Below are 65,839 nucleotides of genomic sequence, written 5' to 3' on the forward strand. Positions count from 1 at the left end.
TAAGGTAGTTAAGAACAAAACTTAAAAAAGGTGACACTGTCACTACTCACTAGCATTTGAGTTTTGACCCATATTTTATTTATCTTGAGCCACAATTTTAATATAAATGGTTTTTCTCAAATTTTAAAAATTTTAAGTTATTATCATTTGTTAAAAATGTTAGAATCCAATGAATACTTTACACGTTTATGTGGTAAATTTAATTTAGTTTGATAACCATTTTAAGCTTTATATTAAAATTGTTTTTTTTTGTTAAAGTAAAAATGTCTGTTTGACAAGCTCTTTGCTATAATGCCCGCCCTCAATATTGTTGACCCACAAACTTTTTAATAATTAGCCGATTGGATTTAAAATCGGCAAGATTTTACCACTTGTGAAAACATATCTTTACCACTTGAAAAAATATCATCAAACGCCTAAAAAATTAGGCCGATTAAGACGATTTATATATTAAAAAAATAAAATTATCAACTTGACATTTGACACATGCCAGAATCTTGTTGGTTGAAAATCGTCTAACGATTAAAAAGTGTACAGGTCGATAATATCGTGGATTTACGTTACAGGAAAACTGGTCAAATAGATATTTTTACTTTCACCGGTTAAATAGACATTTTGATCATTTTCAATTTCAAAAATTTTACTCAGTCGGTCGCTATTAAAAGTGTAGTCAAGTAGAAGTGCATAGTATATACATTCAATAGTAAGTCAATTTAATAAAGATTATATTCAATTTTTACTATTTACACTAGTGAAGATCTTAGGAACCATGGTTATTACCTAGAATTCTCCATTTTAGGAAGATAGAAAAATGGACCATATCCTTGTCCTTGTGTCTTACGGAAAGCAGCATGATTATGATGGAAATAAAGCCCGAAATCAACTAGGCATCCGATCGCGGGTTCACCATCAATGAAGATGTGTGATTCGGGTAGGTGCCAGCCTCGGGGTCGAACAAAGAGCTTAGCAGTCTGATCATTGAGCTTGTACACCCTATTTCTAGCTTTATCTTGGAAGCTTATTGTACCATTAACAGCATCCTTTAAGTTCACTTGTCCCCTCATTAGGTTCTCCCATGTTGGTGATAGTGCATCTTCAAAATCAGCCTGTAATTTTCATTTATAAACATTTCATATTTAATTACAAGAAATGTACAAAAGATGTTGGTTGAGATAAAACAAAAACCAGTTCTTATTTAGTTATTTTCATAGTAAAACTGACTAAAAATAATTATATACTGTTAAAAGTATCTTTGTTTAGTTCTGGTGTCGCAACCCAATTGGGTTGACCGGCTGATTCATAGTTACATCACTTTAAATATATTCTTTTTATCATAAAATATAAAAAAAATTGGCGGAGTTTTGAATATAATATAAATTTATAAAGGGTTCAAAACGAAAGGTGAAGTTATTCCACGTGGTTGTGATTTGTATGGTGTTGATGTGGTGCTTATGGAAGGCGTGAAATGACATAGAGTTTAATGACATGATGATTACGGTGGAAACCGTGGTGGGGATATAAAAGCACTCGCATATTTTTGGGTTAAGAGTAGGTCGGTGGGACAGCTTATCTTTAGAGGATTGCAGTGCAGGTTCAAAGTATAACTAGCCACGTTTGGTAAACGTTCCATGGCGGTTTTGTTGGGTGTATCTTGGTCCTCAGGCTAGTGTCTTGCTAGACCTAGGTTGGTTGTACGGTGTGCTTTTAATAAAATTTTGCTTTTGTTTGGCATTCAAAAGAATATATAAAAGAGAGAAAACTTATACTATGAGTGTTTACTAATTTATTCTTTCCGTGTTTATAATTAGCACAATGAACGTAATTGATATTGACTAAATTTACGTCGATGCATGTGTAAAATTTTGTACAACCCAAGGCCCAAGGGTAAAAGTTACTTTTATCTATTTCAACTCTTATGATTGTTTATTTATCTAAAGTAACATAACAAAACAACTCACCATGAAAACCTTAGCACCAGAATTAAGTGCATTAATAATCATCTTCCTCTCAACCGGACCGGTTATCTCCACCCTCCGGTCCGCCACCGCGGGAGGGACCTCGGCACACACCCAATCCCCTTCTCTCACACTCCTAGTAGCCGGATCAAAACCCGGTAACCCACCCGAGTTATACCTCATCTTAGCCTCCTTCCTACACTCCATTGCATACTTAACATGACCCCTAAACTCTCTTTGTAAATCAGCCACAAACATTAAAGCATCCTTTGTTAGTATTTTCGCAAACTCTTGGTCATATCTTCCCCTGATGTCCACACCCTCTGGGACATCGTACCCAGAGACACCGCCAGGGATCTTTTCCGTGGCGGTGTCACCATAGTATCCTAGACTTAATGACATTTTTATCGTGTGAATATGTGTGTACTTTTATATTATTATTGTTGTTATTATGAGTTAGCATATAAGTTTATAAAGGAAATGTGGATGTTGATAAGGTTATGGTATGGGCGATCAAATCGTTTCGGGTTTTGGGGAGTTTTGAAGTTTGGGCCTTGAGTTGGATAGTATATAATGATTACTTCAATCCTAATAATAGAAACAAATAATTAAAAACATGTTTTTCTAAAATCAGATATCTTTTTAATGTTTTTTTTAGTACAGGTTTTTGAAACTAATAAAGATATAATTATAATGTTAAATCTTTTTAATGCTTCTTGAAAAGATATCATAATTTGTGTGCTTAATTGCCAACTATGTCTTCAATCTAACTAGCATATTTTGATTTTATTTTATTTTTCTTTTTCTCTTCTTTAGTTAATCCTACGGAGACGTGACAATCTTGACTCAAACCATATCAAATGGGTCACTTTAGATTGTTTAAAAATTATATGGGTTGGTTTGGGTCATAGGTTTTAACTGAATTGATCAAAATGAGTCATTTGAAATTCCAAATTCTTTTTTTTTTGTCAAAATGGTCGACAAATTTAAATATATGGGTCGATGTGGGTTAGTGTCTTAAAGAAAATTGGCACGTTCGGGTTGAAACGGGTTTTGGATTAAAGCTAGATCGGTTTAGGATTTTGGCTCGGATGAGGTTTCATGCCGACACCAGTTTTCGCACTGGATGGGGGTTGGGTTTCGGTTTCTTTCGAGTTTTCGCACTGGATGGGTCGATGTCGGATTCGTTTTTGGTTTTTTGTTTCGTTTTGGTCGGGTTTTTTCAGTTTCATTTTTGTTCGATTTCAGTTTTTCGTTTTGATCTTTTTTCGGTTTCGATCAATTCGGTTAAGTTTTTGTTTTTTTGCTTCGTTTTCGTCGACTTTTTAGTTTCGGTTTATTTCTCGAGTTTTTTATGAATGAGGACAACGGATGAAACATTTTAGTTTGTTTACTTTTTTTGTTTTTTATTTATATGATGAGTTGTTATATTTTATTGTTTTTTAGGGGATTTTAATCTTAATAAAAACCCTCAAAAAAAGTTAATAAAAAATGATAACTCAAAAATATAAAACAAAAACAAAAAAAACAAAAAAAAAAAGAGGAAAACTAAAACGTTTTGTCCGTTGTCTCTGTCACACCCCAACCTACGGCGGAACATGCCGGGGCGAGACATTGATTGTATCATAGCTCAGAAGACACTATGTAATTACACGTTTCAATATCTAAATTATTATTTCACATAAACCATACATTAAAGCACAATAATACATAGTTCTCAAAACAGATACATATATCAATAATAAACTTAAATTAAATAGCATTCTTCACATCATCGAGCAACCTAAGGTATCACTACTTCAACAATCTTGAAGTCATCCAATAAAGCTACCTGCGTCATGCGTGAAAATACATATATTTGTCAACATAAAGTTGAGCAAGTAAACCACGGTTTTGAGTATATATAATAATAATAACAATTCCATGCGATAATCGTAAATCACTACAATTGGTGTAACAATAAATAAAAGTTGTCTTTTCAACCGAATCACATAGATAAGGGTTTACTCCGACGGCGTACGATCATACTAATGAGGATGAGGATGAGATACCAACCAACATAAAATAAACACATAGTCACATTTGTACATATCAACTAATCGAGCAATTTCAATTACGCATATAATGGAATCGTAGTGAAAACAATAATTTGATTGTGAACGCATAACGCCCCCAAAACTGTAAAGCGGTAAAAAGGGGGATGTGAATTTACTTACCTTGTAAAGTAGGATAAGCGAGGACGATATAATTTAAAGAACTAGGATGAAAGCGGTCAAGCTCCTCGAGATTCACCGACAAATATTCCTGATATGGTGACGGATAGACGGGGAACGAAGAACAAGAAGCCGCGGCTCAATATTGGTATAGAACGAGCTTGATGAAGACTGGTGTGATGCAATTAAGTTAGGGTTTAGATGCGCGAGGTCAAGGTGAGTGTGTGTGCAAGTTTAATTGATATATAAACGAGTTTATATAGGGTTTTAGAGACGAGGTCAGCCGCGGTTTGTTTTGGTATGTTAGCTGTCAATTAGTAACATATTTCTACAATTAAATTGTCGATTAAACGCGATTTTCGTCAACAATTTATTTGGCAATATAAATTTCGTTATTTACTCGATTTAACCCGTGAATTTTGGTCCAAGAAAGGAGGGGGGTCTTGTCGGCAGATCGCAAGAGAGGAAGAAGAAGAAGAAGAAGAAAGAATTTGAATAATATTTGCTAATTGGTCCCTGGGGTTTATAGATGGAAACGAGAATAGGTTATAGTTTGAGTTTGGGTGGAAATGTCAAATTTTGAAAGTTTAAGTATTAAAACTACAAAAACAACCAAAAATACTCCACAAATACGTCGGTGTTATTAAATGAGTGACCCGAACCATTAAGCGGGTCGGGTATAATTACAAGAATATGAAAAATGAAACCACGAAATGTTACAGTCTCGGTTAAAAAAATGACCCGAAATCCGTTTTGACCCGTTCTTATCTGGACCCATTCCGACCCGAACCCGAACCTGTTGACCCTAACCCGTTCCGCCCGGAACTAAAAGAACCTTTTTTTAATTGGTTCATTCTGACCCTAACTCGTTTCGACCCTAACCTGTGCCGACCCATGACCCGTTTCGACCCAACCCAACCTATTTACCACCACTAGTTAATCCCCACCCAGCCACAAGTGTTGTTGGAATAATTAATCTTGATGTTCAGGGTTCGGTTGCATGGGCGAGTTTATTGGAGTTTGTTCAGTTAAGGGGATGTTTGGCAACATTATATTGAAAAATTAATAGTGATCTACTAAAAGGTAGTCTCTAAATTGTTAAGCATGACTCTTAAACTTATTGATTAAGAGACTTCATTAACTATTAATATGTGTCTTTTAAGTGAACCAAACTCACTCTACGTACATCTGCCTCGTTTAAAGGTAGCCATTTATTGGATTCAATAACAAGCTACCAAATAGTCCCTAAGATAACGTTTGATATAAATGAATGAAAGAAGTAATAATATGGATCCACTTTATTATTTTTAATGAATGAAATAAAACATGATTTATAGTCATGTAGTAATGAAATAGTTCATGCCATAAGAAATATAATTCCTTGCATTTCTAGGAATTTTATTCCTTGACTAAGAGGTTTTTTCATCATTCGTTCAACTAATGTGAAAAGTCGACTACTAATATCAGTCTATTATTATTATTTTTTCTATTGCAATTGTTAATATATAATGATTATTATCATAATATATTTATTAATATAGTTTCAAAGATTATTATTATACTTATTATTATCATATTATAATTAATAATATTATAATTATTTTATTATCACTATTCTTTTGTATAATATAATATAACAATTATTATATTATAATTGTTGTTCTATTATATTATACTTTATATAATTTATAATTGTAAACTGAAATGCTATAAGTCAGTTTTAACCCTTTATTTTGTTGGGTAATACTCTATGACCTTTTGGTGTGTTTTGCTTTTGCATTTAGTTTGCCTCACTAAAATGCTATTTAGTTGTTATGTTATACCCTTTAGTTTTTTCTACATGTAACCTTAACCCTCCAAAAGATTTCATGGTTTTAAATTGCCCTAGCGTTTGTTGTTATTCTTTTGCTATATGGTTTTTTTATACCTTTAACTTATATAATCTTATATAATGTTTAAAGTTGGATTTTTTTTTTTTAAAATTTGTACTGCATTTTTGAGTATGTCGTTACGACGTGTTTGTTTTTATTTGTGTCACGTGTAAACGGAGTTGTGTTCGTAATAAGTATATAGGTTTCGTTGGGTGTTGGTACGGTGCCGATACCATGAAGAGTTGAATTGTTTTTTGTTGTGTCGAAGCGATGGTCGTTATGATCTTTTTGTATATTTGTATTTTGGTATTCGTGTACGCTCACGAGTTCCTCACGCAACAGGCGTGGAAAACACTACTAGTTATTATTACTTTAAATTGTGAGTTAACACTTCACAACGTGCGTGCTTAATTCAACGTTTTTACAAATATGTGTATTTGGTTTAACGATATTACCGCAACGTGTGACTGGTCTTAAAAACTAGTTATTACTAATATTCATGTTATTAATACTATTACTAATTCATATTATTATTTATTATTTATTATACCACGCAAAATATGGCCTACGACCAATGCTTTTTTTAATCACGTTTTGCCATGCTTTTGCATAAAAGTGTGGTTAAAGGTTAAATTTAACATTTCGAAACCCCTTTATCCACTTAGTTCATGTACTCACGTGACCATTGTATAATAGTTCAGGATCTTTAGCCGCACCTAACGAACAATATGTGAGCATTGTTTAACAGTATGAAACATTTAGCCACACTTCTAGAAATAAATGTGATATTTACTAGCCTCATCAGGAAAAAGTGTGGACAAATGTGACTAATTGCCATGGTATTTGATTCATGTGGCAAAAAACACACCCTATAGCCACACTTAATGAAAAAAATGTGACATATACTAGCCAGGCTCGTGAAGTGTGGCTAAATGTGACCAACCGCCGCAATATTTGTTTGATATTTTATTCATGTGACAGAAAATACAACCTTTAGCCACTCATGAAGAAAAAAGTGTGACATTTAGTTGTCACGCTTGACTAGTGTGGCCAATTAAATATAATCAACAACCATTGATATTTATTTTGTAGAGTGGCTAAAAGCTAACAGAAATGGCTACTTTTTTTAGCTTATGTAAGCAAAACTAGTAGCTGTTAGCTAGGTTGATTGTTAAGGTTTGATATGTGTTTCTAAATTTGTGCAACTATCATGGTTTTTGTTTGAATATGTGGGGCTAAAAGGAAATATATATGGCCACTTATTTAGTTTGTGTTACCAAAAGTAATGTTTATTAAACTATTATACAAAGCTATCCCTAATTATAAGTATTTTACGATCACTCATCTTTTTTACTTTGTGTGGCTAAAAGTAATCAATGATCACAGTTTATATTTTAAGTGTAACAGTAATCATGACAGAGAAGATATACAATATCTTGTAAGTTGATATACAATCATGGCTTTTCTAGATCATTCAATATCTCTATAAACGGTGAAATGGCAGGACAATATTATATCTTTCTATAAATTGAACATCTTCGATCAGAAGATATTTACACCACACACATCGCAAAAAACCACATTAATTTGAGGCCTTAATTTTGTCTTTCGGTCAGCGTGTTTGTTTTCTCTGGTGATGTACAATAAGTATTCCGTTCGATCAACATTTGGGGTCTTTTTAATCTAAATGCTTGTAACCTAATTGATTATTGTGAACTTTTTTAAGGCATAGTCGGAGACCGGTTACAAGAGAAATCTTACAAGTGATTAGGGTTATTTTGAAATTTTAGGTGATATAGGTTGATGTGTTGATCTTTTTGTACATGTATAATGTTTTTAGTACCGTTGTATGAAGTTTTTGACATCAACCTGTATATACATATTGCGCAAAAATAATATAACTTTTTTAAACAAAGTGCTTGATATGTCGGTGTGAAGAAGCATCTCTGTTGATCACCGAATGAACCGAGAACTCTGACGTATTAAGACCCAATAAAAGCATCTTGATAACAAGCTCGTTTTTTATGGGGTCTTACATTGGTTCATTAGGTGACTAACAAAGATGCTTCCTTTGGAGGGAACACCGACACATCAGGCACTTTGTTTAGAAAACTAATGCTCTTTATGCGGGATGTGTATATATGCAATAGGTTGATGTAATCATGTAAAAAACTTTTGATTATTGGATTATAGGTTGATGTTTTAGTTTTGTACACTTTTGTTATGTAATCTCTTGGTATATATATGTAATTAATCTTTTGGTACTTTTATATATGGTAATCTAAATTCAGTTATTAGTCTAGTATTTGGTTGAAATTTATATTCGGTTTAATCATTTGGATATTATTTGGTTAATGGCATACGCTTATGTTTGAACTTAACATACTTCATGCACTTTTGTTTGAACTTAACATAAATCAACGACAAAAATAGCCAGAAGACCAAATGAATTTAACTTCAATTGAATTGGTTTAACAGACTTGAAACAATTGCCAAACATTCCATAACATTTGATATTTGTTTGTTGAAAAGCAAATGGTGTTTGGTAAAGCTCCTCTAAAAGCTTCAAAATGGAGCTTTTCAAAAGTGGCTTTTGATTTTCAACAAACAAAATCAGCAAATAAGCAAATCTAAAAGCTCACCCAAACACCCCCTAAGTAGAAATTGTTTGCTTGCATTAGTTTTTATGCTTAAAACAGCCAGGAAAGTTTCTGACTTCCGCCCCATTGCCTGTTGTAATGTGATCTATAAATGCATCACTAAGATCATAGCCAACCGAATCAAGAATGCTCTTGTCGATGTCATGAAAGAGAACCAGTGCGCATTTATTTACCTTAGTCATGGAGGTACTTACCTTTATGATCACTCGGATAGTCAAAGCTGATGTTAGCTTCAAGTACCAGTGGAAGTGTAAAGAGGTTGACCTCACCCACCTTTGCTTTGCGGATGACGTCTTTCTTTTTTGCCATGGTGATAGCCACTCTGTCAACACCTTAACGGAAGCTCTTGAAGAGTTCAAACTGGTTTCGGGCCTGGTCCCAAGTATTCCGAAAATTACCATCTTTTTTAGTAATGTTAAACCGGAGATTCGTGAAGAAATTGAGAACATCAGTCAGTTTCATGTGGTTGAGCTGCCAATTCGTTACCCCCCCCCCCCAACTCATTTCTACTAGGTTGTATCACAAAGAATGTGTTCCTCTAATAGACAAAGCCAAGTGTAGAATCCAGGATTGGAAGAATAAATCCCTTTCGTTTTCGGGCAGAATGCAACTGATCTCCTATGTTTTAAACTCCTTACGTGTCTTTTGGTCGTCGGTTTTCATCCTCCCGGTCTTTGTTTCCAAGGAAATTGAGAAACTGATGCGGGGCAAAAGCCATGGTTAAATGGAAAGAGGTATGTACCCCCCATGCGTCATGGTGGGCTCGGCCTCAAATTCTTTGAACTTCGAATCAAGCCCTTAATTCTAAACACACTTGGAATGTCATTTCTAAAAAAGGACTCTCTATGGGTAAAATGGGTTCATGCGTATCGTTTGAAACAATGGAAATTTCATGGAGAAAGATCCTTGAGTGTCATGAAACCCGTCGTCGGAACCACATTATACACCACTCACCAGATTGGTAATGGAAATAGTACCCCTGTTTGGTTTGATAATTGGCACCCGATTGAGCCGTTATCTAAAATACCTACTCATATGAGGGCGATTTTTCAAGACATGATACTATGGCAGATCTTGTCATAAATAAAGGATGGAATTGCCCCCCCCCCCCCCCCCCCCCTCCCGTGCGCGGATTGGGCTGCTTATTTCCCCATTTTGTTTCAATCCGAGCGTGTTTTCCTGAACCCGTGTGTTGAATACAAGCTTATGTGGAAAACAAACAAGGGAGATCTTATCCACTTCTCAGTTGGACTTTCGGGAAGAAGGTGCCGAGGTTGCTTGGTTCAAGCTGGTGTGGTTTAGTCAAAACATCCCGATACATGCTTTTATCTTGTGGGCTTGCGATGAAGAATAAATTTAAAACTCACAATGTAGTTGGCAACTGGATGGACACGAATACTCTAAGATGTATCTTTTGCTAAAAAAACGTAATCATTTAATCTGTCTTGAACTTTGTGTTTTTCAAACCATGACACATGATAAAGACGGACGGAGGGAGTATTATGTTTGGCGGGAACACAACCTGAGAACGCACGAGTCTAGAACTTATATGCAGCTTCTTTACAGGCTGCATCTCGTGTCTGGGATTTGTTTCAGATTCAATGGAAAAATGATGAACATGCCCCTAACTTTCCAAATGATTTAAGTCCTGTTGGCGTAATGTGTGGGCGTATCGTTGAAGTGTTGCAGTTATGAGAGGAAGCAAAAAATATTACTTGCTAAAAGAATTGCTTTGTGGGCTGCAGGTTATGTTGCAGATTGGATAAGCATGCATGAAGTTGGTGATATATAAAGGCCCATATATAGCAGCTGGTTGGATAAACTTTTGAAGGCTCGTTCCAGAATTGGCCTTGGGTTTTATAGTATGTTTTAAATTGGAATGTCATTTATTATGCCCATAAGAAATATATTTATTAATAATTTGGGGTTTGGTAGATTTTGTTTCCAACTAGGACTAATAAGTTTTTTTGGGTTGTTTTGCGGCTTAAAGAACAAGTTACCAGGGATGTTTTTTCGCTTAAAGTACGGGTTCTTGGGATCCATTAGGAAGCTTGCTTGAACAATAGAGAGGATTAAGAAATTGTTTAATAACTAGCATTGTTATTCACGCGTTGCAGCAGTGCAATTTTTATATGATTACAAATATTATATTTTTATTGTGGTACTTGGGTTTACATCAAATTTGACGTACATGACATGAGTAATTATTGTTTTGGCACTTTTTAAAATGTATAATAAGTCAATATTGAGTGGAAAATATAATGTTAAAAGTGCAGGCGTACACCACCTAGTTCATTCGTCTTCCTTTTTCTTGGTTTGCAAAAATGTGTTGGTGTTCATTAATTTAATTCTTAGTGATTTTAGAAAATCAACATTTTGTTTCGGGTCAAAGTAAATATATATATATATATAATACGGGCCACAAAAGACATTTTTATCAACTTAAAGTGATAAAGAAAATAAAATGGTGCAATATGTTATCCTTTTAACCTGACGAGAGAAACACAAATTAGCAACCATAGAAACAACGGACCACTATGGAAATGACATTGGTACAACAAAACTAGTGCAGTCATTATGATAATGTAATGTACTAATGCTTGTGAAGAAACACTAAGTGAACTCACAGGCAGATTATAGATAATCTGGGGGTTAAGTAATGTTTCCCACGGGTGAGGTCTAGCAGAGAAGGTTGTTCTTCTGGAGACCTGCAAAACAGACACCGTAAGCTCGTCACTGAGAAGGGGGGGTTCCTCCTTGTGACCACCCTCCGGCGTGAGAATCAGACTAGATTGCTCTGAATATAAGTGTATATTAAGAGATTGCTAGATAAGATTGAGATATCAGATGATGTCCTTACCATTCCAAGGTGTTGGAGTATTTATAGCCGAAGATAGGTTTCCAAGCAGGTACAGCCGGCTGAATAGTATTCCTGTTCTACCAACAGTGGACCATGCACAGGCCATGCTGGTTGGTGGATAGGTTATGGCCAACAGTAATAAGGTCGGCTGTATACTGTTCCTTTACTGCTGGCTACGCACTGTTGCACCAACTGTAGGCTACGCACGTCCCATCGTAAGGGTTGGTGAGTAGGCAGCGGCTAATAGTGACAAACAGTACTAGAGGGTGCTCCTCCTCGTATTGTTGTCGGTGAGCTGTCACCCTGTGATTAGTTCATGGGCTGCTCTGGTCAAACTGTCTGTTCCGCCCATACCTTAGTAGGTATAGTACGAAAGAGCTTCCAGAAGCATACGGACTGGCTCATTTAGGCGGGAGTGTTCCCGCGTTGCTCATTCCTTCATGTGACTACTGAACGAATGCCTTGTGCGTGTAGCCTTGCTGTTAGTGCGGGTAGCCTTCCCTGATGGCTTGTATCCGCAGCTGCGGGAACAGGCGCGGTACTTCACCATTGGGAGGCTTTCCCTGCGGGTACAGCTGGCGTACTGCGCGTAAGGTTCTTTGAGCATGGTGGGTCCTGCTGGAGCAGTTGGTCATTGCGCAGACGTCCCTGTTCAAGGTGAGTCTTGCGGGTCCAACTGGGCTCTGCTGGGACCTACCTCTTCAAGTCCCCCCAGTCCAATGTTCTTCTCATGAATTATTAATAAATGAGATGAACTTTTAGACTTAGCAAGGGGTTTTGAAAAGGGTTTCGATTTTCGGTTTTCCGTGGTGATTCATTCCGCGGTTTTCCTGATGTCACGCAGAAATTCCCGACTTTTCTGCTTGATCTTTGGTTATGAAGCGGGTAGGTCTGTAACCTCCTCGCAAGTCCGGAGCGTTGAGTCCAACTTGTGTGGATTCTCCATGAGGTTTTGGTAGTTTTCAACATAGTTATCAATTATGTTAAAACCACCAATTCCATCCTGGAGCTTCAAACAACGTAGTTCTCGACGTTCCCGCAATGCGGGGATGTTATTTCCGTTTCCGCAAGCATTGCCCAGAAGATCCTTCTTGGTTTCAATTCCCAGCGGAGTGCTAGGTATGTGAAGGGTTGTCTTAACACTGTACCCGCGCTCGTCTTATGGTTACTTTACTTCCAAGGTATTCCTCGCGTCCATTCCCTGCGGGTGCTAAGTATGTGAAGGGTTTTGCCTTGACACTGTACCCGCATCCGTCTTACGGTTACTTGGTTGCTGAGGAATTCTTGGCTTCAATTCCCTGCGGGTGCTAGGTATGTGAAGGGTTTTTCCTTTACACTGTACCCGCATCCGTCTTACGGTTACTTGTTTGCCAAGGTAAGGGGTATTTTCCCGCTTTTGAATATTTTTGAATTTTGAATTTCGAAATTCGAAGAGTTGGTGGAATGATAGGAACAGTCCAAACATCTGAAACGTCGTGCGACGGTTTCTTCTGACTGTGTCAGGACGTGCAGGAAGTTATGGTGACGTGACAGTACATGGTCATTCCAGACGCTTTTTCAGGCGCGTGGGCGCGATTTTTCGGGCGCGTGGCCGCGAAATTAATGGTATGCGTCCTGTCAACAGCTGTTGCCAGCTTACTTTTTGCCACGTGTCATAGTTTCATTGCACCTTCGTTTTCTCTTTCCTCCGCATTAATTTCATCGCATTAATTGCGATTAGTATATAAAGGGGGAGAGGGGTTCTTTGTAATCCACACTTTCAATCTTCTCTTCATCTTTTAAGCGATTTCCGGCGAATACTCATCCTTTTCAGGCAAGCATTCTCCCGAAATCGTTTTCTTCTTTTCTTCACAAGATGTCGTCTCGAGATGTTGAATCTACAGCCGATGATAAGAGTACTGCTGGCGAGTGCCAGTGTGCTCTGCCTGGCGATCTGTACCGGTATGTCGTCAGGAAGTTCATGCTCGAGTCTCTCGAGCCTGAGTTTCCTGAACCCCATCATACCGTGTACGATGCCCCCAGAGGCAAGATCGGGGTTTATGCAGCATTCTTTGTTTATGGGAATCTTAGGTTCCCATTGACAAAGTTTGTTTACCGTGTCCTTGAGAGGCACGGTGTTCATTTGACCGAGTTGCACCCCATGGCGATCGCCAAGATTCGCCACTTCGAGTGGGTGTGTGCCGGATACTGGGCGTTGAGCCCTATGTTGACCGCCTGATGACCTTCTATACTTGGAGGTGCATCCAGGGGTGGTACACGTTGTCAACCCGGATTAAGGGTTTAAAGATCTGCGCGACCGAGCGCAGTCTTCGGGCGTGGAAGAGGGAGTTTTTCTTCATATCCGCTCGCGCCATCCCCATTGCCATGAAATTCAAGAACGGGCAAGCACTTCCGAGCCTTCACGCCTCCAACTACCAGGAGGCGGAATGGTTTGCGAAGATATCTCGGGTCCAATCTCCGGTTTACCGGTTTGCGGAGTCCGGGATGGTGATGCTGGGGATGAGCCGAGTGTGGAAGGCTGCCGATGCGCAAAAGATCCCAATCGTCCTTGAATACGGTTCGAACTCTGTTCCTTACGGTATGCCTTTTTCCCTTTTCTTGATGTTGAATTTCTTCTAACTTCTTTCCTTTTTATTTCAGAGGGGAACGACCTGCAGTCGCTCCTAAACCCGCGGGAGGCTGACGGTCCCGCACGGATGGGTACTCGCGCTCTAGATGAGAACGAGTTGCCCATCCTAGAACAAACGGCGGATCGGTTCGTGGAGGTCTATCCGCTAGGCCATGAGATCCTTAGCGCCCGTCGGCCAGGTAAGGCGCTCTTCGACCCTCGACCCCTCAGTGTTGAAACCTCTGCCGGAATTCCTCTAATCGTTTGTTCTGATGAGGAATCCGCAGATGGTCCTCCGTTGGTGCGGAAGAAGAAGGCAGCCGGCGGGAAGGGGAAGGAGAAGGCCTCCACTGCCGATCCAGCGCCTCGGTCTGACTCGGAGACCGAGAGCGAAGAGGTGGCGGGGAATCCCGGTGGTGATAAGACCACTGCTCCGGAGGCTGCGACTGTCACCTCCGAAGAGCCCAAGAAGACGACGGTAACTGGCGCAAAGAGGCCGGCTCCATCGGGTTCATCCCCGCCTCTCCGTACCTTCAGGCTCAAGAAAACCCGTAAGTACCATTTTCTTTTGCTTTTATCTTCATAGCTTAATATCGTTAACACCTATCTTCTTTACGCAGGCGTGGATGTTGACGCATTCCAGGGTGGAGCGCAGAGTGGTACCTCCACGCCAATGACGGTAGGCTTGGTCAGCCTACCTGAGGCGTCGACCCAGGCGCCTGCGCCTGCTTCCGCTGGTTCAGTTGCTCACTCCTTTGAGCCGACTGTTCCAGCCGAGATGACGTCAACCGCCGGCAGTGAGTGCGATTTTTACAGCATCTTTCACTGAGCCGGCGGTTACTATTGCTGCGGATTCCGCGTGGGCAGCGACCGCGGCGGCGACCACGGCAGCTGCTACCATGCCCCCGCCATCGGCAACGACGGTCGGTCCATCAGGTACGCATGGGGCTTCCCGCCAATCTTTGCCACCTTCCCATCTGCCTGACCTCTTGGATGGATTTCCTTTGGGTTCAGGTGATGGGTTCGGTGGCTATCGGCCGGTTATTGACCCTACAGGTGCGTAGGGTTCTTCTGGCCCATTTTATACATATATATTTTATCATCTTTTCCTAACTGCTTTGTGTTTTTTGCAGTGTCGGATTCCAATGAAGTGTATGTTCCCCGATGGAACATTCGCCGAGGAACAACCCTTCGCACCCCTGTGGAGTGCGTGGAATGGGCTCGTCACGCTGCTCCCAGTGGTGCGTTGGGGGAAGCCATGGCTAGCTACCAGGAGGGTAGACTAACCAATGAGCTTCGGGTTCTCCTGGCCCGGATGCAGCCGCGCGTCGAGCTGCTTTGTCGTGAAAACGACAAGTTAAAAGCAGCTCGCCTCAAGGAAGTAGCTCAGGCGCGGGCTGTCCGGGAGGAGAACCAAAAACTTTCCGCAGTGGCTGCGGAGAAGGAGAAGGCCTTCAAGGCCCTCGAGGTTGAAGTTCAGCTCGACTCGAGGCCCGTTCCAAGGCTGCCCAAGCTGTTAATGAACAGCTTCGGCTGGCTAAGGAAACTGCGAGGAACGCAACCGAGAGGGCCACCAAGGCTGAAGCTGTTACTGAGCCTCTGCGAGTGGAGAATGAAGAACTTAAAGCCAAATTAGAGGCTCTCCAGCTGGCTCATGATGCCTTGGCGATGGAAGACGCCAAAAAGCTCCAGGAGATCTTGGACCAGAGGGGGGTGCTTGACCATACTGAGCGGAAGCTAAAGGGCGTCGAAGAGGCTGCGGCTAAAGAAGTGTTGCTTGCCAACCTTAACAAGAGTGAAGCCGAACGCGCCCGTAACGAAGCTCAAGCATCCCTCCAAGAAGCTCTGGCTGCCAAGGAATGGCTTATTCGAGAAGCGTCTCAGGTAAACTTTCATGTCTTTACGCTCTTCTTTGTAGATAGAAAGGGTGTTGACACTTGTATATTTTCTTATGTAGGTTGTGCATCGGGTCTTCTCAGAGACCTCTTACGACGATGCTATGAGCGCAGCCCTCAACGCTTCTCACGAGGATGGGGAACGGGCCGGCTTCCTGCTTGGTCTAGGGTTCGTTGAGAAAGGCGTCCCGCCTTCCAACTTCCCTTTGTATAATGTGGATACTGAAGCTGCTTATGACCAAGCAGTGAACCAGTATGCCGCCTTCCCGCATCCGGTGGTGGAGAAGGTGAATGAAGTCGCTGCTGCTGATGATGGGCTAGCTATCCTTAAGGCTTTCCTTGAACTGCCACTCTCAACTGACGGCGCTGGTCCAAGTGGAAGTGGCCCTGAAGCCTGATCCTGAAGATCCCTTCCCGCTGCTAGGATAGATTTAGTTTGTACAGATTTACTTACTTGTAGGCGGGTAGTTACCCGGCCATTCTTGTAACGAATATTTATGAAATATAAATCTTTCTGCGGCTAAGACCGCTTCTTTCATTGGATTCCTTGCTTTATAAACGTTATATGACTTGCATACTTTAGTTTAAATTAGCAATTTTCCAAGTGTTTTAGAATAAGTTAACCTTTGAACGTGGTAGATAGGTGTGAAGTTTTGCTTCCTCTTCCGTGATTGTGCGGGTAGAACCGTCACTTGCACGTAGTAGGATGGCTAAACTTTACCATCTGACCTGCGTGTAGGTTTTCCTCATTTTTGAGGATAAGTTAACCTTTGAACGTGGTAGATAATAGGTGTGAAGTTTTGCTTCCTCTTTCGTGATTGTGCGGGTATGACCGTCACTTGCACTTAGTCGGATGGCTAAACTTTACCCATATCTGACCTGCGTGTAGGTTTTCCTCATCCTTTTTTAGGATAACCTTTGAACGTGGTAGATGATAGGTTGAAGTTTTGCTTCCTTGTTCGTGATTGTGCGGGTAAGACCGTCACTTGCACTTACAAGAATGGCTAAACTTTACTTACATCTGACCTGCGTGTAGGTTTTCCTTATTTTTAGCGTTGTGTTTATGCGGGTTTTGCCGCCTTCCACACGTAACGACTTACTTCTTCCCCATTTATGCGGTGAATACCGGCACCAGTGTGGGAAGTTCATAAGTATAAAGGTAAAGTTAACACATTATGAAAGGAGAATCATTTCCATTAGAAGTGGCTCTAGGCCTTTTCTTTACAAGTTTTGGAATTGATCTACATATAACATTTGCGTAATTGAGCTCCATTCCATGTTCTTGGGATGGGAGTGCCATCGAGCCTTTCGAGCCTGTATGCGCCCTTTCCCAGGACTTCTTTGATAATGTATGGCCCTTCCCAGACCGGGGCCAGCTTCCCCGGGCGTTCTTGGTTCGAAGCCTCGTTGTTACGCAGTATGTAGTCTCCTATATTGAAGTTGCAGAGTTTTACCCGCGTGTTGTAGTACTTTTGCATTTGTCGCTTGTAGTTCTCTTCACGCACTGCGGCTAAGTCTCTGCGTTCCTCGGTTAGCATAAGATCCAACCGTCTTTCCGCATCATTGTCGTCTGGCTGAATCAAGACCCTTGGTGAGGGTAAACCAATTTCGACCGGGACCATGGCTTCAGTGCCATAAGTTAGGCTGAAATGACATTGGTACAACAAAACTATTGCAGTCATTATGATAATGTAATGTACTAATGCTTGTAAAATTTCTTTGAATTGAGACGTAAAATTAGATGGAAATCTAAAAAGTGGTTTCTTGAAACGTATCGAATTCAAATGTGTATCCGTTAAATCTGAAGAACTTCCAATGAATGTGTAGCTTTAGAACCGGCGGCAACGGAAACTTTAGAAAAAAATTGATTAATCACGAACACAAACGGCGGTTGAAGGGTTTGAAACATTGATGGTAACGAAGACGCCGGTTAATGAACATCGATGACGGGGTTTCATGATATTAAAAGACAACATCCTTGTTTCAACATTAAAAAAAAATCCAAAAACTTATGGAAATGAATGAAAACTATAGAATCCCTTTTACTTTATAAAATTAGGTTGGAGGCAATGGACAGAAAGTGTTGCCACCAGTCCCATTGTCAACGGCAAAAACAGCAAACATGATAATCGCGACAAAGAACACCGGAACCTAATGAATCATTATTAGAGAGTAAACTTCCTACCACCATAAGTCAACATTCTTCATAATGGCGTATTTAGTTTATTTGCTCCGGTGAACGTTCATAATATAGAGGTTAGGTATGTTCGGGGAAGCGACGGATACATGGCGGTTTTTGGCGTAGAGCGTTGCGACGATAGTAAGACAGTTATCCACTTATCCGGTTATCTCCTTTTATTTAGGTTTTATTTTAATTCTCAAGTGTGAGAAATATACATGTTCTTAATTTTACTTTATTTAATTATTTGTTGACACACTTGTTACGCGATAAGAATTCGAATTCTCAAAAGTAGAGGTGCACAACAAACCTGAACTCTGATCGGACCTGATAAAAAAACTCGGAACCGGGTTTTTTATATCCAGGTTTTTAATACACGAACACGTACCCGACCCTACCCGTAGGGTACGGATAGGGTATGCATTTCAGTAACAAAACCCGTACCGGAATCGGACCCGATTTGTACCCGGTAATACCCGAAAATCCGAACCGGTTTTTACAAATACCTGGAACCGGGTTTTTCATAATTACCCGATATTACCCGAAAAATGTTTGGAAAATAATCATAAAATGTGCAACCTCTTAAAAAATCCAATATATATCCGAAAAATACCCGGAAAATGCCATAAAAACCCGAAAATAGGGTTTTTACAATACCCGTAAATAGGGTATTCAAATACTCGATTTCAGAATACTCGGTTCCATACCCGACCCGAACCCGATACATATATAGGGTATGGTTTTTAGAGACAATACCCGAACCCGACCCGGTTACCGTCAATACCCCGAGCCCGGTTCCTTATCCAAACAAGGATATTTGAAAAACCCGATTTATGCACCTCCACTCCAAAGGATGTGTCGGTTAACCAACCCTTATCCTTTGTTATAACAATATAATATTAATATAATAAAAGGAATGAAAACAAAAATGAAAGGATTAAAACGTGTGTATATAAAGATATTGTAATGTAGGCAAAAATATGGTGGTTATAGATAAGAAGAATGAGAGAAGCCACAAATTAAAATTTGTGTACATGGCATGTGAACTAATATAAATTAAAATTTTATACATATGTTTTGGAAAATAAAAAGGACTTAAGGTCACCTCTTAAGTCTTAACCATTAAGAAGCTATGAGTAATTAAGATGTACTATTTCAATGGCTGTTAAGAGGCTATCAAATAGCCCCAAGTTACTAATTGTTTTTTAAAGGTAAAATGTATTTAGTATGTGTATTAAATTGTAGACTTTTGTAGAAGAAGAGGTGGACCGGGCTCTAGAGATAAACTAACTAGATAATGATAAGGGCAAATAGGTCCCAAAAACCCCTAGAAACGTCTAGAAAGAATAATAAAGCACGCGGAATTTATTAGTACACGAATGATGTTTGATAATCTATAAGATATAAGAATGTGATATATTAAAGGAAAGTGTCGGTGACTATTGATATCTTCATGTTGTCAACGCTATTTATTTTTTGCTTCAAATGGATGCTCTGTATTGAATATTGATATCTTCACGTTGTCGAACTGTGGCTATGGTTGCAAAGTAATTCCCCAGCAAAATGAACATTATTTGGAATGTTGTAGTATGTCAAATGCATGCAATTGTAATAGCTCTCAACGTATGTTATTGTAGTAAAAATTAGTTCACTTATACCATGTTCAATTTAAACGATAACTTCGATCCAATACTAAATACAAATGCAAATATACAAGTTGAGTAAACTGGTAAAGATGCATACATAAAACAACCTCGGCGCAACACGACGGAGCATCTCCGAGTTGTAAATTAAATGCTCATGTATAATGCATCTATTGAATATGACTAAACAGAATAAACCGATCAATAGTTATTATTATTATTATTATTATTGTTATTTAGTTTATTTACTAATTTTAGTTCATTGTCTCTTAAAACCTTTAAACTTTAAGTATGAATCAGAAATGAATATGATTTAATGAAAACAACTCTGAGGCTACTCAAAAGTGTAGAATATATATATATATATATATATATATATATATATATATATATATATAGGTGAGTTAACGTACAATAATCGCTTATCGTACATTACATACGCGACTTCCTGCACCACCGATTCTAATTGAAATTAAAATTGCTTAGTGGCATAATTCTAATTAACCTAAAAATACTTAGCGCATACCCATCAAAAGTCCACCGTCGCGACCATCGTCTACTGTCATGAGCACCACCATCGATCGTTGGTCACATGTCAATTAAGCAATTTCCAATTGAAATTGAAATTGAAATTGTTGATGAGCCTAATTGATCAATTAACCTTGAAATTGATCCAATTAATCATATCACTTTGAAGCTTTAGTCGATCAATTTTGAGTTTTGAGTTCTGGGTTTTGACATTGAACGTATTAACATTAAGTTTATACGTTCTGTTTAAACGTATTATACATTCTGTTTAAACGTTCAGAACAAAATCAATTAAACTTTAAAAGTTCAGTACAAAAAGTTTATACGTTCTGTTTATACGTTTTAGGTTAATGTTAATACGCTCAATGTTAAAACCCAGAACTCAAACTCAAAATTGATCGACTGAAGCTTCAAATTGATGATTAATTGGATCAATTTCAAAGTCTAATTGATCAAATTGATGATTAGTTGGATCAATTTCAAAGTTTAATTAATTAATTAGTTCAATTGACCTGTGAAAAGGCGTGGCGGAGGAAGATGGTGTTCACGACGGTACCGTCGACGATCGCGACAGTGGATGCAATCATTAGACGGTGACGGTGATGGTGGATGGAATGAGCAGTGGATCAGAGTTGATGGGAGCAGTGGAGTAGTGGACGGTCGCGTGTTTTTTTGAAATCGATGGTTTAGAAACTCGCGTACCTATTGTATGATAAGGGATTATTGTATTGGATCCTTTATCTCTCTCTCTCTCTCTCTCTCTCTCTCTCTCTATATATATATATATATATATATATATATATATATATATATATATATATATATATATATAGGGGAGGGATATTTTGAGAACCATGTTGAGTTGTAAGAACTTTAAGAACTCAAATTTGGACCACACATTTAATTAAATGATATGAAATATGTGGATGAGATTAAATGTAATTAAAAAATGAAGCATGAGAGAGAGTAAGTATTTTTGATGATTACACAAGTTTAACTATTAGTTACACATGTGTAATAAGTCGATTCGGTGTGTAAAAAAATACCGTAATTTTTTGTACATCACTTACACTTACGTATCACACATGTGTAAAAAAAATTTCAAAAAAAAATTGTTACGTTAAGTTCTTTCGAGTTCTTAAAACTCAAAGCGGTTCTCAAAAGAAATCAATCATATATATATATATATATATAGGTTTAAGTTCAAGAGAGAAATGATATTATTGTAAGAAATGTGAGAAATGAATATGAACCACTAGTTATTTTTAAGTTTAAATATTTAAAAATAAATAAAAAAGATGTAAATACAACAATAAATACACACTCTCTCTCTCCAGTTAATACAATTAATATAACCATAATAAATCTCTCTCTAATTAATATATCTAACTAATTTTACTATAATAATTAAAAAGATAAAAACATTACTTTAGTTTTATTTTTTATTTACACATTCTTCATTATATTCAACATTAATATAATTTATTCATATAATACTATTTATTTATATTGAAAATTAATTTTCACTCAATATATTATCATATATCAACGTATTTTTTAACATTAAATATCAAAACATAATATATATATTTTTTTCAATTGGTATGTCTATAAAAATTATTGTCACAAATAATAATAAAAAAATATGATACAAATGTGTCCATTAAATGTAAACAATTAATATACAAACTACACAAAGTTATATAACCTGCACTTGTTTTGAGCAATAAAAACGTACAACATACAAAAAGCATATAGCTTACATATGTAATTTGACATCAACAATTATATAAACTACACAAAGATACACATACCCTACACATGCGTAGGTTATATGTTTTTCGCATGTAAGCTATATGTTTTCTTATTCTTAGAACAAGTGTAGGTTGTATATTTTTTATTGACATTTAATACAAACATGTGTAAGATAGTTTTTTGTATTATTTATCACAATGTAACTACGTGTTTATGGATATTGATATGTTGAGTTTGACAAATTGGTTTTGAAAAGAAATTAATGTAGGAATAAATTGTATTTGTGTGTAGGTTATATGTTTTTTGTGTGTAGGTTAAATGTTTTCGTGTGCGTTTGTATTTTATTGATGATGAATTTTGTGTGTAAGTTAAATGTTTTTTGTGTGTAGGTTATATGTTGTCTTATTCTTAGAAACAAGTGTAGATTATACGTTTTTGTGTAGGTTGTATGCTTTTTGTTGATATCTAATGCAAACACATGTAAAATAGTTTTTTGGTATTATTCATCATAATGTAAGTATGTGTTGATGGATATTAATATATTGAGTTGGAAGAAATTAGTTTTGGATAGAAAGAAATTTTAATGTATAAATAAGTTATACTTGTGTAGGATAAAAATTCAAGAAACAAAAAGTAAGTTATAAAAATAAATGAGTTCTTAATATTTTCTAATTATAATAATTTAATTAGTTATAATAATTAAATAGATAAGTATTATAGTTTATTAGTTATATTAATTAAAGAAAGAGAATAATTAATATTTTCTTTATTTAGCTTTAAGCATTTAAAAGTTAAAACAAAACTAGTAGTCTATATTCATTTCTTACATTTCTTGCAATAATGTCATTTCTCTCTTGAACCATCATATATATATATATATATATATATATATAGGGTTGAGATAATGTACAATAATGCCTTAATGTACAATAGGTACGTGAGACGCTCAAAGGCAAAAAAACAAGGCAAAGATATTAAAATGCTCAAAACGCTCAGCCAAAAACCTAAAATGCTCAAAAACGGTTTTCGTGAAAAAAAGAATAAAATTGATCGATTAACGATCCAAAACTGTTTTTTTCGGTGAACCAATGATTAATTGGAGATGTATTGACGATTCCGAGATGTTGGGATGTGATTTCATGGATCGATTCATGAAAAAAGGGGATTCGCGTACCTATTGTACGTTAAGGTATTATTGTATTGGATCTTTTGCCTATATATATATATATATATATATATATATGATGAAATTAACATGCTAAACATAATAATCAAGTAGAGTAATTATATAATTATATCATAGGGTAATTATGTAATTACTCTACTTGTATATATTAATTACTCTACTTGATTTTCATGTTTGGCACGTTAATTTCATTTGTATTTGATCCAAACAATTAAACCATGTTCGTCCCTGAAAAAGCTATTTGCAATGGAATTATAATCAGAAACCAGCTTTCAAAATATTTAGGTTACTTTAATTAATAAACAGATAAACACAAAAACCGCGATTGTCAGTATATTTGTTCAATTAAACCCAATCACCGACCTATTAGCCCCAATTCCATTTATAATTAACTTTAAATGTATCAATAAAATTATGTGTCTCACACTCAGAAAGCCACGACTAGACTTACCTCATCTCAGGTTTTACAAAACTAAGGTCAAACAAACTAGTTGACCTATCATCATAAGCCATGAACTGTTAAATGGTAAGAACTATTTGCGCTGCCACTTGGATGAAATTTGGATGGATGAAGTTCAAGTGAGGTCTTACGAGCATATCTTAATTATTATTGGACTTCGTCCTATATATTCCCTAAGATAAATATTTATTAATTGAAACCTAAAACGCCAGTAACATACCCTAAGAGTTATCATCCCCAAGGTAACGTATAGGCTTTTTGGCTCGTCTAGTATGTACACATTTGGCCTCTTTTTCTATTTTTTGGATGCTCATCCGTATCTATTATATCTTTCTCTTTTTTTCCCTCTTTCTGAATTAGTTGCAACTATTTGATGTTTTTTCTTTATTGTTGTTTACATATTGTTTTGTGCTCTTAAGCATCTTCATCCAAAAAAATATAATTATTTTCTAAGCTCGTATAAATATAGACATTGCGGGGCGCCACCACTCTTTATTTTGCTTTCATAAAACTAAAAAGTGGTGTGCTATTTTAAATGTATTTAATTCTTATCACATCAAAGTTGTCGGATTATGGTAATACTTTTATTACCCTATTGACTTTTATTACCACATCAAAGCATTTTTAGTTTTATGAAAACAAGACTCAAGATACTATATTATAGAATAAAAATCAATCAAAAATACTAAGTTAACATCAGTTTAAAAACTCAACAATAAACAAGAACAAATCTGCTATGAAACTGATTTCATCTATAACTCATGTAAATCATGTTTTTAAAATGCCTATAATTGCAATTCATTAACTAATCATCATCCATCATCCAAATCAATATTTCATCATCATATTAAATAATTCTTTTGACCCATTTAGGCCTTTTATATGAAATCTCTAACCAAACACAACATCAAAATAGAAACCATCTTTCAATATATTAATTTTAGTTATGGTTCCATTTAACCACTAAAATTTGGATACTAATCCCCATAATCCCAGTATAACATATGAAAATCATTCATAAAATACAATTACTTACTTGGCTAGTCACAAGGTAATCACGTAAACCTTCTAGCACTTAATTCAAGACCAACAAGAATTATGCATTATGCAAGTTTATGTGTGTGTATAAAACTTTGAGAGAACAAAATGTAAAAGTGCGTATGTGTGTGTGAGTGTGGCTGGCCAAGAAAGGGAATAACAGAGTTTTGTCACCCAAAGGTTTTGTAACTCTAATCCACATAATGCACACCATAATATCACATAAAGCCTCCATTAACCACTAATTATTTTAATTAATTATTTTAAACTAATGATAGCTATTTATAATTAAAATGTGACATGTAACATTAATATAATTCATTTTCTAGGCATAACACATAGCATAAGATTATTAAACACATAACATGTACTATGCAACATATGTAACAAATAATGTTTTTATAACATGTAGCATATATAACCAAGTTCATATTTAAGCATATAGCACTTGCATATTTAAATGCATTTCATTTTTATTATTTTCGATCTATTTTTATATTATACCACCAACGTACGCGAACAGACTCACGTGTGTATGCTCACTTGACACGTGACATGCATGTGTGTTTCTTAACGGTGTCAACAGAGATAATAGAGTTTAGTTAACAAAATTAACCTAACATTGTCGGGTGTCACAGTTCATGTGCAATCAACGTCGGGTCCGACATGTTCCGCCGCTTTTAGTTGGAGTGTGAGACACATGCACGTACGCAAACATGATTTCGTAGTGGGAGGGTCCGACAGGAAGTACACGTGTCGCCTATTCTTCAACCTTTGTTGGAACGCATAGAGGTTCTCATTCCCTTGGTATTTCGGTTTCGATCGAGAGAACGGGATGACTAATTATTTGTTTTCATTTACATTATACTTGGAAGTACTACATTAGGACATGAGAATAGTTAAACATTTTTCGTATGACATATATATTAAACTTATGTAATCTATCAACATGATTATCGCAAAATATTATTATTTTAAACGTGCTACATGTTGAATTGATGACGTGCAAGGATGAAGCGAACCTAGCTAGATGGACTTTAAGACTTATATAAATTCAATAATAGTTGCATATTTGTGATGCCTTGTTATTTGAAATTTCAATCATATACTTAGTGACAATTTGAAATGAAATAAATTATTTAGATCACTTTAACACTATTACGAGCTTGCGAACAATCTACAAACTATCCGGGCATATAATATGCCCGAAATTGAGGTGTTACATATTGATATCAAATCTGTGACTATAAGATAGGTGGTTTGACATAAATGGCATGGACTTTGATTAAACGAAATTTAACATAAAATAAACGATTTTGAGGATTGTCAATGAGTACACAACAATAAATACAAATAAATGTGAACTTTTATTAATGAATCAACTATCTGAATTACAAAACCCGGGTCGGGTAGCAAATAAGAATTGGGAAAAGAAGGATGTCACACCCGTCGAGTTGAGTGAAAAGAGGTTCAAGAAGGCTCAAGTGTCAGAAAGAAAAGATGTGGAGAGAGCTTACGGTGTTCTAAAGGCCACATGGGCTATTCTTAATCGACCCATGTGGGCTAGGACCTGATGACCATCGTTTGAGTCAATAAAAAACCTAATTATTCTAAATAGTTAGAGCAAGTAGGGTATCGTATCACAAGGAGTATGTGGTCAATGCAATTCGTGTAACAGATTTAATATTATGAAGTACTGGTTTTTAGTGCTGATCACACAAGCAATAGTTTGAATTAAGAGAACTAAGCAACGAGCAAGCAAACACGTATTAAGCAGTTAACAAGAAAATCACACTCGGGAATTCAAGTAAGCAACCAAACAGTATCTCATGCAACCTAACAGATTGATTATCTACGATTAACTGAAAATTGATCAACCAGACAAAACCTTAGACGTCAACAATTACTTTACACACGGCACTGGTTATCAAACAGTCCTTGCCAGTGTGACTCAGTTAAGGGTAATTGTACGTTTTATCGTATTCAATCTAACCAAACAGTTATATGACTAATTATCTAGCAACTGGTAACAGATCGTTCAGACCAACGTAAACCTAAACCGACCGAACACACAGAAATACTAAATATCAATAATCATATATCAATCATCAATAACAAAACATAAGTATTCTTAATCACATGAGAAAAACTGTAAATGGTTACAAACTACACATCCCGGGTGCGATTATAAGAGATTAGCCGAGCCTAGACATCATTGAATCTTCAATATGGATGACAGAAATCATATGTAGGATCTTGACACGAGCTAGGATGGTGGAAATCGCCTATAGGACTGCTGGAAAATTTGTTTTTATTAATTTAAATGTTAAAAGTGTAATGAATACGATAAAACGTACAATTACCCTTAACTGAGTCACACTGGCAAGGACTGTTTGATAACCAATGCCGTGTGTAAAGTAATTGTTGACGTCTAAGGTTTTGTCTGGTTGATCAGTTTTCAGTTAATCGTTGATAATCAATCTGTTAGGTTGCATGAGATACTGTTTGGTTGCTTACTTGAATTCCCGGGTGTGGTTTGCTTTGTTAACTGCTTAATACTTGTTTGCTTGCTCATTGCTTAGTTCTCTTAATTCAAACTACTGCTTGTGTGATCAGCACTAAAAACCAGTACTTCATAATATTAAATCTGTTACACGAATTGCATTGACCACATACTCCTTGTGATACGATACCCTACTTGCTCTAACTATTTAGAATAATTAGGTTTTTGATTGACTTAAACGACGGTTTGATGACCGTCGTTTGAGTCAATCAAAAACCTAATTATTCTAAATAGTTAGAGCAAGTAGGGTATCGTATCACAAGGAGTATGTGGTCAATGTATTCGTGTAACAGATTTAATCTTATGAAGTGACTAATTTTTAGTGCTGATCACACAAGCAATTAAGTTGAATTTGGAGAATTAAGCAAACAAACAAGTAAACGAGTTTCAATCAATTAACAAAGCAAATCACACCCGGGACTTCAAGTAGGTAACTTACAGTAATCTCATGCAACCTAACAGATTAATCATTAACGGTTAACTACAGACTGATCAACTAGACAAAACCTTAGGCAACAATAATTGCTTTACACACGGCACTGGTTATCAAACGGTCCCTGCCAGTGTGACTCAATTAAGGGCAGTTATATGCTTTGTCGTATTCAACCTAATCAAACAACCCTATGATCAATTATTATAGCAACTGGTAACTAATCGTTCAGATCAATGTAAACATAAACCGACTGAACACACTGAAATACTAAACATCAATAATCATAGATTAACCATAAAAAATTATACATAAATGTTCTTAGTCACATGAGGAAACTGAAATTGTTACAAACTTTACATCCCAGGTATGATTCGGAGAAGACTAGCCGAGCATCGTAATCGATAGATCTTCAATTATGATGAGGAAGGCCATTAGGATTGATCAATAGATGATTGGTAGCCCTGGAATTCACCCAAAATCTCCTAATAGCTCTGGAAGTCGTCAATCCTCATTAGGGTTCGGAAAATAGAAGATATATGTCAAAATCCGTTTTTTCACGTTTTTTAAGACCATCGCGTATCGCGATGGCCATAGACCTTACCCGTCGCGTACCGCGACCTAAGAAAACCTCATATTTGGATTCCTCTCGTCGAGAAACCCAAAATTCATATATTATGGCTCCCGTAACTCATTTTCTAGCTCAGGATATGCTCGTTTTACTTAAAGGTCGCATTTTGTCAACCCATCTTGTTCAGTTTTAGCATTGGCTTATGATTTCTCATCCATACTCTTCCCGAATCCTTGTAACACTTCCCAAGACATCAAATCATGCTTCGGTCTTCCCGAGATATCATTCCATGCTCGTACAGGTCTCGCATTTAGCATCTTTAACGATCAATTACCTGAAATACAAAAGCACGTATGAAATACCAAAGTTCTAACAATATACTCAATAAAACTACATAATTAATACACTAATATATATACAAAATACCCGACCATCAGAACCGTAGACAAGATTAGGAGAGTTGAGCATTTGTGTGTTTTGTTGCACAACGTACATGATCATAAAGAACGACGGATATGTAATATCATCGGTATAGGTATACACAAGGGATCCTTCTGTTGTACTCGTTGATGATATTATCCTTCAGAAGTTAATGGATGACAATGTTCATTACCGACTTCAATTTGATTTTGTGGCTCAACTTCAAACTTTAGATTTGCCGCACCTCGACTCGGATGAGAATGATTATTTTTTTATGTATGTTCTTCTATTTGTAATGTATTGTTTTTAAATTATGTATGTGTTTTATATATTAAATAAAAACTTCGTAAATTTTGAGTGTTTAACTGTTTATTTTTATGTTTTTAAAATAAAAAAAAAAGATTGGAGGTACTTGAGTTGAGAGGATTATTGCCCTGGATTTTGGAGTTTAATGGTAACTAGTGATTTATCAGCGCGTTGCGCGGTAGAATCGATCGGTAAAACTCATATGTTGTGGCGATGAGTCAACGCGAATTCAGTCAGTATTAGCTACGTTCGTTACGATGCTAGAACTAAAACATAATAGAAAGTGAACTAAAACAAAATGGAAACTAAAAAATGAATAGAAAAATTGAGTTAGGCAAATGGGGTGGCGTCGGTTGGTTCTGGACGGAAGCAGCGAGTCAACACAAGTTTAGTTGGTATCAGCTACGTTCGCTATGGTACTTGAACTAAAATAAAATGAAAACAAAAAATAGAAATAAAAGTTGATGTGAGCCAATGATGTGACGTCGATTAGTCGCAAACACTGAGAAGGTGACTCTACGACACTCCTACATATTATAATTTTTTTGTTAACACATCTAAAACAATATATATTCGGTTGGTAAACCCGAGTGTTTGTAAAACCCGATCGTTGCAGCGACGAGACGACTCATACTTGGGCATTTTTGTGGTGAGTCGGTAAAACCACAGCGCTGGTAAAAATCCAAGCGTTCCGACAATTGGTCAACGCGAATGTTGTCGATTTCGTTTACATTTGTTACGGTACCGGAACTAATATTAAGTTCGATAAACCCAAGCGTTGTCGGTACTGGACGTTGCGCAGTGAATTGATAAAGCCCGAGCATTGTCAGTCACAAACTTTGTGACGATGAGTAGACACGAGTTCGGTAAAAAAACAAAGCATTTGTTACTAATCTAAAAAAATCAAAAAGAAAAGTGGTGGTAAAACTCAGGCGTTGTCGGTGTTGGGCGTTGAGATGATAAGTTGACGTGAATTCAGTCGTTTTCTTACGATACCAGAACTAAAACAAAAATGGCAGTTGGTTGATTTTCGTTACGGTGGCACTGGAACTAAAACAAAAGGCAGTGACATTACGTGAATTTGGTTGGTTTGTTTCTCATTCGTTACGGTACCAGAATCAAAACAAAATATAAAAAATAAATACATCCGGTCGGTTTTCGTTACGTTCGTTATGGTACCGGAACTAAAACAAAAAAACCAAATGGCATCAAAACCCTAGCATTATCAGTCCCGGACGTTGATGCAATGAGCTTACACGAATTCACTTTGTTCCGCTACGTAAACAAAAAATGACGTTATGACGGTTCTCGTCACGTTCGCTATGCGACCAACCAAATCACCAATACGCTTGGGACCACCAAATTATTGAATAAGAATAAAGTTTTAGAACCAAAATAACTAACCACAACATCTGAAATCACAAAATAAAAACTGGGAAAAAATAAATAAAATAAGCCAAACATAACCAAGAATTGAACCTGCACGGAAAATTAGATAACCACACATACAACAAAGTTGTTACCCGACCAAAGCTTTAATATTGTATTTGTCTGAAAATATCTAAAATAAATATCTCAAGCCAAATAACATTATGCGGCGCCAAATTTTAGTTTTACTATATAAAAGTTATGTACCCGCCGCGTTGCGGCGATGCATTAACGTGCATTCGGTCGGTAAAACCTGAGTGTTGCAGCAGCGAGTTGGGTCGGTATTAGTCACATTCGTTACGGTTTTGGAACGGAAGAAAAAATGAAACTCATATAACTTACGATATCATTTTTAAAAACGTTTCGTCTGTAAAATTTGGGGGTTGCAGTGGCGAGTCAACGTGGCTTCAGTTGGTTTCGGTTACATTCGTTATGGTACCATAGCTAAAACAAAAAAAGCAAAAAAAGAATGCACACGTTTGATGCTCGGGCTCGCCACGTTGCGGCGGTGGGACACAAATTTGGTTGGTATCATTTAAGTTTATACATCACCAACACTAAATCAAAAACTATAACTTTGCAAAGGCCTAAAACAGTATCATAATACATACACCTTAAATAAAATGATATGAATGTGGTGCATTAAACCCAAAAAATAAATTTGTATACACTCATAATATTATAGACACTCGTATAGCCAATGATACAAAATGTTAACATGAGTAAATTAAAAATTCTGTCAAGTTAACTGTTTGAAGCACGAACGTCGCAAGGACGAATCAACGTGAATTCAATTGGTATAAGTTAGGCTCATTACGTGTACGAAAACTAAACCTTAAAAAAATTCGTTAAATTATCATATTTAAAACATGATTAAAGAACTGAGAAGAATTAAACTAATATAAAGCAATTAATACATTTAAAACAAAAAATAAAAAAAGTAATAAAACAATCAAATAACCAAAACAAAAACTTGCTGGCAGCAAAGATCGAACCCTACACATATGGAATTGAATACAACCTCCTCAACCATTAAACCAAACTAACATATTGATTAAACTTTGAAATTTATTCTATAAAACGTCGTATTGAATGTCTTAAAAAGCACTTGTGGCACCGACAATTTGATTTTAATCTATATAGATAATAGATAATTTAGAGTGTAGATATTATTGATGGAAAGTGAGTTACTTGAGGGTAGCATCCTCTCACCCTAATATATAGTTGCCTATATTAATATATATTTGCCTATAATAATTAATATGACAAGGTATTTTGCAATTAATATGACAAGGTATCTTGCAGCTGACTCTTTTTTTGACATATTTATACCATTTTATAATTAAATTTGGAGTAGTTACTTTGATTTTCATATAAATAAATATGTCATGCAACATAAGCATACACAAATAACATTCTCTCTAGTCTCTAAATTTAGCAAAAACAACAAAATGCCTTTCGACCTACAAGTTTTTCTCTTCTACTATTTTCCTTTACTTGTCGGCTTACTTCTTTTGAGATCATACTTTTATAACTTAAAATCTCCTAAAAACCTACCACCATCTCCACCAAAGTTACCACTAATAGGAAACCTTCACCAATTACGATTGGGTGCGCATCGTGTTCTTCAGAACATGGCTCAAACCTATGGTCCACTCATGCTGCTTCACTTTAGTACCGTGCCGGTTATTTGGCCTCTTCTGTTGAGGCAGCTAGAGAGATTATGAAAACCCATGATATTGTTTTCTCAAATAGACCATTTTTAAACATCCCTAATAGAATCACTTATGGCTCTAAAGATATAGCTTTTGCCCAATATGGGGAGTATTGGAGGGAGGTGAAAAGCATTTCCGTACTCCATCTTTTAAGCAACAAAAGGGTTCAGTCGTATCGAAAAGTGAGAGAAGATGAGGTGGCTCAATTGATCAAAAAGATTCAACAAGCCAATGAACCGGTTATTAATTTGAGCGAGTTGCTTATATCACTTGCAAATAATGTGATATGTAGGGTGGCTTTGGGGAGGAGATATGAAGGGACAGAGGTTAAGAACATAATAGACGGGATTAAGAAGTTGTCTGAACCATCTGTTGGGACTTATATTCCCTCACTAGCTTGGGTGGATAGATTGACGGGATTACATCGAGAAGCTGATGAACTTTCTAAAGAAATTGATGAGTTTTATGAGGGTGCCATTGTTGAACACGAAAACAAGAAGGGGTTTCATGTCGAAAGCGAAGATTTTATTGATATCTTATTACAAATTCAAAGAAATAATTCAACGGAGTTTTGTCTTGAAAGAAATACGATTAAAGCTATCATGGTGGTAAGATTTCTCTAATTAGATTTCTATACATACATACATACATACATGTTTTTTTAAGAACAACAATGCATATAAAATTTTTGAGTTTAAAAAAATGATTGAAGAAGTTCAAAAATGTGGTGTTTTTATTTTATCATTTTGGCCATTCATGCATCAAAACTAATTTTCATGCATGTAACGCCCATTTAGCACTACGTAAAAGTACCTCTGTCATTCTCTTGGCTCTCATATATATGCATGAAGGAAAGTATTACTATTAATGTCTCTTTTATTATCTTCAAATTTAAAATTACATAAAAATCATTAAATTTTTCTCTCATTACAATTAAAAAATATATTTTATATCTTTATAATTATCTTTTGTCTCTCCTCTAACATCCAATTTCAAAAAGTATTAAAAAAATTATAAAAAAATGAACCGTAACTTTTTTAAATATACAGAAAAATCACTGTATTTTTTCTTTTTCCTCATCTCACACACCTTAAACCATTACGTACATTATAATAGCATCCCTTACAAAATACGAGGGATAAGATGCGAATACACTTACACCATTAATTATTTACCTGTATCAAGTTGAAGGCGCATATTTGATGTTGGTAAGGTTGTGATTATACCTCAAATATCTAAATATACTCTATAGTCTATAAAAGAATACAATTTTGATGATGTGTCACGAACATGTTAATCCTTATAAATTACTAGCTTTTATCTCTCATATGGGGTTGTTTTATATTATTTGTTTATAATATTTATATTTTTTTGAATTTAATTTTATTTATTGTAACGAAGTTAATAATATATTTAGAATTTGATGATGAAACAGTTTCACAAATAAATGAGATGTTATACCCCGGTTTAAAAGCTATCAAGGTTTGGTGAGACCCATGACACACTTATTTTTTTACTATAATTTTTTTTATTATAAATAATATCTTTTAAAAAAATTGAAATTTATTTTTTAGTATATCCCTATTTTGTAGGTTTTTCATATCAAATATTTTATGAGGTTAATTTTTAATTTAATGAGATGTTATTAAGGGTGTCAATTGCCGACACGACCAAAACCCGACATGAAAAAAATATAGATTTTGGGTTGGCTGACACGACAAGTTTTCTTAATCAGGTCAACCCAAACCTAACACATATAAAAAACAAGTCAACTCGAACCCGACTTATTAAAAAGTGGATTGATCTGTTAACCCGTTTAACAATTTTATAAATGTTAATATTTTGATTCTAGAGATTAGAAGTTTTAAAAATTAAAAGTTAAATACTTATATTTTTATTTTTCCTTATATCAATTAACTTTTTAAATTAAAACCAACTTCTTTTTACATTACTTTTATCTACTTTTTATCTCAATTTTGTTAGTTTTCATTTGAGAATTGAGATATCATATACGTGCATATATTGTGTTCTTTATTAACTAATCACCTATATATGTATAATTTCATTCATTATTGTTAGGACATATTTGGTGCTGACACTGATACCACATCCACCACCCTAGACTGGGCAATTAGCGAGCTATTACGAAACCCAAGTACAATGAAAGAATTGCAACGTGAAACACACAAAATAGGACAAGGAAGACCAATGATCCCCGAAGACGATATAGACAAAATGCCTTACCTAAAAGCGGTTCTCAAAGAAGCCTTACGACTTCATGCTCCAATTCCATTACTCGTCCCCCGTGAATCTACAAAAGATGTCAAACTGCTTGGCTACGACATCCCATCAGGTACACAAGTGATGATTAACGCATGGGCGATAGGTAGAGATCCTTCAGTATGGGAAGAACATGAAGAGTTTAGGCCAGAGAGGTTTTTGAACACGTCTATAGATGATAAAGGTTTTCATTTCGAGCTGATACCATTTGGTGCTGGAAGACGAGGGTGTCCCGGTATTAAATTTGCAATGGCTATTAATGAGCTTGCTTTAGCAAATTTAGTGTATAAGTTTGAACTTGCATTGCCTGGCGAAGAGGGTTTGGATATGACAGACAGAGATGGTCCCACCGTTCGAAGGAAGCTCCCTATACTTGTCAAACTAATTCCTTGTGAGTAATTCGATTGTTGCAAGGGCTTGTTATGAAGAAGCTTTGTTTTCTATATATATATATATTGTAATAACCGTTGTATTTTATGTTAGATATGTATACTAGCTTAAGACATGTATACTGCACTGTGTGTATTGTGTAAGGAAAAACAAATAATTAATAATTAAGCGAAATACAAAAATCGTACAATAAGCTTATCATGCATTGTTAAGAGACAACCATTCAAATACTTATTTAGTTAATTTCGTCTTTCAAATTATAATGAATGATTTTGTTTTTAGATTGTGTAGATTAATGTTAAAGTGACAATTGGCAAAACATTGTAGGTTTTTATTAAAGAGTTTAGATTTTAGATATATAAGTGTTGAAACATATATATTCTATAGCTAAATTGTCATAAAATTTTATTAAGAATTAGAAGGGAGCTAGCTAAATAAAAACAATATTTTTATAACATGTTGATGATAAATTTATGCCAAAATAGTATCTTAACAAAAACATTTCTTACTTGTTGGTATCATCACTTTCAACTTCAAGTATAATAAGAGTTGAATCAATCTAAGATCATGTTTCTTGAACTGAGACGTGATCCTACAAAACAATAACAAACGTTTTTCTAACCCTGATCACCCTACGGCATGAGAATGTGGTAGGTTCAAGTACTTAAGTGAGCATTCAATAAGCTCATATCTTAAGAGGGTTTTAGAGTATTTATAGGGATCGCTAATTACATCGACTATTGTTAATCAAATACCCATACAACTAGCCCAATATTGAGGTGACCTCTCAAGGAGGTAACAATCACCCGCAAATCATGAGAAAGAAGTAAACAAATGACAATATTTAGTCATGTCCGACACACCACTTAAAAGAGACTTAATCTTAATCGTTGTTTGGAGCGCCGTTTTGAGGTAAGCTTAAATCAATCGACTTGCATCCTACTTCCAATCATAATCTTTAAAACATCAACTCAAAATTAGCATAAAACTTAACGGAGTTGGGTTTTTTTTAAAACAGAATAGCAAAGAAGAAAAATAGTGAAAATGGTAGCAACAATATTCCCTAGTGGAACTATTACCGACCAACTGTGAGAAGAGGGATCACTAAAATCCAATCTACCTTTATAAAACAACAAACTATTAAAATTATATGAGTCACAAACATGTGATGCCAACCTATTAACCTATTTAACACATTAAGTAGAGGTGCATAAAAAACCCGAATTCGGAACCGGACCCGAAATAAAAACCCGGGTTTTTAATGCCCGAACCCGTACCCGACCTGTAGGGTACGGATAGGGTATGCATTTCAGTACTAACACCCGAACCCGAACCAGACCCGATTTTTACCCTGTAATACCCGAAAACCCGAACCGGTTCCATACCCGGAACCGGGTTTTTCCAATACCCGAAACCGGGTATTTCAACTACCCGATGTATACCCGAAAAATATCCCTAAAAAGTGCAAATTTTTAAAGAAATCCAATATATGCCTGAAAAATACCCAGAAAAAACCCCGAAAAAACCCAAAAATACGGTTTTTTCAATACCCGAAAATAGGGTATTCAAATACCCGGTTTTTGAATATCCGGTTCTATACCCGACCCGAACCCTACCCGAATCGGCGAACCCGATGCATAGGGTATGGTTTTTAGAGACAATACCCGGACCCGAACCCGACCCGGGTATTACCGATACCTGATTTTCCAATACCGGTTATACCCGAACCCAGTTTCATACCCGAACCCGGGTATTTGAAAAACCCGATTTATGCACCTAACAGTAAGTAAAGCTTAATTCTGGGCCTACTGGACTTGGGCTTTATACAAAACAGCCCAAAGGGTTTATTATTATTATTATTATTATTATTATTATTATTATTATTATTATGTATGTACTTGTATTAATCAAACTTATTATTCTGCAGCTGCCGTCGTCTCCTCCGCCACCACGCCGCCGTACTCCGTTGCCGGAAAACAATGCCACGAACAACCACCGTAGAAACCCCTGGGTGTCCTCCACTTCGCGCCATAACATTTGATGTTCTTGGTCTAATCAAAGGTTTAATTCAACAATACTATAGCTTATTATATTTTAGGTCGAATAACTTAAAACCGAAACTTGGGTTTTTTAGTTTTTGTAAACCGTTCGGTTTCGGGTTTTTTCGGGTCTAAACAATTGACCCGAAATAATGAATTTGAGCTTAAATCATTTTGTTAATTAATAACCAATTGATAATGGGTTACTATGCATTTGAGCTAAAGTATATATAAATTTCATTGTTATTAAACTCTTATAGATTGTTTAAAAATAAAACAAAAATTTAAAGTTACAAAAATGGTTTGGTTTCGTAAGCTCGGTTTTTACAAAAACATAAAACTAAACCGTCGGTTTTTGTTACGGTTTAATATAAGGTTTAATTCAACAATTTAGTTTGGGCTCTTTTTAATTCTTGAAAACTGCTTGATTTCGTTTTTTTTTTTGGTTTTGGTCTTTTCATTTTAGCTTATGAATTTTGGGAGGAAAAAACGTTGACTAAAAATGATGAATTTAAGCACAAATCATTTTGTTAATATATAACTAATTGCTTGTTATACATTTGAGCTAACATATTTAAGTTACAATTTTAATAAATCCTTGTAAATTGTTTAAAGTAAAACTTAAAAATGAAAACTTTATAATTCGGGCAGGTTTGGTTTTTCAGTTTTTGTTACGTGCAAAACCGAAACCGAACCAAAAGTTTGTTTTTTAAAAAAAACATAAAATGAAACCAACGGTACTGTCGAACTGTCGGTTTTTTGTTACGGATTTTTTTTTTGCTTTCAGTTTTCATGCACGTTCTTATCGTATTTGACATTTATTTATCGTTATGCATTTGAGAAAATGAAGTATTTAATCTTATATTTAAATGTTGGTTGTGTAGAATAAAGATTGTTGGTTGTTCATGTGTGGTTTATGATTGTAGTTACGGAAGCTCGGAGTAAGCAAGGAGGAGTTGCTAAGGTAGTAGAGAGATGGGGGGAACCGGATGCCTCTCGGTGTGTGCTTGCAGCTTCTATTAACGACCGTAAAGTTGATCCTGTATGTACCGACTTACTTCATATGATATTTCATTAACGACCGTAAAGTTGATCCTGTATGTACCGACTTACTTCATATGATATTTCATTAACGACCGTAAAGTTGATCCTGTATGTACCGACTTACTTCATATGATATTTCATTAACGACCGTAAAGTTGATCCTGATGATTTTGTAAAAGTGTTTCACATGTAATTGTTGTAGAACTCACTAGGCGCTAGTCAGACGGTGGGGTATTGTTGACTAGCCATTAATCTGAATTTTATATTTAGTTTTTCAAAATGATACACACATAAAATTTTGTATATAATCTTTCGAAGTATAGTTTTTCATATACTTCAACGATTTTGACCAATTTTGACCGAAGCTTGACCAGTTTTGACCAAGTTTTGACTAGTACCGCTTTAGGGGTCGATTAGGTGAAATCGAATCATTGGCCCTCTGATTTTCGATTAGTCGACGTCTAGTCATGATTTTCACAACAATGCAGGTTAGTGTTTTAGTACGCGATATAGCAGGATGATTAGTTTAGGCCATAACAGCTTTCATATTATGAACAATATTGATAGTGTGCTGCATAAGTGGCTGAGAGCTAACATATATTATTTTGTTTACAGTTGTTAGCTGTTGCAAGGAAAAATGGCGTGGTAAGTTCATACGATCATCATAAATCCTAGTCAATGTTTAATTATTTACATTGTTAGTTGTCTCACTATAGTTTTGTGAACAACACAGATTGAGTTGCTTAGCCCTATTACTGGTGACCTTCGAGTTTCATTACCTCCCGCTAACCAAACAGACGTTAAGTCTCAAGAAGATGACATTGTTGGATTGCATTTATTCAAAAAGCAGCCATCCGAGTCATCATCCAGGTATCTGTTTACATTATACCTTTGTTGACCTAAAAGCCCTGCTACATTTGTTGTTCTTTTATTATAGTTTGTATACACGAAAAATAGAAGTTCGTTTCTAAACTTTTTGAGTGCTGATTTATTTTCCGTCGGTCTATATGGATTGATTACAAGTCGAAATATGATTAGGACTCTTATGTGTCTTGAACTTATATTAATCGCGGTTAATCTCAATTTTATGGCATTGGTATTTCATTAAAAAGGAATGGATTCTGATCGAAATCGCAAGATCATGAATCAAACAGCCAATGTAATGTTGACCATTGTCCTTTTAAACATCTCATCAAGCAGCTGGCATAGCATCCCCATCACGTGTTCACCGTTAGAAGACAAAAGTCTTGTCACTTGCTCTATTTTGTGATGACGCCGGAACAACATGTGAGTGATGAAGAAGATGCTCACCTGATATATAAAGGGAAAAATTAAAAGTTGACTGTGTAAAAAGTAGGTGACTGTATGTATGTGTATCAGTGTAGAGTAAATATCAGACTAAAGACTAAAAAGAAATAAGCATCACTATTATTATTTTATTTATTCTGTTTATCAATTTTGATTCATAAACAAGATTTCTGTTTTTCATTTTTGTATTAATAACTTATTCTTTTTTACTCAGTGCATGATATTCAAATTTTTAATAATTTCTATTAATGTTTTAACATAATATTTTGTCTACAGCTATATGAATATACGTGATCCGATTTAAATAATTTATTGAACATGCATATAGTTTTAAATTTACGACTCCCATGGAAAAAAAATTATGGACCATGAAATTTAAGAATGTGAAGAGGAAAAAGTAAAGATATAGATTTTTTAGTAACTTTACTAAGGAACAATGGAAGAAAACGAACTTATTTTTAGGTTAAGTTATTGAATATATAGTTCTGACAAAAACTAATATTCAATTGCGAAACATTACATTTCACGTACTTTATTTTGGTTATATTATATTTTGTTTAATTATTTTATTATTATATGACCCGACCTGATTTGACCCCACAAGAACAATTGGACCGGAAAATTATATTTCGATTTAACCCAACCCGAATGACTGAACCGAAAATTTATATAGCGTTAGTCAACTGGGTACTAACCCAAAAAATTCCGACCCATGTATAAAAATTTTCTGGATCCTCCACTGCAGATGACAGAAGGGATACAAAGGTTTGTTAACTTAATACAACCTTTACAATTAGAGTTGCAGCCAGACTAGGGACAGTATGCAACGGTTTAACTGAGTTACAACATGGTCTAGTTTTGTAACGGTGCACACCCCTACAAGATTTGTCCTAGGTAAATTTTTGCAACTTAAAAAATGGTACTTGGTCAGTTCCGGGTTAGAAAATCAAAACTTTAACTAAACCAATTTCTTGAGGCAGAATTGTTTTTGATCGGTGTGTTTGTTTTGAGAATGATCTGGTTATGAACAAAGAGTAAACAATTGCTCAAGAATCTTGCGGGAGCTTGAGCCTGCATAAATAAAGAAATCAACTGACTTCATATTGTCCAATCTCAAGCTCCCGATTTAATTAAACCATGACTATTACCAAGATACTTGCGACGCTGGGACTCAGTTAAAGCTGGCAATATTAACCGAGTAGAAAAGATTTTAGGAAAAACAGTGGTACCTGGAGTACATCCCACATCGGCTGGTGAAATATAGCATATGACTGAAACCCATTATTTAAGGCAAGCAAGTTGTTCACTTGAAAGGCACGCAGCCATGCATTGAGCACAAAGCGAACTACTCTTTCGCCTTTTACTAAAGAATACCGTGTGCTCGCTGCGCTAAGTGGCATACGCCTATTTTTGGAGAGTCCTTTCTTTATTGAAAGGCACCAACCAATTTTGTTCAGTTCATAACTTTTTTTTATCTTTTGTGACTGTTCTGCATTTTTAAAGAATATTGTGTGCTTGTTGTGCGAACAACCTTGTTCAGGTGAAAGCCCATCAAGTGAATGAAGTCTAATTCCCATTCCGGGTCGGCCCAGGCTTGCTCGCTATCCGAGTGTATTTTGCCCATCAAGTGAATGAAGTCTAATTCCCATTCCGGGTCGGCCCAGGCCTGCTCGCTATCCGAGTGTAGTCAGCAAAAGCAAAGAGAAAAAAATTAGTAGGACCAATAAGATTGAATCCTCTGAGACAGAGCTCTTTTATTGCGGAATTAGACCTGCTATTAACGTCGGCTTATCTGTCAGTCGTGTTGGGTCTGCCGCTCAGTTGAAAACTATGAAACAAGTCTGCGGTAGTTCAAAACTGGAATTGGCACAATATCGCGAAGTGGCCGCCCTTGCTCAATTTGGGTCAGACCTGGATGCTGCGACTCAGGCGTTACTCAATAGAGGTGCAAGGCTTACAGAAGTACCGAAACAACCACAATATGCACCACTTCCAATTGAAAAACAAATTTTAGTCATTTATGCAGCTATCAATGGATTCTGTGATCGAATGCCACTAGACAGAATTTCTTATTATGAGAGAGCAAGAATACTGTGTGCTTGCTGTGCTAAGTGGCATACACCTATTTTTGGAGAGTCCTTAAAAGAATGGCTACAACTAATTTTGTTCAGTTTATAACTTTTTACCTATTTTTGGAGAGTCCTTTAAAGAAAGGCTACAACCAATTTTGTTCAGTTTATAACTTTTTTTTATCTACTGTTGTGCATTTTTAAAATTGTAAGATGTCAATGTTAAAGTCTACTAATCCCTAGTTAATAAAAAAATCAAATTCAAATCATATTGGTTTTATGTATTGCTACTAATAATAAGATGTAATCATGTAAGAGGACTGTGTTTTCTGCCTTTATAGAAGAAAGAGGTTCACTTCTATGATAAAATAAATCAATATATATTATTACATAGTAATTTAATTGTTTGTGAACGAATGATATTTAACTTAAGGTGTTTCCTTGTTTAATTCTGACAGGCTAATTATGCTAGGACTAAAGCTTGATACGAGCAAAGTATGAAGACGTGTTGCAGTATGTTGAAGTCGACAAGTCGTGAAACATTAACAATCTAGGAGGGGTTGGATTATCTGTTGAGAGCCCAAATCGCAGCAAGTTATCTTCACTCTCACTACAACCATTCACATACAAAAATTGTCTTCTTTACGTTCAATGCGTGTTTATCTAGATTCGTTTATATTTGGTTAATCAACAATCTGCTGCATATTTAACATAGATAAGTAAAGGTTAAATTATAAACACAAGATTATAACTGTTTAAAGTGGTTTTGTAAGTTTTTTCTTCTAAAAGAAGAGTGACCATCTGTCACCTACAAACATAACTTTATAAAATTCATAATAGTTAGAACAAATGAACCTGAGCTAATTACAATAACATAAATATATGTATATTTGATTATTGTTGTGGGTAAAACTGAAAATTAAAGAAATAGGTAGCAAATTAAGGGTATCCCACATCGGTAGGGAGAAGAACGCGGGGGTGAATGTTAACATACAAAATAAAGAAGAGGCCTTTGGGTTACTCACTTACCTGGACGGGGTCAATGGGCGATCAAGAAGGTCCATGGCCTAGGTTGGTGACCTCCATTGCACTTCGGAGGGGTGCCCGCCTAAGGTCGGCCCAAGTGGTCGAGCCTACGTCATAATTTGTGACAGCAGAGGCCTGCGTTCGCGCGGCCTCTATCAATATTCATGTCTAAAGTTTTGCTTTTGTTGTTTATTACATTTTAGGGGTGTGGTTTTTGACCAAAATCAAACCAAACTTTTGGCATGATATATATTTTTCTTTAAATTAATGATTAATATAATATTAAATATATAGACCTCAAATATTAATAGTTAATAAAAGACAGATTATAAATCAAAATTCAAAACTAAAACTACCAGTATTATTAGTTATTAACCGTATGTAGAAACCAAATATATTTGTTATTAATCATATGTTTAAACTAAACAAAGTCATTTGTAGATTTTGTTTTAATGGTTACGGTTAAGATGTTTAGGTTATTTCGGTTCTTTTGGTTCTTAACAAAATACAAAACCGAACCAAAACCAATATTTCGGTTTTTGCTAAAGTTCAAAACCGAACCGACGGTTTCTAATTCGGGTTGGTTTTTTCAGTTCGATTTTTTTGATTTTTTCGGTTTCAATTTGGGTTTTACGATTTTATGCTCACCCCTAATTACATTTAACTCTTTAAAGCATGGATAAATCTGTATTTATGTTTACTTGTAGCCTGTTGTTTATGTTTCAAAAGAAAGTAAAAAGGACTAATGTATGATAACTCTTACCTGATTAGGCCTATAAACGGTTATGATGTTCGTTTGTTTAACTTTTAACTACACGGATATTCGTGTTCAATCGTTAAGGAAAGCAACATGTTTGTGTTTTCGTTCAATTCGCCAGCCGACGCATATACATGCATCTGAGTGACCCCACTTTGCATATGATACTTGGAAGACCTCTAAGATTCTTGTTGTTCTTGCATGATGACCGTCCAATGTATTCATATTGCTAAGAAATCCCAAGGAATCCGGTTCCTCTTCTAATGCAGTATGATCACTATCCCTTAAAATATTTGTCGCCATCAAAATACTGCACCAATCCTTGCTCCATTCCGTAGCAAATATCATTTCTTCCATAAATACTAGACTGGGACTCGGTATTCTTCAACAAAACCGGTAATGTTAAGATTTTGGGTGGGAGTGCATGATTTGAACCAGTAAAAGAGATGCATCTGCAATCCATCCCACATCGGTTGATTGAAGAAAACAAAAGACTGAAATTCATAATTTAAGGCAAGCAGGTTGATCAGATGAAAGGCAAACAGCCACACAGTGAGCACAAAGCGAACGATTCTTTTGCCTATTACTAAAGAGTACTGTGTGCTCGTTGTGCTAAGTGGCTTACGCCTATTTTTCGAGAGACCCTACTTTATTTGAAGGTCTCCAACCAAATCTTTCAGTTTAAAGTTGCTATTTCATTTTCTTCCATTCATTCTTTTGGTTTTAACTTTTACTTCATCTTTGGTACTTTTAGAACTCTCTTTCTACAATTGAAGGGTTAGTATGTCATTGAGATTTACAAGGAGTTAATTAATGATGCTCGAACAGGTCCTTTTTTGAGTGCTGATTTATAGTTTGTAGGTCTATATGGATTGATTACAAGTCGAAATATGATTAGAATTCTTATGTGTCTTGAACATATATTAAATGTGGTTAATCTCAATTTTATAACATTTTTCTGATTTATTTGATAGTCAACTAAAAGGATCACTTTGTTCATTATTTCAAAAATATACTTATGTAAAAGAAATTTATTTATATTTTTGTAAAAAAAGATGTTTAATTACTTTTAAATATTTATTAACTCCCTATCATTGTATCTAGATCCACCATGAATATAGATTTAGGATCACTCACACTTTCGCTGAGTCACTGACATGTTAAACTCCCAAGTTAAATTATATTTTTGTATAAAAAATGTTTTCTTGTTTTGGTACTGTCTTTATTACTATCACATATTTGTTACAGCTAAATGTATTGGTTCAACATATTCTGTGATATGTTTAAAATTTATAACTTAATAGTTAATACACACACATAGACAAAAAATAAACTTAATACTATTTTCAAAATGTATTCTTGAAACTATTATTAGAAAAAGAAACAAAGTAAAGCAGTTGATCTTATGATATATGAGCTCAAATATAAATAAAAAACCGACTGAAATCTGCAATTGCCTACACTAAACTGATAAAAGGGTCTCAGGCGAGCACGTTTTGACCTCAGCTGTCACCTATTGTGGCGTGTGAAGATATGCAACATTATTCTTCTTATAGTAATCAATAACCTGCACTGCATATTGCACAAGTTGCAAAAATGTTAAATTATGAGCAGCTGCATTTTCAATGAAATAAATGAACCTGAGTCCTAAGTTCCCACTGTACAAATTAACGAGAAAAGTTACTAGAAACTTTTGTTTAGAGTTGAGTTCCCACTGTTTTAGAAAAACTGTTTTAAAGTCGTTTTTTTTATCTTCTAAAACCAAAACTATCACGATCAAACATAACTTTATAAACACAAGATTTTAAGATTCTAGAAAGCCTTAACATGTCATACTGTCACTTCAATCAAGTTCATAGTATAGTAGATATAATAAATGAACCTGAGTCCTGAGCTAATTACAAAAACATATAAATATATGCATATTTGACTGTCGTGGTTAAAACCGAAAATTAAAGATATAAGTAGCAATTTATGGGTATCCCACATCAGTGGGGAGAAGAAACCACGGGTGAGCGCTAGCATATAAAAAGTAGAAGAGACCTTTGGCTTACTCACTTACCTTGACTAGGTAAATGGGCGATCAAGAAGGTCCATGGCCTAGGTTGGTGACCTTCATTGCACTTTGGAGGGGTGCCCGCCTAAGGTCGGCCCAAGTGGTCGAGCCTATGTCATAATTTGTGGCAGTGGAGGCCTGCGTTCGCGCGGCCTATATCCAATATCTATGTCTAAATATTCCCAAACTATTTTTATTTTTGATTTTTGACTTGAAAAGGACTAAATCTTTATTTATTTTTATACATAACATCAGAATATGTTTATGTTTTAAAAGAATGAAAAAAAAGACTAATTTAAGACTGGAGGTTATATGAGCTTTGATAACTTCTGTACGGCTCGATTAGGCCTATACAGGTATACGATGTTCGTTTGTTTAACTTTAACTGAACAAACATTTAAACAAAGGGATATTCGTGTTCGGTCATTAAGGAAAGCAACATGTTTGTGTTTTCGTTCAATTCGTCAGCCAACGCATATACACGCATCTGTGTGACACCATATTGCATATGGTACTTGGAATACCAAGGAATCTGGTATATTGGTATGGGTATAGTCCCGTTAAGCACATGACGGCTTAAGTATGAGTTGGTTATATTTCCATTTTCATAAAACAATTTTACCCTAGTCTGCCTGAACAAGAAGTTAGATCGTGAGCATGATGAGTCACATTCCGCTAAACAAGAAAACAAGAAAAAAAAACGGTAGATGATGGTGATAAATGAAGAACTGGTTTCTTGGACCATTTGATTAGCGATTCGGTTCGTATCAGAATATTGTGTGAGCTTGAGCCTGATGCATAAAAAAAGGAATCAAGTTACCAAGTATTATTAAAATTGGACATGTGTGTTTGAAAATTTAATTCAATAGATCAAACAATATCTCCGATCTCAAGCTCACGGTTTTTATTAAACCTCAACTGATACCCCTGACGGGTGGTCCATTGGACGACCCTTAAGTGATATAAGACCGTTAATAACCATGCATACAATCGGTTTATTTTGTGAAATTAGTTGACTATGGTTACTCATATAATTGCAGGTAGGAGAAGATAGAGGATGTAATTACGAGAACGTGGGCGAAAACGGTGAAGAAAACGGAGTTGAAACGAGAAAGATATGAAGAAAACAAGAAAAATGAGAAAGAGCTCCACCGTGGGTCACGGTCTGGACCGTGGGCCACGATCCAACTGATCAAAAGTGACAGTTTACACCGTACCGTGGCGTTCTGGGGACCGTGGAGACCACCATGGGCCACGGTGGGAAACGTGGGGCACGGTGCGGAGCTGTAAATGCCGAAAATACTTGTTTTTATTCCGTTTTTTGGTGTCTTTTCATCTATCTAACACTTTGGAACGACCTAGGGGCGATTTTTGGGTCCAAGAACAACAGTTTGGTGATTCCAATTGTTGATTTAGTGTTTTTAATTCGTATGATTACTATAATCGAAGGGATGATGAACCGGATCATGCTCGGCTAATTTCTTTTATGTTCTCTCCCGAATTGTAAGGTTTTCAATTGGATATTTTTTAATCGTTTATGTTATTTGTGGGATAGTATTTTGATCTTATGATTATTTTGCTATGTTGATCGTGTGTTTGTTTTGTAATTGTTAGTATGGTATAAATTCGTGTTCTTGACTATCCGTTCTTGGTGCCATATGCAATCGAGATTTAGTAGAAGAGAATTAGGGTTATCAATACTAAACTGATTATTGAGTGACAACCTTGCGTTTTTATAATCCAAGTACTTAGTCCTCTTTTATCACATCCAAACGCATTTTCACGAACTGTATTTGTGTAGTTCATCTCACAAGTAAATGTTAACTTTATCAACATTGGAAACCTGAAATCGGGAGAGAGCATTGTTTCTTATATTGTTTAAAACTCGTTTATTGCTTTAGTTCTTTTTGTTAATCAAAACCAAACAACCAAAATACTTGAGTTTATTTTCTGCATTTAGTTTAATATAGATTAATTACAAAGCTACTTAGTAACATATTTTCCACAAACTCCCTGTGTTCGATACCCGCTTACCGCTATTTAACTAGTTGTATTCGGTTTATTTTTGAGTGAGTCTTCGACCTCACGTCAAGCCCCAATATCGGTGACGCTCGTACAAGGACTCGGTATTCTTCAACAAAATTGGTATTGTTAAGATTTTGGGAAGGAGCGCATAATTTGAACCAATAAAAGGGCCCGGAAATTGAAAGAGTTGTATCTGCAGTCCATCCCATATCGGTTGATTGAAGAAAACATAAGACTGAAGTTCATTATTTAAGGCGAGCAGGCTGGTTACATGAAAGACACACAGCCACTCAATGAGTACAAAGCGAACTATTCTTTCGCCTTTTACTAAAGAATACCGTGTGCTCGCTGTGCTAAGTGGCATACACCTATTTTTGGAGAGACTCTTTATTGTTTGAAGGGCTCCAACCATTTTTTTTAGTTCAAAGTTGTTTATCATCCCAAAATATTCCGTGCTAGGTTTTAAAATTTATAACTTAATACACAAAACACAAAGTCATTAAATTTTATAGATGTTGGGGAAGCCCTTCGGGCGGGGGATAAATGGTTGTGTGGGAGGTGCATGACGTTGCATGCCCTTAGCAGGGGGTGCAAGCATGCTGATGGTATCTATTCGTTTTCTGTGGATTCTGGAGATGCTGGAGAATTCATTGTTGGGATCCAGAAACCTAATCGTGTGTCTGTGGATAGGGACCCAGGTCCATCTGTAGGAGTGGTTGGGGGATGTATCCCTTTTGGAACGGGTTTTCTCCCTTCCAATTCAAACTGTTAAGAGCATCCCCCCAAGTTGTCGTTTGGCGTTTGCTCAGACTTTGGCATGCGCTTTACGCAAGGTAGTGGATTCACCAGGCTCGATTGAGAATTGGGTCAAATTACTATTGTTGTCGCGTTGTACTTTAAGGGTGGTGAAACCTTCCACTAGGCAGGAACGCAGGTCAGGGAATCGAAAGTTTTTGCAATGTAGTAGCATTCAGCAAGCACTTGCGGTGTGGAAAGATGGATCTAGTTTTGCTGACTTGGTTCTTTCTCTCTTTGATAACGTGGGGGGGAGCACTTTTTCTAAAAGAGAGGTGGGAGGGGATGAGGGTTCTGAAAACAGCCTCAATATTAAACAATGTCTCAGGAAAGTCAGGGATGGTCATTTCACAGCTGCAGTCAAGGTATTATGCTCAAGTGGGGTTGCCCTTCTCGGAGATTCAACCATGAAAGCCCTCATTGATAAACACCCAGTGGTGCCGCCTCCGTCCTTGCCTTCTAGCTCTGTCGCCCTGCCTACTCTCTCTGTGGATGGAGACTGTGTGCTTAGATGTATCCGATCATTTCCTAAAGGGACCTCATGCGGGAGAGACAGGATGCGGGCGCAACACTTGTTGGACGCTCTTAGTGGTGAGGGATCAGTGACTTCCATGGGTCTGCTCTCAGCCATCACTGAAGTCGTCAACTTATGGCTAGGGGGTCTGTGCCCCAAGGTGCTCGCTGAGTTTATTGCTTCGGCCCCCCTTACCCCTTTATTAAAGCCGGATAATGGAATTCGGCCCATTGCTGTGGAGGCTATCTGGCGTAGGTTGGTTTCTAAAGTGGCTATGAAGATGGTTGGGAAGGAAATGACCCAGTATTTAGGGGACTTTCAGTTTGGGGTGGGGACCCCTAATGGGGCAAAGGCGGTGCTTCACAGCGCGAACCGGTTTCTAAACTCCTTTCACGCGGACGGCTCTTTAGCTATGCTTACCGTGGACTTCTCCAACGCCTTCAATATGGTCGACCGCACAGCCCTTCTCCGGGAGGTTCATCATCATTGCCCGTCTATCTATCTATGGGTCCAGTTCCTTTATGCCCAGCCGGCTAGGTTGTATGTTGGTGATGACTGTATAGGGGCTACTACTGGGGTTCAGCAGGGAGACCCCATTGGGCCCCTCCTCTTTGCCTTAGCATTACACCCTCTTGTTCTCCGGGTACAAAATGACTGTAACCTCCCATTTCATGCTTGGTACTTGGATGATAGGACTATTATTGGTGGTGCCAACGAAGTCGCTAAAGCCCTAGACATTATCAACTCGGAAAGGCCATCATTGGGGCTGCAACTTAATATTAAGAAAACCGAGGTTTTTTGGCCAGCGTGTAATGGGGTGAAAGTCAAAGATGGGCTCTTCCCTAGTGGGATTGGTAGACCAGAGAGAGGGGTAAAGCTCCTTGGAGGGGCTGTTAGTCGAGATCCCTACTTTATTAAGGAGTTGGCAAGGCGAGAGCATCTCGTGCGGTTGATCTTATGAAACTCTTACCTTGCCTTAGGGATCCCCAGAGCGAACTCCTCCTGCTTAGGTCTTGCATGGGGGTTGTTTTTTGGGTTACGAACATGCCACCCCCATTTGATGGATGATGCGGCATCCTGTTTTGATAAGGGGCTACGAGAAGCCATCGAAGACATAGTTGTATGTGGAGGCCCGTTCTTTGGTGATCTTCAGTGGCGACTTGCATCTTTACCGATGCGCTTAGGGGGTTTAGGCCTTCTTTCGGCTCATGATGTTCGGGTTTACGCTTTTGTAGCGTCGAGGGCTCAGTCTTGGAAGCTACAGAATCACATCTTAAGGAATAGCGGGGTTGTCGACCTGGACTCAGACTACGTGCAGGCCCTGGAACGCCTAAATGGCGCTCTCCCAGACTTGGACATTGGCGGTTTCTCTAATATGGACACCGCCCCACCAAAGCCTCAAAAAACTTTGGCGAATGCCCTTTTTGGCAAAATCGCTCAGAGCCTGGGAGAAGTTTTTGGATTGTCACCCCGACAGAAGGCGGTTATTGAATGCTTACAAGGTTCTCATGCCCAAGATTTTCTGACCGTTATCCCGATTGATGGCTTGGGCCAAAGCATGTCTGCGGTCGAGTATAGGGCCATTCTTAAGTACCGTTTGATGGTCCCAATGTACCCAGAAGACGAAACATGTCCGATCTGCCATAAGGCTTGCCTGGATAAATTCGGAGAGCATGCGGTTCATTGCAAGGAGATGCCTGGGTTCAAATACCGACATGATTGGGTGCGGGACGTTCTTTGGGACATCTTAAGGCGAGCTGGGATATCAGCTAAAAAGGAAGCCCCCGTAAACTTCCTTACAGACCCCTCGGAAGGGAGATCCACTCTACGACCGGCAGATTTGCTCGTCTTTGGTTGGGCCGGGGGAAAACACGCTTGTGTTGACCTCACAGGGGTATCTCCCTTAGCTGGTTTGAGGGATAATGGGTTTGTAGCTGGGCAAGCAATGAAAAGGGCTGAAACGAAGAAGGTGGAGAAACATGCTAAAGCCTGCGAAGAGAACCAACATGTTTTTGTCCCTCTGGCTTTTGATACATTTGGTTCCTTGGCACCGGAAGCTATCCGTTTCCTAACCAGGGTCCAACAGGTTGTGCATAGCAATGTGTCGACTCCAAAGGGGCAGGGGTATGTCTTTAGCAGGTTAGGGTTTGCAATTCAAAAGGGGGTGGCGGCGCAGCTTGTTGCCCGCCTACCTGCTATATTGATGTAATATCTATGTTTCTATATATTGTAGTTGGTAAGTGATCTTACTCTATATATTATAAATCATTTTCATATTTGAGGTTAATTCTTGAAACCATTATTAGAAAAAGAAACAAAATAAAGCAGTTGATCTCATGATATATGAGTTCAAATATAAATAAAAAAAACCAAGGGGAAATCTGCCACTGCCAACACTAAACTTATAAAGGGTCTCACGCGAGCACGTCTTGGACCTCAGCTGTCATCTCGTGTGATATGTGAAGATTTTCAACATTATTCTTCTTGTAGTAATTAATAACCTACACTACATTTTGCACAAGGTAGCCATATATGTGGGTCTGTGGAAGCAACTAAATGTCAAATTATCAACAGTTTGATTTTCAATGAAATAAAACTGTACAAATTAATGAGAGAAATTATTAGAAACTTTTGTTTAGAGTTGAGCTCTCACTGTTTTAACTTATAAACTGTTCAAACTCAAACATAACTTTATAAACACAGGATTTTTTAAGATTCTAGAAAGCTCAAGTATATACCACTTCAAACAAGTTGATACTACTATAGTAGATATAACAATGAACCTGAGCTAATTACAAAAACATAAATATATGTACATTTGACTATTGTTGTGGTTAAAACTGAAAAGTATAGTAGGTAGCAATTTATGGGTATCCCACATCGGAGAGAAGAAGAAACCAGGGATAAGTGTTGTACTATAAAAAATAGAAGAGACCTTCGGGTTATTCACTTACCTGGACGGGGTCAATGGACGATCAAGAAGGTCCATGGCCTAGATTGGTGACCTCCATTGCACTCTGGAGGGGTGCCCGCCTAAGGTCGGCCCAAGTGGTCGAGCCTACGTCATAATTTCTGGCAGTGGAGGCCTGCGTTCGCGCGGCCTCCGTCAAAACCATATCTAAAGTTTCTGTTTTTGTTTCAACTTTTTGGCTTTAAAAGAAGATTATGAGTTTTAATAACTCTATGCCATAATGTAAACGGATTCGTGTTTGGTTGTAAAGAAATGCAACGTGTTTTTGTTTACACTTGGAAGACCTTCCTGGACATCTACCCGCTAATAATGTTATTGCGCACCAACCCTTCGCATCGTCCCATATCAGATGTTTCACATTGACTTTGTTTAAATACCTTTAGGTTCAATAATCCATCTTTGACTGATCAAAAGATCTCTCACCCTTGAACTCCGATGGATTACATGCCATGAAATCATTGGAAGTACATTTCCGTTTATCTTTATCAGTTTTGTCAGGTTCGGACAGCTCAATAAACTTCACTTATTAGACTCATGAGGTTATTTTGCATATCTTTCATAAATGGAATGGCTGTTTGAAGAACTTTCCCAAACTCCACAGAAATTTGCTTACAAATTCCATCGGCCATGAGGTTAGTTGCCAGACGGTGTCGTCACCATGACCATCATGAAGATGGCTTTCTCCGACTTCATCATCCTGAAGTATGAGTTCGAATATATCAAGTTGATTATATCCTGTATTGTTACAATTTATATTGCAGCCTAACGAGTTTGGGTTAGTTTGTACAAACCGAGTCATGGTTAATATTTTTAATCAAGTTTTTGAGGTAGTTTTCTTGGTTATAATAACCGCTTGGGGGTTATTGTTTTGTTATTTGATATCAATTCACCACTTGAAAACACATCTTTTAAGGCCTACTATACAACCACTCAGAGTTGTTTGGCCTCCAATTCGGAAGCAACGCATAAGTACTGGGTCGTTAAACAACAAAGTAAAACCTCGTCAAACGGGTTACCATTCTCAAAATATATGTTTAAACCATTACTAGAAGAATGAACATAGAGTAGTTTTGCAACAAGCAATTTTGCATCTATGGATCTGTCTATTATTCATGGACTCCATGGACTCGACCAAACAAGTGGGGTTTAAAACCGATGGTGAAATTAAATCCTACATGTTGATCCGTGATACAACATATATGAGTTCAAATATAAATAAAAACCAAGGGCAAAACATAAAAAGACTCAAATCTGCAAAGTTTAATCCGACTGCAAACACTAAACTGATAACAGGTGGCTTTAAGCGAGCACCTTTTGGACCTCGGCTGTGACCTCTGGGGGTGGTTTTTCTGCGTGAAGATTTGCAACAATATTCTTCTTCTTGTAGTAATCAATAACCTATATGAGACGGAAAGCAAGTTGTGCAACAGGTTAAAGCAGATCTAGGATGATACATGCTACTTTTAGTTTTTTAGTCTATGTCGAGTTGACCTCAAATACTTTGTCCATTACTTTTAAAAAGAACTAATGTGTCAATTGTAAATTATAAAAATACAGGTCAACCCGAACACGAGCCGTTTTGACGGACTTTAACCTGAATCTAAACTTTTCATCCAAACCAAAGTTAAAAAAAACTCTAATATATTTTCATATGATAATTTCGTTTTTTATCAAAGAAAACAAATTAAAACTACAATAAAATTATCCTATAAAATTCAAAAATGGATTTTCTCCGTTTAAATGAATTGATTTACTACCAAACTTTTTATACTTATATTAACTAAAAAGACGTGAGAAAAAACTTTGAAAAGGAAAATATACAAACTTAAATAGAAAATCAATTCTTTTATGATAGTAACTAAAGAGTCTAGAAAGAAAAAAAATAAAAGCTTTGGTAATAAATCAATTCATTTATGGTTTTACCATAAAGTCATTATAGAAAACAGCAAACCAGGTTAATGGATCAACCCGTTTTTTAAAGGGTTCAACCAGACACGGCCCGTTTTTAAACGAATTATACTTGGCAACCCAAAAACTAATTACTTTCGTGTCGTGTTAAGGCCGTGTCAGAAATTATCGCCCCTTTTAACATGATCTATTAACTTATAATATCCAGAAAATCAGAAAGAATACAAACCGGCTCGGTTTGTTTATGGAATGCTTCCAGTCTTGACTTGAGAACAGCTGCAGTGTCATCCTTACGTTGAGTCAACGGTTCTCCAGTAACCTTTAAAAAATTTATAAATAATTTGATCATAAATGTTATCACCATAATAAAAAAATAACAGAAAACATGATAATATTCTTACATCATCTTTGCCAAGAACTTTAGGGGGTGCAAATTTTGTGTGATAACTCCTACCACTGGAAGGATGAATCCAACGGCCAGTAATCCTTTCCTCCAAGATTGCATCATCGATGGCAAAGTTTAGCACTTTGTCAACTTTAACCCCTCTCTTTCCAAGCATCTCATCAAGCTGCATAAACATAGACTTGTTATATAATATAAAAACATCAAAATAAAAAAAATCTTGATTTTAGAAAAGCAAATACCTTTTCTGCCTGTGCAACGGTTCTTGGAAATCCATCAAGAATGAAGCCTTTTTGACACGAAGGCTTCTCGAGTGCTTCATCAATGATTCCCACAACTAAGTCATCAGAAACAAGTTGTCCCTAATGTATAACAAAAAGTAAGTAAAAAGGGTGTTTTTAAATGAATAATATGCATAGAGGGTCACAGGGACCAAATGTTTACATTTTCCATAGCTTCTTTTGCTTTGATTCCAAGAGGAGTTTTAGCAGCAACTGCAGCTCTTAGCATATCACCTGTAGCCAGGTGGCACAGACAGTACTCATCTTTGATGATTGGCGACTGTGTGCCTTTTCCTGATCCAGGAGGGCCTGCAAAATAAGATGTATATAATTCCTATGTTTTTTCTTCAAATAAAACAATGTGCAAAACTTACAAAAGTTAAATCACTCCATTCATATCAGCCAAAAACACATCCTTTTGTTAACTACTGATAGCTATCACACTAAATAATGTTAAAAATATATTGCATTCCAGTAACTACCAAAGAAAGCAAGCCAAACAAAACACTGTTTTACCGGGGAGGGTTCACGTACAAAATAATCTAAGCATGAGATTGTGAGAAACAATACCAATCTATCAAAAATGAGAACATAGGAAACGATACCAACTACTATACCAATCTACATAAGCAATGTCTTGTAATAACAAAGAAAAAAACCCAATAATAAGAACAAAAGAATCAGAATCAGCAACAAAATAATAACAATCATCAAATACTACTTATAACGTCTCATACATAATTGAAAATCAGCAAATACGAACAAAAAATAACAGCAAACGCTTACAAAAACAGACCTAACAATAACAGCAAATTGGTTCTCACTGTTTTCATGTTAAGAAGTATTTGTATTTGCTCCTGAAACCTGTTTTACCTCCAATAATATACAACTGTTACATAAGTTTAATCAATACAACTTCAACCCAATTCAAGAAATAACCATGAAAAACTCGCAAGTTCCCTGCTAACTAACGGAAAACCAATAAAGACATGTGTTATTAATTAGTAGGTTAATTCAGATGGAAGACATGGGAGGTTTTGGACCGACCTTACGTCTCTTATTAAAAGTTTTCTTGTTGCCTAAGTTTGTAAATTGTAACCCTAGTTAGTCTCTATTTCACTTGCAATTCTATCAACACGAGAGCAGAGAGTAATAACAATATATCCTAGTTGCAGCCCGTGGACGTAGATCCATAGTTATTAAAAGCCCCCGCTTCTTGCGCCTATGCCCATTTTTCAGACGATGCTCAATAAATGCGCTTCTAGTTCCTAGGCGAGCAATTCGGCATTGTCTAGGATAGGAGCATGAGAAGATAAAAGCCGAACAAAAGAAATGCAAGGAGCGCTATTGAAACTTAGGTCTAAGAGAGATCAAAGGAATTACATTCAACATTTTGTTATTTAAGTTTCGGATTTACAATTGAATCTTGACTATTTTAGAAGTTTTGGTACTAATTAGATGATATTAAATGTTATATAACAGCTTTTACTTATTTTATTTAAGTGCGCTTTTTTTCAGAGGCCCTCGCTTTTTTTACGCCTTGAGCGCGCCTAGCGCATTTAAGAACTATGTGTAAATCAGCTTAGACCGAACCACGTCATGTACATTTTTCTGCAGTTTATTTGTGTGTGTGTGTGTGTGTTTGCAACCCAATCCTAACAGCAGAATTAAAGTTTTGCAACAAAGTTGAATTGTTCAGTAATATTATATTTTCTTGGAAGTAATATATAGAACCCTGTGCAGTCAATATCGGTGATATCTCGGTGGTATCTCGGTTATCGGTCCTCATGTAAAATATCAGTGATATTTCACCCCGATATCAGTGTTTTAAGTCTTAATTTTCAACTTTTTAGTGTTTAATGTTGGTGTTTTGAGTCTTAATCAGTTCCTACTTGCAATTGTTAGTGTTTTGCAAGTTGCAAAAGAATATAATTTGTTAATAGTAGGAGAGAGTATACTGAATTGTTAGTGTTAAAGTGCTATATATGTATAAATTCTGCATGAGATTAAATAAAATTACCAATATCCGATATTTTTCCGCATTAACTGCTTAGATAGAACCCTAAATGAAAGTAATAAACAGAATCCTAAAATTATGAGTAAATCAAACCCTAGAATCAGGAAATTGAGCACATGCAGCATTATGAAACCAGATCTCGAATCAATTGAACATAAATGACTAACGGATCTAAGCAAAATCGAGAAGATAAAATAGTAATAATTACCGACGAGAATGAGGCGTTTGTCAGGTTTGGTAGAGCATTTCATACGGCGGAGAAGCTCCGTCATCAGATCTACCGACGGTACATCCTCCAATTTCGCCGCCGTCGCCATTGTTATTGCAATGCTAGGGTTTTGAATCGATTGATCGGTGAATCGATTCTGTCTGTCAGCAGATTTTAAAGACTTGAGAATTAAGTTATGTTATTAGCTTCTTCCTTTTGGTTTTTAGATATGTTACTTGGTTTGGTTTGAAAGCGAGCCGAACTAAGTGGATCGAATTTAAAGAAACGAGCGATATCTTTATGCTTAAACTTGGTTTGGTTTGAAACCGAGCAGCTTGGTTCGGCTTGATTTCGTACAAAGTTTCATTAATTCAAGACTATCAATACCCCCTCTTCTATTAAACTAATTACACAATACCGAATAGAAGGGGTATTGGTTCGGCTTGATATCTTTATACGAACTATTTGAGTTTTACTACATAGACTATCAACTAATTGAAGGGCTTTGGCTTGGCGGTATTGGTGCCCCTCTATTCGGTATTAGGTGGATTTATAACTATTTAATAGGTGTGTTAGTATTTGGAGTTAATTACATGAATAAATAGTTCGTATGGTTTGACAAAAATGATAATTTTGAAAGCAAACTAGTTTGGTACTTGTGGGTTGCAATTTATAACATTTTGGAGTCTAACATTAACTTTTGTTAAAGCATTGGTTAAATTCATCGGTTTTACTCTTTAAACTAATTACACAAATAGTCCCTACGTTGTACATCTGTAAAAGATATGAGGTTAACACTATTTGTATAACTTTTATTGTTAATGTATTTTTGCAACCGTTTTGTGGGTGGAATTGATCAGGTCATGATGAACGATGATAACATAATAACAAAGGGTGTTCATCGGTGAAGTCTTATGAGAATGTCTAACATTAATTCTAGGCGATCAACGATTATGACTTGGGTGAGTCTTTCACAATCGATAGATCCATTTCGTATGTTTTCAAAATATGTGAATGCTCTGTTAAAATACAAGGTTACTTTGTAAGCACTATATCATTAAATTGTCTTATTTGTGTAAATAGTGAACTCGTGATGATTACTCACGTAAAAAATATATACTATGTTACTGTAACTGTAACTGTATGACATATGAGTTTCGCATGTGGCTGATGCCATAAAGGTGCATGTTATGTGTATATATGTTAACAAACATTCAAGTGGGTTAGTGATCAATGAATGAGATTGATTTGAAGTATGTTTCATGAGGTACATACACTGAAACTCATTTAACTGTTTTGATGAGTCGGTATGTCATGAACTCATTGGCTTTAAGTTGACATATGTGTTTGAGCATAGATATTCAGAAAAAGTAATAAGTGGAGAGTGGAGTCTAAAGGGATCACTAAGAAGGTGAGTATAGACTTGACTTAGAAATGTTATTGGATTTGGGATCCCATAACTTGTTAAATCTCGTTTGAAGACATAATAAATATCATTATAGGATATGTGAATGTTACTATGATTATTGAATAATGTTTTTAGACCTAACTTTAAATGTTGTTGCCTTTTGTTTGTTGGACAACTATGATGAACAATTTATTTGTCGTTATGTAAAATTTTGGACCCGCTTAAGGTGATGTAACATTCGTCATTTTCGTTCTTTTTTTTGTATTTGTATTTATATCAACACCCGACCCGATTTGTAAACCAAATCTTTCACTAATATAAAATCTTGAATTTTTTATGTTTCATAATCATCTCTTACTTTTTGGATTTGTTACTAGTTTGTATTATTTAAACCTCTTTTTTTTAAGAAAAAAAAAAGCACATGCAAGTATTGATATAAAACAAGGAAAACAAGTTTGACTCCTTCCCTATATAAACAACCTCATCCCCTTCATTTCTTCTTGCTCATTCATCTTACTAAGAACACTATCTCTAACCTTCAAGGTTCATAATTATCTAATAACAACCTTCTTTAATTTTTGTTTTGTTACTTACTAATTCATATCTTGTGGTACAACATATATATAATATGCACCCCTTGTTTCCTTCGGCTTTCATCTTCTTCGGGAGGTGATATGCTACAAGGCAAGGCTTCATGGAGAACTCTTTGTAGTTCTTGATTATACTATTTTCCTTTAATGATTTACTAGTCTTGCTTATATTGTAAGTAGTTTAGTTTTAATTCATGTTTAAAGAGTTTCATGGTCTTAGGTATGAAGTCACTAGTCTCGGTTTTATCCCGAGATTAGACCTGAATCAAGACCGATCCAAGACCGAACTCTTGTTTACTAGCTTTTGTTTTAAATAGTTTTGTTTACTAGTTTTGTTTAAAATAGTTAAATAAACATGTTTATGAAAGATTTGAACCTTGTAACTTCTAAAACAATTTTGATAGTTCTATGGTATTTGGGTATGTGGCAACCATCCTCGGTATCATTCCGAGTCAAGGACCGAACCAAAACCGAACTAAACCGAGTTCACTTGCCTAAGACACATAAGTGTGTTTTTGGCCATCGAAACTCATCTTTTCTTCAATAATGTATTTTAAACTAATTTTAAGTATTTTATCATCTTACTTGGTGTGTCGGAATCCAACTTGATCTTATAACAATCTTGGACCGGTGAAACCAAATATTCACTTAACGGACGTTAAGGTTCTTCATAATAGAACTATATACTTGGTTAAGTCTTTCGATTTTATTGAGTTGTCTCAAAACATTTTGGAAAGTTAACTTTGAGTTTAGTTAATTATCTAGACCCAAGTTAGCAAATCCGAACACTCGATTAAAACCTTGTTTTGGTGTTCATATACCCAAAGGGTCTTGCATTAGTGCATTATAACCCACATAAGTTACTTAACATAGGTTGAGTAATAATTATGAATGAAATACCAAGACCCGGTTTCGAGTAAACTTACTTTTTAGAACATGTCTCTAATTTCCCAAATATTTACATTTTTAAACCATAAACTTCATTTATTTACTTTACTTGTCATACTTTACTTTAAACCCTTCCAAGACTACCTACTAACTTAAGACCCATTCAATCTAGGTCTTACTCGTTAACCCGATCTCCGATTATTCACGAATCAATCTTTCAAGTTACTTAGTTAACGTGTGTACATTTCATCCCCCGTTTTCACTTTTATATTATGGGGGTAACATGCATACTTATTCAAACAAAAATGATTTATATTATACCCATTTCTCAAACCACAAACTTTAGGGTGTATGATGCTAGAATACTTGCTCTATTGTGTGTTATATGTCTCATATGCTTTACGTGCGCGAGTGTTTATTTTTATGTTGTTGTTGAGCCTCATTAAGTATGATCATACGCTCCTCTAACTACTTAGCCTTGTGCTAGTAGAATAGGGCCTCATTATCCAAGTATATCGGTTGTTACCGATTAGAAAGGATCCTCATTTACATATGTTCTATATACCACGATTGATGTTTTTATTTATAGTCTCATATACGTTTGTGGATTTCGCTCATATTATATATACTCAAAACTATGAAATTGCTCACCAACATACGTGTTGACAAATGTTATTTTATGCATGTTACAGGTTTGATTATTACTTGAGTTGGAGTTTGAAGACGTCATTCTATTTTGATACCGCTAGGTTATTAGAAGAATGAACAATATTTATTTCTTATGTTTTGGTGTTATTTGTATGAGCAATATGTGTTACTTTGGTGATTGAATGAAATTAATAAGTTGATTAAATATTGTCACTTTAATAGTGTCTTATGTATTTGTCCAATCACGTTGCACCCCGGCATGTTCCGCCACCTTTGGTCGGGGTGTTACAGGTGAGGTGTGGCATCAGTCAACATTCGACCACATGACGTGAGGTCGAAGACTCACTCAAAAATAAACCGATTACAACTATTAGATAGCGATAAGCGGGTATCGAACACATGGAGTTTGTGGAAAATGTATTACTAAGTAGCTTTATGATTAAACTATATTAAACTAAGTGCAAAAGTAAATTCAAAGAGTTAGTTGTTTGGTTTTGATTTACAAAAATAGCTAAAACAATAAACGAGTTTTAAACAATATAAGAAAGAATGCCCTCTCCCGATTTCAGGTTTCCAATGTTGATAAAATTAACGTTTACCTTGTGGGATGAACTACACAAATATAGTTCGGGAAAATGTGTTTGGATGCGATAAAAGAGGACCAAGTACTTGGATTATAAAAATGCAAGGTTATCACTCAATAATCAGTTTAGTATTGTTAACCCTAATTCTCTTCTACTAAATCTCAATTGCCTATGGCACCAAGAACGGATAGTCAAGAACACGAATTTATACCATACTAACAATTACAAAACAAACTCACAATCACCATAGCAAAATAATCATAAGATCAAAATACTATCCCACAAATAACTACGATTAACAAATATCTAATTGAAAACCTTACAATTCGGGAGAGAACATAAGAGTACTAGCCACTCATCATTTGGTTCATCATAGCATAAATCAAAGTATGTAGATGAATCTCCAATCCAATTCAACGATTACAATCACCAAAATAAAGTGCTTGCACTCCAATATTCGTCCTTAGGGTGTTCTAAGATGGAAGATAATGAAAAGACATGAAAAAAACGACCTAAAATTAAGAAGAAAATCGGGCAGTTACGACCCGCACCGTGGGTCACAGTGTCTTTCACATTATCTGGACCGTGGCCCCACGGTCTCCACCGTGGGCCACGGTGGGCTTCACGACCACCGTACCAGCCACGGTACGGTGGCTTCTGTTCTGTTGAGTGTTCTGGACCGTGGCCCACGGTTTCCACCGTGGGCCACGGTGGACTTCCACCATGCCTTCCCGTTTTCACTTCTTTTGACCCCTCGCGCGTCTCTGGCTCATTCGGTTGCCTCGGTATACACCATAATTGCCCCGAAACCTCCTTTGAACCTACAATTCACCAACAACGTACACCGTAGTTATCTAATTCCACAAAATAAACCAATTCAAAACATGATTATTACGGCTTTAAATCAATTAAGGGTTGTCCCATGGACCACCCGTCACCACACACACCTTGTTTTGTGCGCCTTGTAAGCATCAAACAAATTTGGGTTGTGCACACATTTGGGTGATGATCAATGCTCGTTTTAGGTCGGTTTTAGTTTGGTTTAAAGGGCTTTCCAAGGGACTTTTGTTTTTGCATGAGAATGAGATTCGTGGTTTTAGAAGTCCAAGGGAGGTTTGGAGAACATGGAATGAAGCTTGGATATCAAATTACTCATGATGTTCAAGTCATTCCATCATGCTCGGCTAATCATTCGGTAGTGATAATGTATGGTGTTTATTTCGGTGGTTTAAATGATAGCCAAGTGGTTATAAGAATTAAATGTGAAGTAAATGATAAGTGACGATATGAATGTGTAAGGCTGTTAAAAAAAAGTTTATAAGAACGTTTTTGAGTGTTGCTTATACATAAGATGACTAGACAAGCTTTTAGTTATGAAAGCTCTAATGTGACCAACAAAGAGTTTATTAATTTTCTTCATGCAAAACCATTATTATTTCATTATATTGGAGTGAGTGAAGATAAGTTTAAAATTATAAATATAAGCTATGTTGGAAATGTCATGCCATTTATTGTAGTGTTACACTTAGGCCTACAATTAATAGAACTATTGGGTTGATTCCCACAATAGTGGTTTAGCATGAAATTTGGTCTAAGTTCTAAACCAAGAAGAACGTTGAATTAAACAAAATTAGACTGGTAGCTTATTCCCGTGAACTTTGTGTAGCATCGTGATTTGATTCCTGACGACTATTTTGTTTCGATTATGATTGTGGTCACTGACTGTATTGTTACAAATTAGTTATCATGAATAATACATCTAAGTAACTAAGACTATACTTCTTGAGTTTATTGTCACTGACTTATAACGCTTGACTTTCTAAAGTATTTTCTTGGCGATTTTTAGAAAGCTTGACTCATTATGGTTGAGGGGGGCACCATGATTTTGAAAAGGAGCTTGAAACGAATCAAGCTTGAGATCTCGTAAGTCAAAATAAGCTGAGCCCGGGCTTGGATCGTTTACATCCTCCAACATGTTTAAAATTCTAAAATAATAATTTATTTTGGATATCTGCTCAGACATTCGACTTCAAATGCACTATGTTTAATTATCGAGACACAGTTTGTTGGGGAGCAATTCGTTGCCTATTCGTGTTTAGTTATTTGTATCTAAGGGTTGTTCAACACTGATTTGGGGTATATTACCGCATTGCCATTTTTACTTATACCGTGTTTTTTTTGTATTAATGCTTCTTTGAGATGTTTACGCACACTTTTATTTAGATATAAAATGTGAATACTTAATTAAAGTACTCCGTCGATGCATAATTATTGAAACAGTTGTAACATTGAACACGTGAGTGATTCAGAAACACTGTTTGAATGTAGCTTATTACTGAAACAATTGTGACATTGAACACGTGAGTGATTCAAAATCAGCCACGTGTTACTCAAATAAGTTGTCCAACTCAACTGTATCACAACTGATTAATAATTATTAATTGTGTTTATCGTTTAATTATTAGCTCATGTCCTAGATCAAATTAGTTATAGTTATCTAGCATCCTAAACGATGGTGAATGTTTACGCAGGATATCTTTCCATTAACTGTATGACAACTGAGTTTCGGCATCTTGTGTGTGTATATGTTAAACAAACATTGATTCAAGTGAGTGGGTTAATGATCAGTGAATGAGATTTGATTTTTTCAAGTGCATTTTATTATCAAGTACAATACACTGAGACTTGTTTAACTGTTTTCATGAGTCGGTCCATCTGTCTGTCATGAACTCACCAACTTTTAGTTGACATATGTGTTTGTTTGAGCATAATAAATCTAATTTTAGGATGTATATGTTAAGACTTAAGACTATGTTATGATGATTATTGAATAATGTTTTTAGACTTAAGTTTAAATGTTGCTGCCTTTTGTTTGTCAGCATTGACAAATTCAGGTTATGCACACATTTGGGCGATGGTCGTATCAGGAAATACGGTTTTATTTGGGTTTAAAGTTTTTCCCAAAGAACTTTTGTTTTTGCATGAGAATGAGTTTCATGTTTTTAGAGGTCCAAGGTGTAGAATTAGGTATCAAGAAAAAAAAGGAAAACGAATACTTATTATGAATGAATTATAAATCTGATACAAAACGAGTCCTAATCTCTAGTTATACGAGCTCTAGTTAACTGTTAACAAAGTAGTTACATATTATACCCCTAATTTTGGAATTAGTACAAAACAGTCCTTCAACTTCTAACACAAGGGAGGTTTGGAGAGCATGGAATGAATCTTAGAGATCAAATTACTCATGATTTTCCGTTGATTATTCTTAATAAATTTGTGACAAAGGAGTTACTGTATTCAAGTCATTCCATCATGCTTGGCTAGTATTGACACTGGTATGGTGGATTGTTTATTCAGTGGTTTAAATGATAGTGAAGTAGTTACAAAAAAATAAGTGTAAAGTAGTTATTAGAAATGAATGTGAAGTAAATGAAAGTGATAATATGGATCTGTAAGGATGTTAATGATATTAAATAGATTGTTCAGAGGATGTTTGTGAGTGTTTCTGATATATCAGATAAGTTTGTAGTTATGGAAGCTCTAATCATTATTCAAGTTACATACAATGCCCTGCAACACAGGTGGGCGGTGCTCAGCCTGAAGACAGGGATTCTTTTGTCACTCCAAACCCAAAGTCGAAGACTGTTGTTAAACCGACAACTCTGGGAAAAGTTCCAAATATCTTAACTGCCATTGCTAATGATGTTGAAGGAGGATCACACTTGACGCCTCAGAAGAAGCTCCTTGACTCCATTCACATTGTTGAGAAGGTAGTAACGGCCGCTAAAACAATTATTCAAAAGTCAAACATAGTTGAATAGTCAAGTTATTGTTATACTCTATTGTTGTAAAGGAGAAATTATCTCCTAACTTAGTGCTTCATATCTCTGTATATAATTAGATTTATTGTCATTAATAAAATCATTCATTTGCACTCTCTCAGGTAGTGATGGAGGAATTGGATAGACTGAGGAGGACGCCAGCTGCTAGAAGGGCTGAAGGGAGAAGAAAGTGAAGACTCTCATGTCAATGAGGTAAATACAGCGGGCGTTGTATGATTGATCATCTACTGATGATTGGATTCCTAGAAGTTCACAACTATCTCGTTGTGGTGTTTCCGCGGTAATAGTTCATCGGTTCATTATCACTGTAAGTATTTCTTATACCCCCCTGCTGCTGGAGCAAAGGTTCGTCTTCTTTCCTTTACTTTTTAATCCTTGTTTTAGGATTAGGGTTCTTGTTTGATCCCAGAGATAAAACTTGCATGGATTGCTGGTATTGAAATTTGTTGTTGGCAAATTCCCAAGTTTATTCCCTGGACGGATTAGCCCGAGTATTTGGTTTGTGTAATCTGTTCTTGATTGCTATTTGTTGGTTTTGTTGAATTTTCTTTACTTGATTCATCACGGGTGATAAAACTGAGTCCTGTTCTTGCATGCTAGTAATACTAGTTAAACTCATAGGTACAGAAAATTTTCAGGTGTGGGCTGAAGTTTTAGAAAATGTTGAATAAGTCTAAGTGTAAAACTGAAGTTTAAGCGTTAGTGATCATAAGTCTTAAGTGTAAAACTGAAGTTTTAGAAAATGTGAATATTTTACAAAGTTTCTGAAAACACAATTTAATAAAAGCGTAACGGTCATAAGATCTGACAATAGTTCTGAATTTTTAAAAAACAATTTGAAAAACTTTGTAAGAAATAACGGGATTAGTCATCAAACCTCTTGTGTGATTGCATACCCCTCAACAAAATGGTATTGTTGAGAGGAAACATCGTGATTCGTGATTTGTTAAATGTGGCTAGGACTCTATGGTTTTAAGGGAGTGTTTTTCTTTTATATGTGGTCTGAATGTGTGATAACTAGTTTCTATTTGATTAGCAGGTTACACTCTTCTGTGTTAAGTGGTAAGTCACCACATGAATGTGTTTTTGCTTTAAGAGATGTTCGTTTTTATGAAAAATATATTTCCTTAAAAAACAAAATAATAGTGAAAAAAGTGGTTTTGAGTATTCTAAAGATTTAAATCATATTAATTTTTTTATTAAATGGGACATGACACTTCCCAATGATGAGGAGAATAGATCTCAGGATGATGGCATTTGTTCTCAACCATTGGATGGCATAAATCGGTTCAAGAACAGTGGTGAATCAGTATCAGAGCGTTCACATCCCTTCCCACATCTCCAAACCTAATATTACACTAAAAATCACTACATTTTCCCTATCATTTTCAATCAAATAATACCTTTTTATTTATACCTTTATCATTACCTTTCCTCTCCTCCACTCACGACGACTTTCAAAAATATTAAAAACTTAATTGGGGGGGGGGGGGGGGGGGGG

At 36.2% G+C, this 65,839-nt stretch overlaps 3 protein-coding genes, 6 non-coding genes and 1 pseudogene across 9 annotated transcripts in view; 8 read left to right on the forward strand and 2 right to left on the reverse strand.

The window, feature by feature from the left end:
* LOC143563410 (malate synthase, glyoxysomal-like) overlaps positions 1–2,407 on the reverse strand; it is a 4,406-nt gene extending 1,999 nt beyond the window's left edge. The window contains exons 1-2 of the mRNA XM_077050955.1: positions 1,959–2,407; positions 781–1,106 (exon numbers count right to left, since the gene is read on the reverse strand). Coding sequence (XP_076907070.1) covers positions 781–1,106; positions 1,959–2,357 — 725 coding nt within the window. The 5' untranslated portion in view covers positions 2,358–2,407. The remainder of the gene's footprint in view (positions 1–780; positions 1,107–1,958) is intronic.
* A 29,463-nt stretch (positions 2,408–31,870) lies between these two features.
* On the forward strand, positions 31,871–34,963 carry LOC143563393 (3-beta-hydroxylase-like; annotated as a pseudogene).
* Positions 34,964–36,868: 1,905 nt separating this feature from the next.
* LOC143563394 (uncharacterized) lies at positions 36,869–38,966 on the forward strand. The gene is made up of 4 exons (XM_077050939.1): positions 36,869–37,015; positions 37,920–38,035; positions 38,653–38,682; positions 38,771–38,966. Exons 1-4 carry the CDS (start codon positions 36,934–36,936, stop codon positions 38,933–38,935), a joined length of 393 nt encoding a protein of 130 aa, XP_076907054.1. The 5' UTR covers positions 36,869–36,933; the 3' UTR covers positions 38,936–38,966.
* Positions 38,967–40,665: 1,699 nt separating this feature from the next.
* LOC143563418 (U5 spliceosomal RNA) lies at positions 40,666–40,783 on the forward strand. Its single transcript, XR_013140669.1, has one exon. It is a non-coding gene; the product is annotated as a U5 spliceosomal RNA (small nuclear RNA).
* Positions 40,784–42,435: 1,652 nt separating this feature from the next.
* Positions 42,436–42,596, forward strand: LOC143563413 (U1 spliceosomal RNA). Its single transcript, XR_013140664.1, has one exon. It is a non-coding gene; the product is annotated as a U1 spliceosomal RNA (small nuclear RNA).
* Positions 42,597–43,740: 1,144 nt separating this feature from the next.
* On the forward strand, positions 43,741–43,860 carry LOC143563414 (U5 spliceosomal RNA). Its single transcript, XR_013140665.1, has one exon. It is a non-coding gene; the product is annotated as a U5 spliceosomal RNA (small nuclear RNA).
* A 1,391-nt stretch (positions 43,861–45,251) lies between these two features.
* Positions 45,252–45,411, forward strand: LOC143563416 (U1 spliceosomal RNA). The gene has a single exon (XR_013140667.1). It is a non-coding gene; the product is annotated as a U1 spliceosomal RNA (small nuclear RNA).
* Positions 45,412–47,562: 2,151 nt separating this feature from the next.
* On the forward strand, positions 47,563–47,682 carry LOC143563417 (U5 spliceosomal RNA). The gene has a single exon (XR_013140668.1). It is a non-coding gene; the product is annotated as a U5 spliceosomal RNA (small nuclear RNA).
* Positions 47,683–51,533: 3,851 nt separating this feature from the next.
* LOC143563415 (U1 spliceosomal RNA) lies at positions 51,534–51,694 on the forward strand. The gene has a single exon (XR_013140666.1). It is a non-coding gene; the product is annotated as a U1 spliceosomal RNA (small nuclear RNA).
* A 1,029-nt stretch (positions 51,695–52,723) lies between these two features.
* Positions 52,724–56,573, reverse strand: LOC143563411 (adenylate kinase 4-like). Its single transcript, XM_077050956.1, has 6 exons — positions 56,376–56,573; positions 54,314–54,459; positions 54,112–54,231; positions 53,868–54,035; positions 53,696–53,785; positions 52,724–52,956 (listed from the first exon to the last, which is right to left on the reverse strand). Exons 1-6 carry the CDS (start codon positions 56,482–56,484, stop codon positions 52,858–52,860), a joined length of 732 nt encoding a protein of 243 aa, XP_076907071.1. The 5' UTR covers positions 56,485–56,573; the 3' UTR covers positions 52,724–52,857.
* Between the last annotated feature and the right edge of the window lie 9,266 nt (positions 56,574–65,839).

The sequence above is a fragment of the Bidens hawaiensis genome, unplaced genomic scaffold (genome assembly GCF_021521415.1).
Source record: "Bidens hawaiensis isolate Kalapana, Puna unplaced genomic scaffold, B.hawaiensis_p1.1 tig00021378_1, whole genome shotgun sequence".
Taxonomy (NCBI): domain Eukaryota; kingdom Viridiplantae; phylum Streptophyta; class Magnoliopsida; order Asterales; family Asteraceae; genus Bidens; species Bidens hawaiensis.

What these genes read in the sequence shown, in the direction of transcription:
- LOC143563411 (XM_077050956.1), bottom strand. Translation starts at nt 56,484, where the DNA reads ATGGCGACGGCGGCGAAATTGGAGGATGTACCGTCGGTAGATCTGATG. An exon ending in CAAACGCCTCATTCTCGTCG is followed by an intron (nt 54,460 to 56,375) that starts GTAATTATTACT and finishes CTTATTTTGCAG; the next exon opens with GCCCTCCTGGATCAGGAAAA. An exon ending in CCGTTGCACAGGCAGAAAAG is followed by an intron (nt 54,036 to 54,111) that starts GTATTTGCTTTT and finishes ATGTTTATGCAG; the next exon opens with CTTGATGAGATGCTTGGAAA.
- LOC143563394 (XM_077050939.1), top strand. Translation starts at nt 36,934, where the DNA reads ATGCCACGAACAACCACCGTAGAAACCCCTGGGTGTCCTCCACTTCGC. An exon ending in ACGACCGTAAAGTTGATCCT is followed by an intron (nt 38,036 to 38,652) that starts GTATGTACCGAC and finishes TTTTGTTTACAG; the next exon opens with TTGTTAGCTGTTGCAAGGAA. An exon ending in TTGCAAGGAAAAATGGCGTG is followed by an intron (nt 38,683 to 38,770) that starts GTAAGTTCATAC and finishes TGAACAACACAG; the next exon opens with ATTGAGTTGCTTAGCCCTAT.